The sequence below is a fragment of the Trematomus bernacchii genome, unplaced genomic scaffold, assembly GCF_902827165.1.
Source record: "Trematomus bernacchii unplaced genomic scaffold, fTreBer1.1, whole genome shotgun sequence".
NCBI lineage: Eukaryota > Metazoa > Chordata > Actinopteri > Perciformes > Nototheniidae > Trematomus > Trematomus bernacchii.
In genome coordinates this window covers 901,522-973,610 of record NW_022987772.1, presented here as the reverse complement: position 1 = coordinate 973,610, position 72,089 = coordinate 901,522, and the positions used below count along the sequence as shown (strand labels likewise).

Sequence of the window (72,089 nt, the reverse complement as noted above, 5' to 3'; positions counted from 1 at the left end):
TTTTTATTTTAAAGAAAATTCAGATTTTACATAGTAAAAAACTGTAAATTATAGTGTCCGTCCAAAAATTATTTTTTACAGATAGTGAAAACTACCCTTGGATGATGGGTTAGTAGACTAAAAGCTTTAGGAATCCAAAGTACAACATATAATAAGTACCCTGTATCAAGATTGATGCAAAACAAGTGAAATTTGACCTTTTTAGAGAGATTTAGCCAAAAACTGGGCCATCTGGGGTCATTTGGGTGGATTTGACCTATCTCTGGCCCCCCTTGCTTGATCTGGTTGGTTGACATACCCTTGTGACCGTTAGAGCCAATAGAATCGAAGGAGGATACCTACATAGACACACATTGTAAAGAAAAAATGTTGCCGCTTTGCGTGTGGAAAGCGAAACTAAACTGGAGGAATGTCTCCTTCTGGAGTTTGGAAACTAAAACGCAGTTGTATTGCTTATGGATTATCAGAAATAATTTCAAAGAAGGCACAGACACATAGGATGAACCTATGGATTAACTGCAGCATCGTTTTTTTATCGTTTTAATGCCATTGAAGACCACTTTTGACCAAGGTAAGCCATATTTATATGTTTAGCTTCTTGGCTCCACATGTGATGATGTACGCTTTCGTTGATAGCGTCGCGAATGTTTATCACTGAGTGTTGAGGTGGGCACCGTTAGATTCAGTGTCTCCAGGACACCAAAAAATAGTGTTTGGTTGTGCATCTAGGATAAGTAATAAGGGAGTTCTGAGTGAGTTTATGTGTCTTTGTCGGTCCTGTTTTTTCGATCGAGGCTAATTCAGAGGCTGAGTGCTAGCATTGTGGGTTTTTTTTGAAAAAAAAAATTAAAAAGATCAGTTAGCTGAGTTTCTTTCCGTTACATGGATATAACACATTCATAGTTTTATTCAATATTAAGATTCCTTAGACGTTGTTTCCTGCAAATGACGCGTTTATCCGCCCGGTACCGGGGGGAAGGCGTGAAACAGGTTAATGTGTGCATATGTATAAATGTGTCTGTTGATTGTGTATATGTATATAGGTATATACATATTTGCATACATATTTTTATATATATTTGTTTTTGTATTCGGGATTATAGGAAACGATATTTGGATCGCTCTGTCTGTACACACAAACTGAAAGATTGACAATAAAGTTGACTTTGACTTGACTTTGAAGTGGCTGAATGGCTGTTTTTTTTAAAAGAAAAATAGAGGCCGTACAACATAGAGTTTAGGTTGTAGGCAAAATTAACGGAAACAACCGATAGTGACCGAAAAGCAGAAATATAAACGTAAAATTATGAGTTGTATGGTTTTAATTCAACATGTTTGAGTGGTACAGTAGTAGAAGTCTCCACCAAGTTATGCAGATATTGCAAGAAGTTTAATTTTTTTCAAGTGGTTTCTTCACTTTTTATTTTTGTTATTTATTTTTGTCCACATCTGTGAGCATGAAACAACATGATAAGAAAGCACAAGGCAAAGTAGATGATTTTAGTCCATCTACAGAACTACAGTCTTTTCCTCAGTCCTGATAAATCCTTCTTCTTCACTTAACCCCATGCTGTTTTTCACTGACGTCAAGGAGAAGTGGTTAGGAAAAAGACACAAGACATGATTTTGTTGACAGTTCGACCAACTCCTTTGAGTCCAAGGTGGGAAACGTTTTCACACTCAACCATATATGCCCCTTTCACACCAAGGCTTTTCCCGTTCTAGCTCCGTGCTAGAGCTTTTCTGGTTCGGAACCGGTTCTTCGGTTCAGCTCCCGCTCTGTTCACACCGCTCAGAGCCCGACTGGTGCTGCGTCATTGCGTCATCGTTTGCGTCATCGTTTGCGTCATCGTTTGCGTCATGACGTAACCGTTTGCGTGCCTGCTTCATAAAGCCAAACCGCGCGGAAACCCCTCACATCGACAACAATAACAATGACCGATTGTATTGAAGCGCTACTCGTTTTGGTTTTGCTCTGTCGAAACGAAATGGAAGAAATGGGACGACTTTACTACCAACTTTACAGTCGTTACATGCTACATTCAAAAGTTCTTTACAATCATCATCATCAACTTCAACGACGATTCTGTAGGAGAAAGAAGGTAAATATACGTCCTATTCGATGGCGTTAGAGCTAGCTGTTGTTAGCCTCTGCATGTGCCAAGCTCAAAATAGCCAGCTTTGCAGCATTAATTACTATGGTATAACATTAAAATGGATGCCCCTGCCCCCGCCTCCGACGTAAGCGTGACGTATGCGGTGCTTGCTTTCTAGACCGACAACTTTTTGGTGCTTGAAACGAACCGGATTCCGGAGCTTAGAGACGGCTCCGCTGCGGTGTGAACAGGAAAAAACGGTGCTTTTCAAGCTCCAGCTCCGAACCGGCCCTGGAACCGCGTTGGTGTGAAAGGGGCAAAAGTGAACTTTTCCTCTCTGTAGATGTTGTTGCTGTTTAGTTTCCGGTGCGGGGGTGTTGCAACCTGATCATGTGTGAAAACCTCTCAATGGAGCAAATGTCACAGATGTGATTCATTCAGAGGGCGTCAGACATTGTCATTTTCTTACTCACAAAAAGGTTAGTGCGCCTTCCTCCTTTTTCTCTCCACTGCTGCCATTCTTTTAATTGAGCTGCTGTCTATTAAGGTTAATGGTCATCCTGGCGCAGCTATGATCGTCATGTCTGAGGATGATGTGCTTGTTTGCTGCCACTTTCTAGTTATTTACAGAAAACTGTCATGGCTGAGCGTCTGTTTAAAGCCTTTTGGCTACCAGAGCGTTTAAATGTCCAAAAAGAGAGCTTGACACAGAGCCTTTTCGCTCATGACGCAGTGCTGTGTTTCCCCTGCTAATTACCCAAGGCCCCGCCTCCTCCTCTTATTAAAAACAGGTGTCAATGTTTACAATTGAGGATGTATCAACAAGAGATGCAGATTGCATGTTTTCTTTCTGAGCAGCAGTCCAAAATGCAACGATATTCAGTTTTCTATCACTTCATATTTTGAAATTGAAAAGATGGAACGATCAATCCCAGACAATTTTATTGATTAAAACAATGCATGTGATGAATGAAGTGACTGATACATTGAATTGCAGGTCATAGTGCATGATGGTTACCAATATTATTGTGTTGTTTACAACCAAGTTTTAAAAGGAAAACAATTCATAATAAGTAAAAAGAAGATGGCTGCCGTGTCGTTGGCTCCTCTCCAACTCTGCTTTTTTTCCGTTTTATTTCAGTGTTTGTTTACATTTCGTTGTGTGCTTTTAACCTTGTCTCTTGCGCTATTGTTTTATTTGCTTTATGTCCCATATATTTTCATGTTGCACTGTTGGAGTAGTCTGTGACTTAAGTTTTTCATTGGCATATCTACACTGCTAATGTGCACATGATAAAAAGCCTTGAATTCCGGCTTTTATTCACAAACATATAGTATCAGACTCCCAGAGTCTACTGGGCCTTTGTCTTAGCTTTTTATACCTCGATTGTCTCCTACGTTGTTTTCAAAGTTATATTTAATAACTAATAATACTATTATGATACTGAAGGGTTTTCTAATCACACATTGTCTTAGAGCAGGTGCCTACTCAACACCTAGACTTTTGCTGACAGAAACGTCAATGGGGATTAGCGGTTGAAAAACTGAGATCTCATCATTCAATTGAAAATCACTTCTTTATTGAAAACCATTTCTAATTCAAATTTCTAATTTAAGGATACACTCCAGTCCGCTGCATGCTGATGTGGCAAATGATTACATGAATAATGATCATGCAGTGGAAAAAGGTATATACATTTATTGCAAAAATGTGAACACAAAAGGAAAACCCAAGACAAAATGTAACATTCATTCATGCTTTTTGTTGGAAAAGGGATATTATTTTAACATTTTCAGGGACTTTTAGAACAACAAGTTAGGCGTATGTGAAAAATAAATACGCTGCTTCTTACGTAAGAAAATTGAAGCATTCTCAACAAACTTCCCAATTTCAAGAATAAACTTTGCACATAAAAAACAAATCAGAAAAACATTCATTACAAATGTGGTTGGTTCTGCAGGATTTCAGTCTATCAATAGCATTATTATTTTGTACACTGAATGTTAAAAGATAAGACTCTCTATTGTTACTTGAACCCTTTTATTTTTCCAGCCCTTATAGGGTTAAATGCTAGATTGTATTCTTCCTCATCATCACCTTCTTCATTCACCAAATAGACATTGAGGCTGGATCCAGTTTGTCTTCAATCCCACCTCCTCCTCCATGATGGATGATTTATCAGCCTCTAAAGCCACATCAGCTAAAACCAATGAGCAAATAATGGAATAAACACATTTCTCCATCACTGTCCTGTTGCATCCACAGAGTTTAATGATGACAGAGCGAGGGTACGCTTCTGTAAAATTCAATACCCATTATTGGCAGAGGGGGAGTCATCAGCTGGTCAAACCAGAGAGCGTCAATAAACTCACCATCGGTCGTTTCATTGGATGGTGGTGGAGAAGAGAGGGAAACAGCAGGAATAAAGAAAACACCAACCATCACATTGTACAGAGCGTTCAGCTACCAAGCTCCCTTTGTCTGCAGAGTGTCGGAAATGTTGTGAAAGACCTTCCTTTTTAATAAAGCCTATAGTTATAATAATAATAATAATAATAATAATAATAATAATAATAATACAAGGGATTTTTATAGCGATTTTCCTAATGCTCAAAGACGCTTTACATACAATCAGAACAGAAACAGTACAAAGAAAACAAAAGTTGTTGTAGTAGTAGTTGAGCCTATTGAGCTGGTTTAAGATCACCCTATGTTTGTCCTCCTCAGATCTTAATTTTCTATTGTGTTTTTACTGTTTTTGTTGTATTTCATCTTGTTTTTCTATCTATTTCATTTGTATTTCACGTTCTACCTTGTGCTTTTATTATTTTCTTGCAATATTTGTTATCTGTTAACACTGTCATGTTTGTTAATGTGTAAAGCACACTGAGACATATACGTAACTTTTTATGTATATATATTTATTTTTGAGTGTTATTAGGAAGTTTCCTTTTTAATAAAGCCTCGAGTTGAGCCTATAGAGCTGGTTTAAGATCACCCTATGTTTGTCCTCCTCAGATCTTAATTGTATGGTATTTCTTCTATTGTTTTATTGTATTTATACTGTTAAATTTGTATCTATCTTATTTGTATTTCACGTTCTACCTTGTGTTTTTATTATTTTCTTGCAATATGTGTTATCTGTTAACACTGTCATCTATGTTTGTTGATGTATAAAGCCCACTGAGACATACATGTTTTGTGGTACTGTATAGGGCGTTATAAATAAATGTGATTTTATTTTATTTGAAGGCTGTGAGAGCAGAGAAGGAACTGGTTTAAACAATGGAAAAAACAATTGGACTATTTCACTCGAAAATGGCTTTAAGTAACATTTTAACTCTGCTGCAAATGCACCCCTCTTTGTATATACAGTATAAGTATATATGTACTCAGTATATATATATCCTATTTATTATTCAGTGTGCACATTTATTTGTGTGTGTGTATATATACTGAACATGCCCACCTGTTTTTACATGTATATAAATAGTTGTTTATGTATATATATATGTATTATTGAGTGTTGTATTCCTTACATGTGTAAGAGATGTAAACACATTCGATAATCTGTCCACTGTGACACATCTGGACTCCCCCCCCCCCCCCCCCCGTCCTCAGAGCTCTTTATCTGCAGGGTGACCGATCAGCTGATCTCTATTAATAGGTGGGGGTATGGGGTTGAATATTGATCAGCATCAACGGCTCTCAATCTGGGGGAGCCCCCCCCCGATTGAGAGGGGCGCTCCAAAAGAAACAACAAGATGGATTTGACAGCAGTAAAAGTTATCTTCTCGGAAAAAGCTTGATTTACTTTTTTTTACTAATTGCTGTCTCTACACACCAGCATAAATAATTATACATTCATTGTAAAAGCAAACAATGGTGACAAAACTCTCCGAACTCTTTTAAACATGTGGTTTTTCTGTCACTGCAGTGCACACATACAACATTTAAATAAGCACACAAAGCATCAACTACACACATAGTAAGAACGACACATAAAACGTTTTTGTGTGAAGGGTGGAGCAGTTTCCAAAGTTTCGTCATAGAAGTAGTTAACACACATACACACTGCAATTATTTTTGCATACTACAGTTACTCATATGCAATGTTCTGCACCTTAAAAGCACCTTAAAACATAACAATGTGACTGTTTAATTGCATTTTTGTTTCACATTTATTTAAGGGCTTTGAAAGAAAAACGATACTCATTGTGATAAAATGTTTGCTTTAATATATTTGGATTTATGACTAAAAAGTGATCGATAGGGTTGTCTAAAGTAAGTTGATGAATTGCTTCGTAGGAGTGTGCCAGGGAGAGCAGATATTGGAGAAAGAGTGAATTTACAGGAGGAATCTGAGCAGGAAGAAATGTGCAGGAGGTGAGTGTGTGAGGGAGAGGGCAGTAATGGAGGTCAGAACCCATTAACTAAGAACTGTGGATGTGCAGAGGCCAAAGCATCAGGGACTGAGATGCTTTTCTATTGGGGAGGTTCTCCAAAACCAAGATGAGAAAAAGTAACTCAAGGACGGCTGCATCAGCAAAAACTGCAGAACATATGTAATACTTCTTAAACAGTAAATGGTTCATTGTCACACATCCCTGCATGGACTTAAAAACACACACACACACACACATACACACACACACACACACACACACACACACACACACCACACACACCTACACACACACACACACACACACACACACACACACACACACACACACACACACACACACACACACACACACACACACACACACACACACACACTACTCCGCCGGGCTTTGTCTGAGAGAGGAAGTGATTGGTGTTCAGTGAAGCAGAGAACAGAAATACTCTCCGTTATCTTCCAGTGTTCCCAGGATGCTTCTGCAGTCATGTCTCTGTCTCACACACTCACACACACACACACACACACACACACACACACACACACACACACACACACACACACACACACAACACACACACACGCTCAGTTATTAGAACTACACGGGAGCCGTAGTAATCCAGCATAATGACTCAAAAATTGAAAATGTAGAAAAAATTAAAACATATACAATTATGAAGTAAAGTTAAAGCACAATTATGATATACTGTAAGGATGTAGCAAATGTCTCTATGTTTACATTTGAAGCTTTGATCCAGGTTTAATATGAAGTTTTTAAATGTTTGTCATACTTTATGATACAAATCCCTAATTTAGAAAGGTGATTCATTGGATTATATGAGTTTGTTTTTTCTTATTAAAGGGGCCCTATTCTACTCCTTCTCAGGTTCATTTTAGTATGTAGTGTCTCTACTTTAAAGAGTCCTCTCCTGCTGATGTTCAGGTGTATATCAGTATGCAGTGTCTCTACTTTAAAGAGTCCTCTCCTGCTGATGTTCAGGTGTATATCAGTATGTCTCTACTTTAAAGAGTCCTCTTCTGCTGATGTTCAGGTGTATATCAGTATGTAGTGTCCAGTGGCAGCCGGCCCATAGGGGCGCTAGGGGCGCCGCCCCCCCTCTTCCCACATTAAAAAAATATATATATTTTATTTTTATTTTTATTTTTAATAAACAAGGTAAATATTATATAATTGGTATCAGTAAAATATATAATCTACAATAAAATCTCGTTTAAAATTGTGTTACGATGTCTAAAGTTACTGATAAGTCACATGTTTCCTGCCTGGCCTTGCCCGTGTATCATTACTCCCTCTCGTCTGGGCGCTATGCACAGCGCCCAGACGAGAGTGCAGCAAGTGCAGCAGAAGCCAACTGTTGCTATCTTTAAACTATGCCGCCGAAACATAATTTCAGCCAATCAGCGTCGTCAAATCTGATGGTCACAGGGCTCCTACGTGAGCGCCCGGTGCAGTCTGTGAGTTGTTTGGACTCGTATCCAAGGAGACAAAACAGGAAGCTGTCATACACTCTGGAAGCTACCATTAGCAGCTAATGAAAACTCAGTTTTTGACATAAAAATGGAATTATGGATCATCAATCATTTTTTCAAAGTGACAGGATTGGATTAACCTTCAGCTGCGTTTTTCTCGTTTTTGATCAGAATTGTTATTCTGCAAAAGGTGAGCATATCTCCGTGTTTTGCTACCTAAAGCTACGTCGTGTGATGTCTGTATTTGCTTCCCCTGTCGCGAGTTCTGATCGCTCAGTGATGATACTTATATTTCTAGAATCTGTGGAATCTCAGCTTGTTAGCACAGTTTATGCTGTAGAAACTATGTCCAGGACAAGGTGTTTGGAAGTTTTGGAAGATTCATAGCTAACCACACTGAAGTTATGGAGGTATTGATCAGTCTTCTCATATTTTTAAGCCTCAAATTGTCCTCCCCCCCCCCCCTCTAACATCACCAGAAGTCATAATTTAGGGGTCTTTTCTCAAAAAAATGCCCCCTAGTATTGTTTGATCACCATTTCCACAGCCCCACCTAAAATATTTTCCACCAGCCGCCACTGGTAGTGTCTCTACTTTAAAGAGTCCTCTCCTGCTGATGTTCAGGTGTATATCAGTATGTAGTGTCTCTACTTTAAAGAGTCCTCTCCTGCTGATGTCCAGGTGTATATCAGTATGTAGTGTCTCTACTTTAAAGAGTCCTCTCCTGCTGATGTTCAGGTGTATATCAGTATGTAGTGTCTCTACTTTAAAGAGTCCTCTCCTGCTGATGTTCAGGTGTATATCAGTATGTAGTGTCTCTGCTTTAAAGAGTCCTCTCCTGCTGATGTTCAGGTGTATATCAGTATGTAGTGTCTCTACTTTAAAGAGTCCTCTCCTGCTGATGTCCAGGTGTATATCAGTATGTAGTGTCTCTACTTTAAAGAGTCCTCTCCTGCTGATGTTCAGGTGTATATCAGTATGTAGTGTCTCTACTTTAAAGAGTCCTCTCCTGCTGATGTTCAGGTGTATATCAGTATGTATTGTCTCTACTGTGACATGTCTCCATGCTTTAATGTTCAAAAAGCTCTTTATTTTTCTCATACTGCCTGTGCTGCAGCACCTCTTTTCACCCTCTGCCTGAAACCAGAGCCCAGTCTGCTCTGATTGGTTAGCTGGCCGGCTCTGTTGTGATTGGTCAACCGCTTAGAGATGTCCCGCCCCTTAGCCTATTGCTTACAATGTATTTGAGCGCTAGCCAATAGGAGCGTGAGTGTTAGAGTGATGTCATATGTTCAAGAAGTAAACAAAGGAGGCAAATGGAGGCGTTTCAGGCAGGGGGGGAGTTAGCGGGCGAATGTAAATTATGAATAACTTCTTGAAATGCAGTTTTTTCTCCCCTGCACATCATCACATTGTCCGGGGATTCAAAATCTATGTTTGAAAACCAGAATATCAGCAACAGAGCTTGCAGTAAGAGAAGCACAACATGAAGTCCACTGAACGTTACATGGAGCAAACATGGAGCACGCCCTTTAGTTTCTACCCTACTGTGTCCAATCAAACTGTGAGTTTTAAATAACCCCTTCAGAGGATGATGTGTGAGCTGAACCTAACCATCTCCTGCCGCTCTGCGTTGATCCCTGAAGGCAGGAAGCCTCGGACTGAGGAGTCGATGAGAAACAGTCGATGCTGCTGCTGGAGGCTTAAAGATTCTGCAAGAAACCCTCACTTACATCATGCTTACTGTATTCACACATTCAATGTCCCACACAGAAGTCATCAAGACTAATGGTTACACAAGCCAAAACATCCTTATGACATCATCAAGTGGCCAACATCTGATCAGCTCACTTTCAGACAGGTTTTTATATAAATGGATCAGGACAAAAAGTGAGAGAATCTTTTTTCCTGAAACTTTCAGAATCTCTTTACACAGAGGGGACACATGTTGATGTATGAAAGACAGGAAAATGTGGATTTTACATAATAGGTGACCTTTAAGCAGATTTGATTACGTCTTCCACCACCCGGTCGTTAATAGATTTCCTCTCATTGCGTCAGTGGAGGGGGAGTGTCGCTGTACGTGGGTGTCTTTAAATCGTAGAAAATACCTCCTTCTCCCGACCTACAAACGGCATCCTACAGACATTATAAAAAATCCTTGTTGGACACAGATCTCTTTAAAAACATCACACCATGATCATTATTTATAAACATATATATATTTCTATCATAATTTGTAATGTTGCAAGTATTCTGTCACCTAAACTGTTGTACAATGACATCATTTTAACTACAATCACTTGTGTTTCTGTTGTGTTATATTCTTATGTTTAGGCTTGGATAACAACCCATGGATGCTGATAAAGTATAAATGGACATTTTTAAGTTTTGGAGCATGGAACCTTTTGAACTCAGGACTTTTACTCATTGGAGTATTTTTAGGCTTTGATATTAGTCTGATCTGATTACGTCTTCCACCACTGGATCGTTGATGGATTTCCTCTCATTGCGTCAGTAGAGGGGAGTGTCCATGTGCGTCAGTGTCTCTAAATCGTAGAAAATACCTCCTTCTTGTGGGTGGTGGAGGATTTATGCGTATTCGGGTGACGTCAGAGTCGATGCATGAACAGGGAAAACCCTCGGGTCGTTTTACCTCTCAAAGCTCTTTGTGCTGCTGCTCTACTGATTAGATTGGTCCAAATAATGAGCTTAACCTCACAGAGACGCCGTAATGGACGCCATTTTCTGGCATGGCCATAAAGAGCAATCTGCACCGTCTCTTTTACTTTCAGCCGCATACCTCCACCCCCCCGCTCAACTCTAACTGCCCCCCCGAGCCCCCGCCATGCCCTGCACTGAAGCAGTATAGCCAATAAAGACAATTATATTAAGCAACCATTTGAGATCCCATTAGGGTCTGGTGGGCTGCCGCTTCAGGTTTGGGAGACGAGGGAGGTTTGATGCATTGCTTTGATTCTTGTAATGGACGGGATGACTTCACATGGTTAAGATCGTAACTTTGTTATGGTCAGCGTCACCGAATCATTGGGTAAACAATCTATGGGTCAAATGTCTATAAATAAGAAGATATATTGATGCATTGCTTTGCTTCTTGAAACGGACGGGTTGACATTACATGACATAACATTGCTAATTTCGTGACCATTTGATGTTAAAGATTACATTACGTTTTATTTAGCTGACGCTTTTATTGAAAGTGACCGACAAGATACAAACTCAAAACAACGATATTATATTATATTGTATTTGCTTCGTGTGTGTGTGTGTGTGTCTGTGTGTGTGTGTGTGTGTGTGTGTGTGTGTGTGTGTGTGTGTGTGTGTGTGTGTGTGTGTGTGTGTCTGTGTGTGTGTGTGCGTGTGTGTGTGTGTTTGTGTGTGTGTGTCTGTGTGTGTGTGTTGGGTTTAAAAGGGCCCTATTCCGCTCATTTTCAGGTTCGTATTTGTATTTTGAAAATATCTGAATTAAGTATTGTGGAGCTGCAGAGAAGTCCCAACCCTCAAACGGTACTCTACAGACTTTATAAAAAATCCTTGTTGGACACAGATCCACACCATGATCAATATTTATAAATATATATATATTTCAATCATTATCTGTCATGTCGCATGTATTCTGTATACAAAGACATCATTTTAACTACAATCACTGGTACGTATGTATTTCTGTTGTGTTATATTCTTATGGTTGGACTTGGATAACAACCCACGACAGCTGATAAAGTATAAATGGACATCTTCAAGTTTTGGAGCATGGACATGTGTCTGATTGACACAATTAGTTTCCCAGTGGAGCTCACACAGCTTTGTTTTTTTCCCTTGGTTGAGTGAGGACACACAGGAAGAGGGTATGACCTGGGGGTGAAAAAGTAGCGTCCAGTAGCAGACTTCATTATGAAAGAAACACTGAGAAGCTGTGTTACTCTGCCGGAGGGAAGCTTCACTCAATTATCTCTCAATCCCGCCTGGATTTCCCCTCGCCTTTTGGGAATTCACCCTCCCATTCCTCCCATCACGATCTGGCTCCTGTAACCTGCAAACACACCAGGAAACAAGAAAAGATGTCCTCACCATGTGGAACATTTAATATATCACATTATCACTTCCTGCACAGGGAGGAAGAACTGGTCCTGAGCCCCAATTAATGGAGAATAATGGAAAACATCCAAAAACAGTGTGTGGAATGAATGGGAAAAACTACAGGTGGATGTGGTAAAATATTTAAATCATAGGTATCACAATGACATTTCACCAGTTGACTTCTAACATCAAGACAAATATTTGTTGTATTGCAAGTTTTCTGAAATGTTATGTTTTAAAGAGGTGTGTCCTTCTTGTCCAGTTCAGTATTACAATGCTGCATTGGTTTAGAGACACTGGGTAATTGGCATGGAAGTTATTGAAAATAATTGATACTTTTCAATTAAAAAAATGTAAGAGTTTTCACTAACATTCTCATGAAGAATGCAAAACAAAAACCAGTGAGAACCAATTAAAAAATGCGTGTCCTATTTGTCCGGAGCAGTGGGGTTTTGCCATTACATTTTCATCAAAAAAATTAAAACACTAAGATCCAATAAGAAATGGAAATGAGATATTCTCTGGTCAAATATTAGCTAATTTCCAGAGATTTCTGTAACAAAATCAGATTAGAATCAAAAATATGAACATTGGATAAAACAAGTTTCAAAAGCCATGTTGTGTTGTGTTAACATACTGGACGAGCAAGACATCTACATAGGTGTGTAACCCCTAGATTCCACCGGGTCCGTCTGCGGCGCGTTACGGGCGCGTTACGGGCGCGTTACGGGCGCGTTACGGCTGCGCCGCGGTGCTCACGGCGATCGCGGCCACTCTAGTCAATGGCTGCTATTCCACCACACGCGGCTCGTTACGGCTCAGAAGCGTCCCAGAAGCGGCTCGGCGCAGGGCTCCTCTAAAATTAGGATCGAATCCTATTTTTGTCGCGGCGCAGCCGTAACGTAAGGTCGGGCAGGCAGGAAGTGGAACGGTCAGAGCATAGCATATATATATATAGGCTACACACACACAAACTAACTTTGCAGACCCTATCCCTCCGTAGTCTTTCAAGTAGGAGGAGAAATGCCAGCGTTCTCCTCCGGTTTACAGGCACTGTGTAAATTATATAGAATAATTATGATGATGAATGCATTTTTTTACCACTAAAATACAGCAACACATCTTTGATTCATGTCGTTTATAACTGGAATATTACAGTTATTATTAACTTTGTCTGTACAAAGTAGCCTGTCCAGGAAATATGCCCAAATCAACAAAAACTGCGAGCCGGCAGGCAAGACGCTCCGCTTCTAAAATGCTTCTGAAACGCGCCTGGTAGGGTATGACGCCGGAGGAGGCCGGACCAAAACCGCAACGCGGCGCAGACGGACCCGGTGGAATCTAGGGGTAACAGGTCAGTTCAGGTAGCAAAAAAAGTTAACATACTGGAGTCAAAGGTTTTTATGTGTATATTATTATATATTGTATATGTATTTAAAAACATACATGTGCATACATGTAGAAACCTTGGACTGCAACCAATCAGATCTCTCAACCAATCAGATCTCTCAAATGAATCAACCTGTTAAGTATGCAGAGCTGAGGAGCAACTTTGATAATGTTGAGATTCCGCATTAGCCAATCACACACACACACACACACACACACACACACACACACACACACACACACACACACACACATGCACACACACACACGCACACACACACACACACACACACACACACACACACACACACACACACACACACACACACCATCTCCTGCTGTGGCCGGAACAATTACTGCAATCGAGTCAACTCTGCAAAGGAGCAGATAAGGAGTCAGACCTTCCCCTCCACCCTTATCTCTCACATAATCACACAAATACACACACACACACACACACACACACACACACACACACACACACACACAAACAAGCTTGCTCTGAACTCGTCCTCATTCACACAACAATCAGTTATTGTATCCCTTCCTACATTTCTCAAACTAGGTTTAGGGACAGAAAGCCCATTTGTTGGATAGTCTGTAATCAAGAAATCAAAGAGTCATTGTTCTGTAGGCCCATTGTTCTGGAAACACACTCTCTCTCTGCAACAAACAGAAGACCAGGCTAATTGTCATGCACAATCAAAACGAACCAATCAAGGTTTCACTAGCAAGAACCACGCCACAACAGTGTGATGTTTGTACATTTATTGAAGTAACATGTGAGGGATATGAGGGGGGTGAAGAGATGATCTGGGAGGACGAGCTATGGTCCGTGCGGTGGGAGACTCAGAGTGGGGGTTCCGTCTCCGGCAGGATCTGCGTGGGCTGATTGCGGTCCCCCAGACGATACCTTGAATTTAATGTTAGTATAAGCGGTATACAGATATGCACCGTTTAGCTGTAAATGGTGCTGGCCGAGGATGTAGGAATGAAGGATGAATGTATCGCTCGGTGTGAGTCGGAAGGGAACTATATGGGTAGAAGGGTAAGGGAGGGTGGGTTGAAAGATGAGACAAGCGGTGGCCGGAAGCTTTTGCCGGATATAAATAGGGGTGGCCGTGGTTTGAGGCGGAGTTTTAGGCGTGGCCATGCTCCTGAACCTATGTTAACATTTTAACCTCATTTCACTAGCAAGAACCACGCCACAACAGTGTGATGTTTGTACATTTATTGAAGTAACATGTGAGGGATATGAGGGGGGTGAAGAGATGATCTGGGAGGACGAGCTATGGTCCGTGCGGTGGGAGACTCAGAGTGGGGGTTCCGTCTCCGGCAGGATCTGCGTGGGCTGATTGCGGTCCCCCAAAAGAGTCAGATTAAATGGAACCGAGTTGAGCGTGTGCCTGTCTGAGATCATTGAGATTGTTACGGATGTAAGTGTGGTAAGCTTGGGATGACCAGCGGCCCAGGACCTGGATGGTTTGGTCGGAGATGCCCAGTCTCGCTGCTGTGGACGCTGCGCCAATGCGGAAGGAATGGCTCGAATAGTGTTCTGAGCATATCCCCGAAATGAGCAAGACATTGTGGAAGTGTTTCTGGAACCAGAAACGTGTGGCCATTTTCCCTGTTTCGGTGAGAAAGAGTGGGTGTTGAGGCGTTGCGTGTGCAGCATACCTCGTGCTGAGGTATTTGGTTAGTGGCTCGTATGGGCTGAGATACGAGTTCAGGCGGAAGAAGTGGATGGGAAAAGAGATTCCCAGCTGATCTGTTTTACTCCTGCGGAGTGTGAATATGAGAGAGTCGTTTGTGTGGAGGGATATGTCGGATAGGCTGGGGTGGTGGTGAGGGTTGTAGGCGGATGAAGTGGGTGCGAATTCGGAGCATCGCAGGAAGCCGAAGAATGCTAGCAGGAACATGCATTCTAGGGTAAGGTCGACCGTTGGTGATAAGTATCCCGAGCGTAGGGAACGGATGCAGAGGCTGAGAAGGTCGGATGTGAGTGGCAGTCGTTTGGCTGTGGCAGAGGGTTCCTGCTTACGTAAGCCTTTGATAAGCATGGTGACATGGCTATGGGATGTGGAAGGACATGGTTGGCCGCTGGCTATTTTAATGAAGAAGTTAATTCCGGCCAAGTATGTCTGAATGGTGGATATCCGGCACTTGCGGATGGAATGAGTGTGAGTGATGAAATTGCAGACGGACATGACGTCCAGAGTGGGGAATGGTAGCTGGTATGTGCCGTGGTATGCCTTAAAGCAATTCCAGCCGGTGAGGTAGGCTGACAAGGTGCTTGGGGCGAGGCTGTTGAGGATGGCTTCCCGTGAAGCATGTGTGAGCAGTTCCAGCTGTGGGTTCAGTTGAATGTGGTGGCTGAAAACGGTGGGACTGGTGTGGGATGGAGATCCGCCTCTGGGGCCGAGTTTCTGAATTTCTGAAATTGGAAACGAGACAGAGAGTCAGCGATGCCGTTCTCATGACCTGGGATGTGTGCTGCTTTGAGGATGAACTGGTGTTTGGCGGAGATTAAAGTGAGTCTGCGGAGGAACTGCATGATGACTAGGGAGCGAGATCGGCCTTTGTTAAGGATCTCGACGACTGCGCTGTTGTCGGTGTGAATGAGTATGGCTTTCCTAGACCATTCGTGCCCCCAAAGAATGGCAGCTATGATAATGGGATATAGTTCGTGAAGTGCGGATGAAGGAGAAAGCGTCTGTGAATTGAGCGCTGTGAACTCTGGGGGCCAGGTGGATGCGAACCATCTCCCTGCGTAGTAGCCGCCGAAGCCTATGGAGGGGGCTGCGTCGGTGAAGAGTTGGATATCCTCTGATTTGGTGATGAAGTCGTCGTAAAAGAAAGAGATGCCGTTCCACGAGGACAAGAAATCCTGCCAAAGGTGCATTTCCATTTTGCATGCGTCGTCGAGGACTAGTCGATCGTGGATGGAGGGGACTGAGGCCGCTCTGTTAAGCAGGTTGGATAAGAATGGTTTTGCTTGGGGTATTATGCGGATGGCGTAATTTAGGTGGCCGAGGAGGGCTAACAGCTGCCGTTTCGTGCATCTGTCTGCCTGTAAGTAGTTTGACAGGAGGAGAGTGATGCGCTGTACTTTCTCTGAGGGTAGAGAAGCCTGGAAAGACATTGAGTCCAGGGTGATACCTAGAAACTCGATGGAGGTATTAGGCCCTGAGGTTTTCTCTTCAGACAGAGGGATGCCGAGGTCTGAAAATGTTTGTATGAGTGTGCTCAGCCCGTGGCGGGGGGGTGAGGATGGTGGAGTGACGATGAGGAAGTCGTCAAGGAGATGGAGCACGTAGGGGAGTCTGTGGTTGTTTATCAAGATCCAGCACAGAGCTTCTGAAAGGGAATCGAAGATTTTGGGACTGCTTCTGCAGCCGAATGTGAGGCGTACTGAGAAGTAATAGGCTCCCTTCCAGTATACTCCGAAGAAACGCCAGAAGTCTGGGTGAATAGGCAAGATCTTGAATGCACTGGTGATGTCTGCCTTAGAGAGCCATGCTCCGCGGCCTGCTGAGCGGATGAGGGTGATGGCGTGGTCGATGTTTGCGTATTGCATTGAAAAGTCTGGGCTTGGGATGACGCTATTAATGCTCGGGATGGCTGAGCCGTGTGGAGAAGACAGGTCTATTATGAGCCTCTTTTTTCCCGAGTATTTCCGAGTAGCTATGCCTATTGGACTGATGCGGAACACTGGAAAGGGGGGACTGTCGAATGGGCCTATCATGAATCCTTCTTTGACTTCTTTAGCCAGTAAAGTGTCAACGGTGTGAGGTTCTGTTAACGCAGACTGAAGGTTGTGGCAGATGTGAGATGTGTCGGGCAGTATTGCTATGCCTGGGTGGAACCCGTGGGAGAAGCCGTGGGTGAGAAAGTAAACGAACTGTCTATCTGGATGATTAACTAAGGCTGTAGCTAAGTTGCTTACCCTGACGGGTGTGCTGAGGTGCCGTGCTAGTCAGTCTGCTGGTGTAGTTGGGTTGTGAGGGCAGGTGCTCCTGGCGTGAGCGCCGCCACAGAAGGAGCAGATGTGCATGAGGCGGCAGCTAGAAAGAGAGCAGCCTAAGTCGTTGAAGTTGTTGCACACCATCCTGCCTCCCTGGTAGAGGACTGGCCTTCCGTGTCTGTCGACGCCCTTTGGAGCGGGGGCGTTGGCTGGTGAGCGTTTGAATGCGGCCCTAGGGATGATGGGAGGTGGAGGTGCGGCGAATGATAGGCGGTCGGGGACTGAGGCGTTGCCTCTTGATGGAAAGGGGCGTGGGCGGGGTGGCTCGGGTTGTGGGGCGCTGACTGAGCAAGCTGTGGCCGGGTGGGAGGGGGCTTCGCATATTTGGCACGAGAGGGATGCGCGTGCTGCAAAGATGCGGCAGTAAAGCTCGGAGTCCAGAGCGCCCCAGTATGTTCCCTGATTGAACTGGTTGATGCGGCCGGCGGCTTGGCTAGCGAAGTGGATGTGGTAGGTGTAAAACCCTGAGCCTCCGAAGCGTAAGGCCATGTCGAGCTCTATGCGGAGGTACTCGTCTAACTCGGGTCTGCGTGTGGGGTAGACTGAGCAGATGACGTCGCGGTAGAGGGAAAAAGCTAGGGCGAACTCTGCAGGGGTTAAGTCCTTAGACCTCTGAGGTGATGGATTTCGCAGCTGGACTAAACCGAAGTTGGTCTGTATTTCCCTGGGCTGGCTAGTGTCAATGATTGAAGGATGTAGAAGCTGAGCTAAGTCTACATAGTTACCCAGGAGAATCTGCTGGCGCAGGGCGAGGGACACGGGGGAAGGGCGATAGGCTAATGAGGCTGGCTGGATGGGTGGTGTTGCTGTGGCTAGAGTGTAGCTGGTTGCACAGGGAGGAAAAACATTTGGGTGTTGGGGAAGGGATGGGGTAGGGATGGGGGGGGAGGGGGAGGGGGAAAAGGTAGAGCAGTTGGAAAGGAAGATACTAGGTAAGAATCGGCTGAAAGGTTAGCATGTGGCATGGCCCCTGCCCCTTGGTTTACTGGGTGGGACGCTGTTGCTACGGGGTTAGCTGCTAAGGAAGGAAGGTAAGCAGAAGCTGGGTAGCTGTGGACTGCTGAAGGTAGAGAAGAAGAAGGGATGGAGGGATGAAGGGATGTATGTGCATGGGGATTATGTGAAGCCTGTGGGCACAAGGATGAGAGAAAGGTTGAAATGAGCTGTGACATGTCAGACACAGAGAGAGCAGGCACAGAGGGCAATACCACCTGGCCCCCGCCAGGGGGTGCTGGTGAGTCGGGCTGTGTCCGTGGAGGAGGACGGAGGCCTGTGACGTCACGACCCGTGGTGCGCGCGCGCGCGGTGGTTGATTCTGGGGCGGGAAGAGCTGTGTGTGTTGTTGTTCTTGCCGTTGTGCTGCAGTAGGCTTGGTAGAGGTTGAACAGTCTAGCCTTGTTGTCGTTTCGGTGAAAGTGGATGCCGTTGTCTTTCAGGAAACGTTGGAGTCGAATGACTGTCCACCTCCGTAGTTCGGGATCTGTTGTGGAGCGTCGAGTGCGTTCGGGCTCTGCTGTGGAGCGTCGAGTGCGTTCGGGCTCTGGTGTGTAGCGTCGAGTGCGTTCGGGCCCCGTTGTGGGGCGTCGAGTGCGTTCGGGCTCTGTTGTGGAGCGTTGAGTGCGTTCGTGCTCTGTTGTGGAGCGTCGAGAGCGCCGCTGCGAGTGGCCGGGAGCTGCGAGTGAGGCAGGCTGCCGGTGGTGGGGAGATTGGAGCTGGCTGTACCTGATGCGGCCCTGGCTGTTTGCCCTCGCTGGCGGAGTAGGCGAAGCCTGGGACCTGTCTGGAGTTGGAGGTATCTCGTTGGGGGAGCTTGAGCGGGAGCGGTAGCGGCTGGTGTGTGGGGCACTGAATGCCGAGCACGCGCGGCTCCGTTCGGATGCTTGGCTTGGCTCCGTCTGCTGACCCGAGGATGGCGGGTAGCCGATGTCGAATAGATCCTCATCTGACTCCGGCGAGTTGATCAGGATTTCGGGATCCATGGTGAGTAGCAATGTTCTTGTGGTAGCGTTTTAGCTTGTATTGAACTGTGACGACGCGCAGCGTGAATCACAGTCTGCCTGTCGATCTTTGAAAGATGAGACAAGCGGTGGCCGGAAGCTTTTGCCGGATATAAATAGGGGTGGCCGTGGTTTGAGGCGGAGTTTTAGGCGTGGCCATGCTCCTGAACCTATGTTAACATTTTAACCTCATTTATTTCAATACCTTACAAATGACAAATGTGCCTTAGGGAGCTTTAAAAACGATAGAAACCTCTGTCCTAACACCCTTGCAGAGGAGCATTTCCCCAAATGATCCCGAATGTATGGGGATACCAAAAAATACCAGAAATATGACAGGTGCAAACACGCCCTAATGGCCCAAAACACTTTCAGAAAAACGCATTACATATTCGAAAACAAATACAAATGTGTCAAAACAAATGCAAATGGAGAAACATCTTCACCAACTTCACAACACATGCTGCATTTAGAAAAGACTCACCAACTTGACAAAACATGTGAAGCGTTTTAAAGCTGCATAAGCATCAAGCTACAAATAAAAAACACTGCAGGAAGCTCAAAACACAACGTAAAAGTGACGCACACAGCTGGGACCGGAGCGCTTGGTGACGTTCAGGATTATAAAGCTGAACAACTGTCTCTGTTGCAGAGTTAGTCTGTCTCATAACTGTTAGTGTTTGTCAGTATATCTGAAAATACAACCCAGTCTCACGGCATTTCGTGCTATAGTCACGAAATTAATTTAATCTATTGATTCGTGTTCACCAACACGATTTTCGCATTTTTTTCGTGTCACACAGAACGATTTTAAAAGCAATGTATTTCTATTGGTAGTATGTTTCGTGCCTGCACCACGTCTTTTTGTCCGGTCGGGTCTTGGAAGACCAGAAGCTGTGTGGTTCATAAAAACATGTTCTTACTCAATATCTTACCCTAAGCCTAACCCTATCCCTTTTATTTTAAATTGTATAATGTCTGAGTTTTTTTGCCGTCAGTGAGGAAAAGAAATGGGGCTCAGAGCCTCAGAATACTGACATCTGTATTTTATGTCATCTTTTTTTCCTTCTAATTTGTTATTATTTGGTGCAGGCACGAAACATACTACCAATATAAATACATTGCTTCTAAAATCGTTCTATGTCAGAATACTGAAATCTGTATTTTTTTTTATCTGTTTTTCCTTCTAATTTGTTATTATTTACATTGCTTTTAAAATCGTTCTGTGTGACATGAAAAAAATGGCGAAATCGTGTTGGTGAACACGAATCAATAGATTAATTTCGTGACTATAACACGAAATGCCGTGAGACTGTGTTGGAAAATACTAGGTTAGCTACGTTAGCTAGCTAGCTTACAGCAGATCTGCAATAATCTTGGAAGAAACCATGTGATCAAATTGTTAAAATAAGACAATAACACATTTCCAACAAATGTAGCTGTCCAACCTAATAATCCCGACATCACCAAGCGCTCCGGTTCCAGCTGTGTGCGTCACTTTTTAGTGTCCCGGCAGGGGCAAACACAACAATATTGCACGAAACTGTGTCTCAGGGCTTCTTAACATTTAACAACCTATTAATGTGTCATACCCACTTAACGGGAAGAAACTCAGCTATCAGACAATATTAACAATTTTTAGCCGGAAACAAAGGGTAACACCAAGCCTCTGAATTAGCACTAAGCGAAAAAATGCTAACGCACTTAGCACAGAACTCTCGGTAGATAATGTATACTTCATGCAATCTGCACAAACTAGATATCATATGAAAGCTGAGATTCCACAGATTCCAATGGAATAAGTTTCATCACTGTGCGGCCAAAACGGCAAATACATCTTACCTTTGCTGTTTTCTGATCCAGAGTTTTGTTCAATGGCATTAAAACGCATACAAATGCATACAAACGCATAAAAACGCATAAAAACGCTGCTGAAGGTTAATCCAATGTCTCTGTGTCACTTAGAAATGATTACTGATAATTCATCATAAGATTTATGGCAATAAAAGTAGTTTTCATTAGAGTGTAACAGAGCTTTCGGTTTGGGCAAACTGCGTGCGCATCACTCTCATTCACCAATGGTATTGTTTAGGTGGATTTAGGAACTTCCCCTCGATTCTATTGGCTCTTACGGTTAAAAAGTCAAAATCATCCAATCGACCAATGGGTTCCAGAGATACGGCAAATACACCCAAATGACCCCAGAGGTGTTTTTTTTTAAAAACCTCTCTAAAAAGGTAAAATGTCTCTTTTTTTGCATCAATCTTGATACAGGGTACTTATTATATGTTATAGTTTGGATTCATAAAGCTTTTAGTCTACTATCCCATAATTCAAGGGTGGTTTTCACTATAAGTAATATTTTCTTTTTGGATGGACACTATCACACATTAACTATGTTCAATCTGAATTTTCTTTAAAATAAAAAACATCTATATTGATTCTGACTTTTCTACATCCAACTCACAGGTGTGTCATTGCTTTGAGAAAAAAGATTATTCATTTACCCCTTTTAGAAGTGAAGATATAGTAATTTTCCTGAAAAACAGGCTCAGGGCTTAACAGGTTAAGAAATGCTGCGCCTAGTTTTCTCAAGTTGGTGAATGTTTTCTAAATGCTGCACGTGCTTTGTCAAGTTGGTGAAGACGTTATTTTATTTGACTCACATTCATGAGAACTACCTCACGCTGAGAGAAGTGACGTCTACATAATGGGAAACTTTAAATATAGCACATGTGGCACAACAATTGAGGCGTAGAAAAAACATTTACATTATTAAAATATGGGTGGTGCAGAAGAACCTGACAGTGTTTTTCTAATATAGAAAAGCAATTTTCATAGGGACACCTATTATTAGGATTGCTGTGAATTGTAATATCAACACATTCCCAGAATTACAAAATAAACATTTTTCACAGATTACTTTAGTCATAAATTGACTTTGAGTTTTATAACCACAGAAAATGGTTAAGCAATGTATGCATGACTGAGCTGAGTATGGAGGTGTTCAGTAATCGACAGGAGGAGCGTGCACAGCACAAATGGAGATATGGGCCAGTATTGGATGCAGAGAAGGGATACAGTGATCATCTGTGAGCGCTCATCACCCTCTGGTGGTCAGAAAATGAGCTGATTCAGAACAGCTGTGAATGAGAAGAGGTTTTGCATGTGATGCATTCTGGGAGAAAGGCTTATTTATGGTCTGTGGACTCAGAAAAAGATTGGATCATAAGAAAATATTACACGTAATAAAGTAAAGGGTCTCGATTGTTTGCCACATCGCTTCTGCAAACAACTTATAGAAATTCAAATCAGGGGTAAAACTTTGTCTGGTTTTGCAGGATTATATTAGTCATTATGTATATATTCTTTTATTCCTACTGTTATGTTGTTAACTTCTGTTGAAGCAGATGGGTAATATGCGGTATATAAAGTTGCAGGTAATGTCATTCTTAGAGGTCGAATGTGTTTTTTTCCAGAAGTAAAAAGGGGATTGCTAACCGTATTCAATCAATCAATTAATCAGCTTTGTTGAAGAGACTCAAGGTCAATATTTTAAAAGACATACTGTACAACACTCAAATGTAAATAAAAAAAGGCAGTTATACCAATGTTTCCACAGAGCTGACTGGTATCGTACAGCACTGAGACACGGATTTGACAGCAGGATAATGACACAATTATGAGAAACATTCAATCGACAGATACATTTGTACATCAGATTTCTCAAGAGAGCATGGAACGTGCTTTACAAAACATTACAAAACATTTCACTTGCACTGCACCACCTTTGAATGTATGTGAGTTGCTTTGGGTAAAAGCGTCTAACAAGTGACATGCAATGTAATATAATATATAAGTAAGTGCACATGCTGTTCTCCTGTACTTGTTTATCCTCATAGCTACAGTAAATCAAAATGTGGTGACTTGATGTCCTCCTAGAGTTGTTGAGTGACATTTTGAATGACACTAAATCCCATTGAAAACCTCTGGCATGTGAACAAGAACATGAGCTGCTGGAGTTTTTTGCCCCAGGCGTGGCATTATATAATCAGACAGCAATGTTGAAGGATGCCAAGATGCATGAGAGCTGTGCTTGTGAAACACACAATGTGATGTCTAGGTCAAAGTACTCATTTCTTCTGCTTTATAGGTTTTTAGTGCATGTAAATGGTCTGCAAAGGCTCAAATCCCTGTGTTCCCTCCAGAGGAAGTTTCTCTCTCTAGTTGTTCTTTCATGGCCAATGACTCTACATCCAACAATACCCATGAGCCTTTGCAGCTGTAAGAGGTTGGACATTCAGAAGACTGAATAACTATTTAAAACTTATTTTCAGAATTAGCATTTATGTATCATTTGTTTATTTGATTGATTGATTGATGTTTTTTTTTTTTGTTGTTTTTTAATGTATTGTAGCCTGGGGTTCTTGAACATGTATCACAATGGATTTCTTGTATTTTAATCTGCCTGTGGTCACAATTAAATAAACTGAACCTGATAAACAGCATATTGTATGATCAGTCATCATTATTTCGTGCTGATGATTAAATCGGGGTAGTTACTACCAATAAAAGCTGTAAACAGAGGTGGAAGAAGTACTCAGATCTATACTTGAGTCAAAGTAGAAGTACTCAGATATTGTACTTGAGTAAAAGTAGAAGTACCAGAGTGTAGGAATACTCTGTTTGTAAAAGTCCTGCATTCAAAATGTTCCTCAAGTAAAAGTAGAAAAGTATTATCATCAAAATATAGTTAAAGTAGCGACAGTAAAAGTAGTCATTGTGCAGATTGGTCCATTTCAGAATAATATATATGATATGTTTTATAATGATTGATCATGAAAGTGTTCTCAAAGCTGGTAAAGGTGCAGCTAGTTTGAATGACTGAATATTTCACATCATTCATCCAGATCTGTAAGGCAAGGCAAGGCAAGGCAAGGCAAGTTTATTTATATAGCACCTTTCAACACAAGGCAATTCAAAGTGCTTTACAAAAATGGAAAACATTAAGAAAATGGCATTTAAAATCAGTCATTAAAAAGAAAAGATAATAAAATAAACATTAAAAGAAAAAATAAATGGATAAAAGTTACAGTGCAGTTTAAGATGTGAATAGTTCAATTAAAAGCAGCGGCAAAAAGAAAAGTCTTCAGCCTGGATTTAAATTAGTAATAGTTGCAGCGGACCTGCAGGTTTCTGGGAGTTTGTTCCAGATATTTGGAGCATAATAACTAAACGCTGCTTTACCATGTTTAGTTCTGACTCTGGGGACAGAAAGCTGACCAGTCCCTGAAGACCTGAGAGATCTGGAACTTTTTCAATGATTTTACCTAGAAATGGCAGGTTTGATATTGGCCTGTAATTGTTCATTACTGAAGCATCTAGATTATTCTTTTTTAAGAGCGGTTTAATGACTGCAGTTTTCAGGGCCTGTGGAAAAATACCTGAGTGAAGAGATGTGTTTACTATATGAAGTAGATCTGAGGCCATGCAATGAAAAACATCTTTGAAAAATCCTGTTGGAATAATATCAAGGCAGCAGGAAGAGGATTTCAGAAGTTGAATAATGTCCTCTAAGTTTTTATCATTAATCTGATGGAATTGTGTCATGGTGTTTGAATTGATATTAGGTGGACACAGGGACAACACATTTGCTGTACCTGATGCAGAGGCACTGACTGCTTGTCTAATTTTCTGAATTTTGTCAGTGAAGAAGGAGGCAAAATCATTGCATGCCCTGGTGGATAGAAATTCAGAGGCTACTGACACTGGGGGGTTAGTTAGTCTGTCGACGGTAGCAAACAAGGCACGTGCGTTGTTTTTGTTTTTGGTAATGATGTCAGAGAAGAAAGACTGTCGTGCGTTTTTCAATTCCAAATTATAAAGGCCAAGTCTCTCTTTATAGATTTCAAAGTGAACCTGGAGATTTGTTTTTCGCCACCTACGTTCAGCTATTCGACACTCTCTTTTTTCTGTTCTCACGGTCATGGCCTTTCTCCATGGAGATATTTTCTTGCCAATCACTTCCTTTACCTTAGTTGGAGCAATGGTATCTATACATTTTTTTATTTTTTTATTAAAATGATCTACTAGCTCATTTACTGAGATGTTAGCAGGGGCAAGTGTGGATGAAAAATTATGAGTAAACATTTCCCTAGTATTTTCAGTTAAATATCGCTTTGTGGTTACCTCTTTCTGAAAATTTTTGTGAACAGAAATAGAGCTCTCAAAGAAAACACAGGAATGATCAGAGAGTGCAACATCAGTCACCACAACCTTTGAGATATTCAGACCCTTTGAGATAATTAAGTCCAGAGTGTGCCCCTTATTGTGCGTGGGCTCCGCCACATGCTGAGTCAGTCCATAGTTATCAAGAACACAAAGTAACTAAAGGTATTAAATACATGTAGTGGAGTAAAAGTACACCACTTACCTCTGAATTGTAGTAGAAGTACATAGTAGCATACAATGGAAATACTGAAGTAAAGTACAAGTACCTCAAAATTGTACTTAAGTACCGTACTTGAGTAAATCTACTTTTACACGACTGGCTGCATAAGTGCTTCAACTGTTACGTCACATTGTTTACGGGAAGAATTAATGCTGAAATGTCATTAATCCAAAACAAGCTTGTAGTTAAAAAAGTAAATGTCATACTTGTGTTAAATACATGAGGGAAATCTTCAACCTTTAATTTGAATGCATCATTATTATCTGCTCTTTAAATGAGCGGGTAAAGCTCATTCTCAATTGTCCTTTAAGAGAAAAATAATGTCATGCCTTAGCACTTACTGGAAGAGCTATTGTTCCCCTTGCACTTTCATGTCATGTATGATGAATGGTGATCCACTGACAGGAAGCCAGCAGGTGCAGAGGAGGAGGGGCAAAGTAAATGTTTCTTCTAGCTTAATTAAAAAAATATTCTGCATGCTGAGGAGATGACTAACAAAGCACCATGCCAAAGCTCTGCCCATGAGAACAATCACTAACATATGTTTTAATAAAAAGAGGCTCTATTATGTTTTGGGGTTTTCCCTTTCCTGTATGTTTTATAGGTTTCTGTGCATTGTGCAAAGGCTAAAATCCCTGAGTTCCCTCCAGAAGTTTCTCTCCTGCACACTTGAACATTTAAAGTGTGTAAACATGTCACAGTAGAGGCACAAAATACAAATAAGGAACTGGAAAACGTAATATGTCCTCTGAAAGAATGTATCTTAAACCAGTGAAAGTATTTATGTTCTTAGAATTAGATGCAAGTTCAAATGGTAAATGGACTGAACTTATAAAGCACTCCAGTCTATTGTCTTAATCAGCAGTCAGACTACCCGTACAATCCAAGAAAGGGGTGCCTAACCCTAATTTTACTTAAACCGATATATTCCTGCACTTTAACTTTATTTGCATATTGACGTATGAATGCTTTTTATGTTGTCTTCTCCTGAATGTTGTACGTCTCTTGTTTGTTTTATTTTTATTTTTGATAGCACCTTAAAAAAAGGAGTAGCTCTACTCATCTCATTGTACCTGTATAATGACAATAAAGGATTATATTCTAACCCTAACCCTAACCCTAACCCTAACCCTAACCCTAACCTGAAAAACTGGCTCTGGGCTTAACAGGTTAATAGGTTGTTAAATGTTAAGAAGCCCTGAGACACAGTTTCTTGCAGGGGGCAATCGGGCTTAACAGGTTAAACCAGGCAAAAAAAGTGTCCTTTAACTTGATCTCATTTCACACCTGTCAAATTGTAATGTCACCCATAACCCAGAGTAACTGAGTTCTGATCTGTCTTCCCGTAAGTGCACTTCACACCGGACATGCTTGATTGTCACATTCTTGTCACATGTTAAGTTCTTGGAAGCCGGTCATGCTAGAGTGAAGACAATGCAGCTCTGGTCTGATGTTGATCTGCAGATGAGAGATTAACATTTAAACAATGAAATATTTTAACTCAAGCTTTACTTATACTCAAAGTCAAAGTCAACTTTAATATAAATCTTTCAGTTTGTGTGTACAGACAGAGAGTCGAAATGACGTTTCCAACAATCCCGAATACAAAAATACAATTATACAATATATTGCAGTCAGGCACTGAAAAATATATATTTAGGCAAGGCAAGGCAAGGCAAGTTTATTTATATAGCACCTTTCAACACAAGGTAATTCAAAGTGCTTTACAAAAATGTAGGATCTGTATCAACGGCTGCAGGTTTGCAGATGTATCACAGGTATTTTTTGGGTGGGTTTTCCCTTTCCTGGAGTGAGTTCTCGGTCTTTGTGCATGTGAATGGTCTGCAAAGGTTAATCCCTGTATTTTATAGCACATTTCAACAATTTGAAAGCAATTCTAATTATTTTACAACAAAAAAAACATTAAAATTAAGTGACATTTAAATACATTTAAAAAAAAGTCATTTTAAATGTCAAGATAATTACTTATAAATAAAAAAAGCTAAAATGGAATAAGACAAATACAAAATACAAAAATTAAAGATACAGTTCAATGTATGATATGAACACTTATTTGATTAAATCAAAAGCAGTGCCAAAAGCACAAGTATTCAAATTTAAAAGAGTTGATTCGGACCTGCAATTTTCGGACCTAAAAATTATAATAGTAAGATAAAATAAATGTACAATAATTTGAGTAAATATACAGAATAATTTAAATCATTGTTATAATACAATCATGTGACGTGTGCAGTCACATGCATGTCACAGTGGTAGGAGAAGGGCAATGAAACAACTTTTATCAAAGTCTTTATTCGCACCCAAGAGAGGCATCTTTTTCAGGAAAAAAACACAAGACCGGAGAAAGAAGAACGAGGAAGGGAGAGAAAGAGCTTTAAATGTTTTGCCCTCATACTTTTTTACTTTGATTTCTTCTTTCTCAAACGTGTGACAGGCGGGTATGTCCCAGAAGCATTTAAATAAACATAAATAAAAACCAGTCTTCAGAAACAACAATGGCAGCTTTCACAGTGTGCGACTGATTCACGTGACATCAGAAAAAACAAATCTGTGGTTGACTGTACGGTACAATTTTTTAAACTGTTGAATTCATCATCCTTGAGTTTCTTTCTACCAAGACATGACTGACTGTAATTTATTTAGGTAGGTGGGAGTGCAGCGTAAAGGGAAAATGGGTTTAACACAAGATATTTAACTATATCTTCAGGTGCTCAAAGCTAGTTGTGAAACTACAAAGGTGTGTGTGCTAATTTAAATACTTCAGTTGTTATGACAACCTGTCTGTAAATCACTATCAGATATTGTTGGTAGGATAACAACTGAAAGAATATAAAATCCGTGCACACAAAGAAACATTGTTCACTGGCTCAAACAAACCATTGACTCTGTGCCAGTGGCCTTCAGACTGCACAATCAAGTGATCCTCACTAAATAACTAAGAGCAGGGGTGTCAAACTCAAGGCTTGTGAGACAAATCCGGCCCCCGACTTTATGTGGCCCTGCAAGAGCTTGCAAAAAATAGAATACGTTTATTACACAGTTTCATGCCACTTTACAGAAGCACGATGTCCATAAACTACATGTCCCACATTGCATCTCATTTTGTGCGCTGAAGAGACTTGCAATTATTTGAAATGATTTGCCCTAGACTTCTGCTCTCAGACGTAGTTAATTATGATGTTATTACCCTATTCGATCATAATCCAATGCAGAGGCAATAATGTCATATACAACATTATTTTATATATATATATATGTATATTTATAGTCTTAAAGTTACAACCGGCCCTTTGAGTGCAACCATAATGCTGATGTGGCCCGCAATGATATTGAGTTTGAGACCCCTGACTTAGAGAAACAACCTGCTCCCATCGGCTCATATGACCCTATGTAGCTACTTTGTACTTGCAATTGCACACTAACTTTTATATATATTTGCAATAAAAATAACAATACAACTTTGTACATATGTAAAGAAAAGCTAACCCTATTCTATCTATGGTTGATATTTTATAATATACACTGAAAAACACTGACAGGTTGTCTTATATTAAATGTATTATGTCAATAGATTTCACATACCTGTTTTAGGTAAGTTGAAGGCAATCATATTACGTTTAAATTGGTTCAACTTTATTTTATTACTTGCTTTCAACTAACCTACTAAATAATACATTTAATTAAAGTCAATGTTTCAGTTTTTTCAGTGTAATCAGGATGTGGCGGTATAGAGAATCACTTGACTTTAGCTTGATCTGCATCTTACATTATCCTCTATAGGAAATAAAGGCAATTGTTTTTACATTTTAACATATGACACTATGTAAAAAGCATGCAATATAAATAGTTTCACCTGCTTTTTCTTGTGTTAGAAACACTGTGTCAGCTTTGTGTGTTTTTTTCAAATACGCTTACCAATCGCAATAATACAACTATAAAACTATAAACACATTCCAAATATTTGTGGCTCTTTTCCCACAACAATCAAACAGAAAGTTCTCTCAAGTATTGAGGTCAAACAATCACAATTAAGCGACTTACAATGAAGTGAGCTTGATAATCTACGACCACAGTGAAGAAACAGTTCTCTTTTGTTCTTGTTTTAAATTACATTTACTGTAACATCTCTTTTGATAAACCACATCTTATTCCTTATTTTTAAACTGCACGTCACTCAGAAAAATCAGCACATGTTGTGACATTAAATATTCAACATTTTGTATTAGCTTTTTATTAATAGGTTCAAACATATATATTTGATTCTGTAAAAGTAACAAACGTCTCCTGCATCACATGCGAGCTGCAGACGTTCTCATAAAGTGGGTTGTTGTTGAGCTTAAATTATAAAACTTATCTCAGTCTGTATTGAAGTCAAGCAATAACAATAAATAAATTAACAAGAAAGTTCGACGATATATATAATAACAAGGAAGCTCTTTTGTTTTCATTTACAGGAACATCTCTCTTGATAAACCCCATTCCTGAAAACAGGTTTTTGTAAGAGTTGTGTTTACTCAGACACTGAAAGGCGTGTAGAACATAACAATGTGACAAATGTTTTGTATTTGATGATAGATTGAGGTCATGGACTTTTTTTGTTATTTGTTCAGGGATTAAATTGTGTCTTGTATGTGTTTTGTTTACTGTGTTGTGCAAGAAATGTCCTATTTTACGAAATTAAACTTTCCTAAATATCTTTAATTGCATTTTACGTGGAAAAACATGCACTTTTGTAATGTTGACCCCTTTACATATAATTTGTAACATATCTAAACGTATTAAACTGACTTAAAACTAAAACTATAGCTTGATTAATTTACAAATGCTTGTACTAATATGTGAACCATCACATCTGTATTTTTTGGCATACTCAGCTTTTTTCTCAACATTATTTTCAATTTCATAAAAGTTATTATAATAATGCTTTATTTTCTCCTAGTTTACAAATGTAATCCTCTTACTGCATTTTAGTATGCACCATTTTACAGATCCCCCAGGATCTCCTCAGCCTATCATAAGTCACAAGCACACAAACCATCTCCTAGTTCCCCCTTTGCTTCCCCCTACCAAGACCAGTTCACCTTTAGAACTTGGTTCTGGCTCCAGCTGTGAATCCTATTGGGAACTAGAGTCCCTTATATCTGCTGACTTTCTAGAACGACAAACCCCTATGATCTCCTCAGCCTATACACATACACATTTTCCAGAATTGGTCCAAACACCTTAAAAACTCCTATTTGACCTTAAGTCGAATAACACACACACACCCATCCACAGATCCTTCGGCCCGTGCACCTATTCTCAAACCAGAATCCAAAACCCCATTCCTACACAAAACCTAACCCAGCCAGTGCCACTGATCTGGATTGATTTACACTACACAAACCACAGAAAGTACATCCTACATCATTTAACTTACACCACCACATTAAGTACATTTTACATCATCAACTTGTTTCCATTAGCCACCTCTAAACCTAACAAGGTATCTTGGTCACTTTTACTTCTACATGCCTATCATATATAACTCTATCACTTACATGGTAAATGTACAGTTATTTCCCACCACCATTTCACCAATTCTGGACCAAACACACATTTACAATCAGTTTTATTTCCAGCCGGATTCGAACCCGGGTCCCCCAGGTACAGGCGCAGCAGCGTATCCATTCAGCCATCCTTCCAGTCAGGATCTCACAAACTCGCTCTCAGACTTACCCTCTTTCCTTTCCTTTACCTAGACCCACTTACCCCCTGGCAGATCCAATCGGATCACGGCATACATTTTTCCCTCCAAATCATGGGCCCTACCCCCTGCTCAATCACATGACACCATTTACCTTCCCCTCATAGGTTTATTCAAGCCTCCTCATTACTTATAAGCCTCCACAGCTGTGCTGCTCTCCACTTCCCTCCTGAAGAAGATACACCATATTGAAACGTCGAGGAGGTTACTTCCACTCAGCTACACTGAACGGTACTCTGTTTTAAAATTTGACCAGTGCTTTTAAATGCAAGCTTTTTTTAAACCTCTTTCAATTTGTGTTAATTAAAGTTTTGAGCTTTTAACTACTGTGTTGGGCTCTGCCCCATATGGAAGCACTCTATCTGTCCTCTACAAAACAGACACTTCCTTTAAACTGTTGGGACCTTGTACCTTCCCGAAACCACCGCCTGGAACTCTAAAAAGGAGACACCCACAACCATCCTACTTGGACCTGCAAAAAGAAATTTGCAAAGACTTCCAACCACAACCCCCCGGAACGTCTTCATCTTAACTACAACCTACCCAGGTAAGAGCCCACACAGTTTTAATGTTCAAATCCAGAACCCAGTATGTGCAGTTGAGTGGACGTGGAGAGTATGCACAGCCAACACACACTGATATTAACTACACACGTAGAACACCATATCAGCCACTGGAACCAGCCACCAGAAAGCTTACAAAACATTACTTCACACTTATCCAGGCCACACATCATAAATACACCACAGACCAAGCCATTGCCACACATATCTTCCCCCCAGGTATGCTCAGACAAGTCATCAGACTCTCTGCATTCATCAAACCATCTACCCCAACTGAGTACACACACACACACAGATACATGCCAACACTATAAACTGGATGCATACGAACATGATCATACTGCAACAACACTACAAAAACACACTACACACACCCTCCCCATTTAACCCTTTAGCTTTCCAGATCGCAACAGGGTGGGCCAGAAAACGTTATGGGCCCAGGCTGACCCAGGAAACTGTAACCACGGTACACAATTATTTGAACTCCTCCCCCTCTCACCTCCCCATCCCTTCTCCGTATCCTAAGACCCCCCCACCCCATCCGGGGCTTATACCCCAACCTCATCCCCTACCCTGACCCTAATGCGGCTTTCACACCAGCGCTTTTCCCTTTCTAGCTCCTAGCGAGAGCTTTTCTGGTTCAGCTCCCGTTTCCCTTTTCAGCTCCCGCTCTGTTCACACTGCCCAGAGCTGCCGAGAGATTTTCTCCCACAACAACGGGGGGGGGACTGCGTCGGGTCGACGATCGTGTTGCTTTTAATCATACGAAGCCAGATTAAATTAAATAACGACTTCTCCAACCTTATACTTTTCTCCAGAGTGCCGTGGTTCATTGTTTATTAATGTGTTTCAGCGGCATTTACCGACCGCTGCAGTGCTGGCCGGCTGCTCTTCAACGGGAGTGTATTCTCCCGTTAGCTCCAGGTTAGCTCACACGGCTCTAAAGTATTCACTGTCTGACTGTCACACAAGCAGCTGATACATATCCCCAGTTCCCCTTAAGTGAATGTGTGTCAGTCTGAATTGACACTGTTTGGCATCACAACGCTGTTATGAAAGTTTCTCTGGTATAACATGGGTGATGTTAGCATAGCAACCGAAGCTAAACGGACTACTTGCTAAGCCGTTTTCTCCAGGCACTTTTTACCGGCGTATTTTTCATTATGATTCTACTTGTGATAGTCGGACATGACAACCTGTACAGCCCATGTATTAATTCCATCCGATAGCTGCTATAATAACAAACCAAACGTCTGCCTGCTCTCCACAATGATCAATAACAGCGAACGGATGGTCAAAGTAAGGTTTCCTGCACGCCTCGACGTAAGAGACGTAAGCGACGCCGCGTCATAGCTCCAAAGCTCTTGCCTCTGGACCGACAACTTTTTGGAGCTGGAAGTGAACCGCATTCCGGAGCTATGACGCGCCGCCGCTGCGGTGTGAACAGGAAAAACCGGCGCTTTTCAGGCTCTAGCTCCCAGCAGGAGCTGGAAAAGCGCCGGTGTGAAAGGGGCATTAGTCATTCTGCCCTACTCAGGGCTCCTACTCTAACCTTGTCCTCAACCCCAAACCCCTCCAGGCCTCTCAGCAATCATTGAGAGAGCCTCCCCTTCCCCCTTATCCTAAGCCTAAAGGACTCCGGTCTCCTCAACAGTCTTTGTGGAGCCCTCTCCTTCCCCCAAGCCCTAAACCTAAGGACCCCTCCCTCATTACTCCCATCCAGGAGTCTCCCCCCCTCCCCTCTCCACCCCTTCCCTCCCCTCCCCTCCCATCCCTTCCTCAGCCCACTAGAAAGACACACCTCTTTCCTAAAAACTCTCTCCCTGACCGCCCCTCTCACTCCCTGATCACTCCCACCCAGGAGCATCCCCCCCTTCCCTCCCCTCCCTTCCCATCCCCTCTTCAGCTCACTAGAAAGATAAACATCTTGTCTAAAAACTCCCTTCCTAACCACCCCTCTCCTCTGTGTCTCCCCCCTACAGGCGATGCTGGTCTCCGGTCGGGCTCGGCCGGTCGACGGGTCCCTTCAGACCACACCCAAAATCAGGGAGGGTTCGTGATGAAAGGGACTAAGAGGGTCACATGTATGTACCCATCCACTAACCCACTCTGATCCCTCCCGTGGTCCGTCTCCTGGGCTCCCGTTGCCCGGCCAGCCCTCTCCGGGGCTCAGCTCGCCTCAACACCATGGCTCTGGCTCCAGCTGTGAATCCTATTGGGAACCAGAATCCCTGATATCTGCTGACTTTCTAGATGACAATCCCCCAGGATCTCCTCAGCCTATCACAAGTCACAAGCACACAAACCATCTCCTTGTTCCCCCTTTGCTTCCCCCTACCAAGACCAGTTCACCTTTAGAACTTGGTTCTGGCTCCAGCTGTGAATCCTATTGGGAACTAGAGTCCCTTATATCTGCTGACTTTCTAGAACGACAAACCCCTATGATCTCCTCAGCCTATACACATACACATTTTCCAGAATTGGTCCAAACACCTTAAAAACTCAGATTTGACCTTATGTCGAATAACACACACACACACACACACACACACACACACACCCATCCACAGATCCTTCGGCCCGTGCACCTATTCTCAAACCAGAATCCAAAACCCCATTCCTACACAAAACCTAACCCTAACCCTAACCCTAGCTAGTTAGGTTTATTTTATCTGTAAAATGGTGCATATTAAGATGCAGTAAGAGGAATACATTTGTAAACTAGGAGAAAATAAAGCATTATTAGAATAACTTTTATGAAATTGAAAATAATGTTGAGAAAAAAGGTGAGTATGCCAAAAAATACAGATGTGATGGTTCACATATTAGTACAAGCATTTGTAAATTATTCAAGCTATAGTTTTAGTTTTAAGTCAGTTTAATACGTTTAGATATGTTACAAATTATATGTAAAGCGGTCAACATTACAAAAGTGCATGTTTTGCCACGTAAAATGCAATTAAAGATATTTAGGAAAGTTAAAATAGGACATTTCTTGCACAACACAGTAAACAAAACACATACAAGACACAATTTAATCCCTGAACAAATAACAAAAAAAGTCCATGACCTCAATCTATCATCAAATACAAAACATTTGTCACATTGTTATGTTCTACACGCCTTTCAGTGTCTGAGTAAACACAACTCTTACAAAAACCTGTTTTCAGGAATGGGGTTTATCAAGAGAGATGTTCCTGTAAATGAAAACAAAAGAGCTTCCTTGTTATTATATATATCGTCGAACTTTCTTGTTAATTTATTTATTGTTATTGCTTGACTTCAATACAGACTGAGATAAGTTTTATAATTTAAGCTCAACAACAACCCACTTTATGAGAACGTCTGCAGCTCGCATGTGATGCAGGAGACGTTTGTTACTTTTACAGAATCAAATATATATGTTTGAACCTATTTATAAAAAGCTAATACAAAATGTTGAATATTTAATGTCACAACATGTGCTGATTTTTCTGAGTGACGTGCAGTTTAAAAATAAGGAATAATGTGTGGTTTATCAAAAGAGATGTTACAGTAAATGTAATTTAAAACAAGAACAAAAGAGAACTGTTTCTTCACTGTGGTCGTTGATTATCAAGCTCACTTCATTGTAAGTCGCTTAATTGTGATTGTTTGACCTCAATACTTGAGAGAACTTTCTGTTTGATTGTTGTGGGAAAAGAGCCACAAATATTTGGAATGTGTTTATAGTTTTATAGTTGTATTATTGCGATTGGTAAGCGTATTTGAAAAAAACACACAAAGCTGACACAGTGTTTCTAACACAAGAAAAAGCAGGTGAAACTATTTATATTGCATGCTTTTTACATAGTGTCATATGTTAAAATGTAAAAACAATTGCCTTTATTTCCTATAGAGGATAATGTAAGATGCAGATCAAGCTAAAGTCAAGTGATTCTCTATACCGCCACATCCTGATTACACTGAAAAAACTGAAACATTGACTTTAATTAAATGTATTATTTCAACAGGTTTCACACACCTGTATTAGGTTAGTTGAAAATAAGTAATAAAATAAAGTTGAACCAATTTAAACGTAATATTATTGCCTTCAACTTACCTAAAACAGGTATGTGAAATCTATTGACATAATACATTTAATATAAGACAACCTGTCCGTGTTTTTCAGTGTATATTATAAAATATCAAGTTAGTGTGCAATTGCAAGTACAAAGTAGCTACATAGGGTCATATGAGCCGATGGGAGCAGGTTGTTTCTCTAAGTCAGGGGTGTCAAACTCAATATCATTGCGGGCCACATCAGCATTATGGTTGCACTCAAAGGGCCGGTTGTAAGTTTAAGACTATAAATATACATATATATATATACAAAATAATGTTTTATATGACATTATTGCCTCTGCATTGGATTATGATCGAATTGGGTAATAACATCATAATTAACTACGTCTGAGAGCAGAAGTCTAGGGCAAATCATTTCAAATAATTGCAAGTCTCTTCAGCGCACAAAATGAGATGCAATGTGGGACATGTAGTTTATGGACATCGTGCTTCTGTAAAGTGGCATGAAACTGTGTAATAAACGTATTCTATTTTTTGCAAGCTCTTGCAGGGCCACATAAAGTCGGGGGCCGGATTTGTCTCACAAGCCTTGAGTTTGACACCCCTGCTCTAAGTTATTTAGTGAGGATCACTTGATTGTGCAGTCTGAAGGCCACTGGCACAGAGTCAATGGTTTGTTTGAGCCAGTGAACAATGTTTGTTTGTGTGCACGGATTTTATATTCTTTCAGTTGTTATCCTACCAACAATATCTGACAGTGATTTACAGACAGGCTGTCATAACAACTGAAGTATTTAAATTAGCACACACACCTTTGTAGTTTCACAACTAGCTTTGAGCACCTGAAGATATAGTTAAATATCTTGTGTTAAACCCATTTTCCCTTTACGCTGCACTCCCACCTACCTAAATAAATTACAGTCAGTCATGTCTTGGTAGAAAGAAACTCAAGGATGATGAATTCAACAGTTAAAAAAATTGTACCGTACAGTCAACCACAGGTTTGTTTTTTCTGATGTCACGTGAATCAGTCGCACACTGTGAAAGCTGCCATTGTTGTTTCTGAAGACTGGTTTTTATTTATGTTTATTTAAATGCTTCTGGGACATACCCGCCTGTCACACGTTTGAAGAAGAAGAAATCAAAGTAAAAAAGTATGAGGGCAAAACATTTAAAGCTCTTTCTCTCCCTTCCTCGTTCTTCTTTCTCCGGTCTTGTGTTTTTTTCCTGAAAAAGATGCCTCTCTTGGGTGCGAATAAAGACTTTGACAAAAGTTGTTTCAATACCCTTCTCCTACCACTGTGACATGCATGTGACTGCACACATCACATGATTGTATTATAACAATGATTTAAATTATTCTGCAAATTTACTCAAATTATTGTACATTTATTTTATCTTACTATTATAATTTTTCCAATTTATTTTGATTAATATTGACATCTAATCTTTCGATTTAATCAAATAAGTGTTCATATCATACATTGAACTGTATCTTTAATTTTTGTATTTTGTATTCGTCTTGATACAGATCCTAAATATATATTTTTCAGTGCCTGACTGCAGTATATTGTATAATTGTATTTTTGTATTCGGGATTGTTGGAAACGTCATTTCGACTCTCTGTCTGTACACACAAACTGAAAGATTTATATTAAAGTTGACTTTGACTTTGAGTATAAGTAAAGCTTGAGTTAAAATATTTCATTGTTTAAATGTTAATCTCTCATCTGCAGATCAACATCAGACCAGAGCTGCATTGTCTTCACTCTAGCATGACCGGCTGCCAAGAACTTAACATGTGACAAGAATGTGACACTCAAGCATGTCCGGTGTGAAGTGCACTTACGGGAAGACAGATCAGAACTCAGTTACTCTGGGTTATGGGTGACATTACAATTTAACAGGTGTGAAATGACATCAAGTTAAAGGCCACTTTTTTTGCCTGGTTTAACCTGTTAAGCCCGATTGCCCCCTGCAAGAAACTGTGTCTCAGGGCTTCTTAACATTTAACAACCTATTAACCTGTTAAGCCCAGAGCCAGTTTTTCAGGTTAGAGCCAATAGAATCAAGAGGTGATCCTAAATCCACCTACACGTTACCATTGAGGAGTGAGAGTGATGCGCAAGCAGTTTTAGACGGAAACTATAATTTACTTTTTTTTACTATGTTCAATCTGAATTTACTTTAAAGGTCCCATGTCATGGCCATTTCTACTGATCATAATTCCATTGTTGAGGTCTACTAGAATAGATTTACATTGTTCAATGTTCCAAAATCTCATACAGCATCTCTGTATAGTATGTGTATTCACTCTCTGTCCTACACGCCTTGTTGGAGCTCCTGCCACCCCCTCCCTATGAGCCCACTGTGCTCTGATTGGTCAGCTCACCCACTATGTTCTGATGAGTCCACCACCGTTACAGCTGAACATCAGTGTTTATGTGTTACAATGGCGTTTGTTAGCAACCAGAACATGACACCAGTAATGACAAAACTTATGAAAATGCTGCCTGGGGTCTGGGTGCCGTGTTGGCGGGACGTTGGGGGGCTCGCTGCTCCACCTTTTGAGGCTTGAGGAGTGGACAGTGTGAGCTGGATTACTGGTGTCGTTTCCTGGTTGCTGCGTGGGGTCTGCGAGACAGCGAGACACCGCGGAGCTCAGCCTGAGCCACAAGCTCAGATAAGGCTGAGTGAGTGTGTGTGTGTGTGCGGAGCTCCACGGATGTGTCCATTTGGACCAATTGGTCCATTTGGTCTAGAGTGACGTCAACCTTTCCCGGAAGAAAAAAATGGAAAAAGAAAAATGTCCAACGAGGCGTTCTGGGGCAGCATATACATGTATTTTCTGTGTTAGAGTTTATTCGCTACAGGGTGTACTTTGAGAGTTTGTGACTTTGCAGACCGTTTACATGCAGAAGAAGCTACATAACACACAAGGGGACGGGTAATAACCAGAAAAGCATATGATGGGACCTTTAAAATAAAAACATCTCAAGGTTCAAGGTTTAAGGTTCAAGGTTCTTTATTGTCAAACTAACAAAGCTACAGAGTCATTATGTCCTTGAAAATCTAAGGTCACAGGCTTCTCCAACAATGCAATCTATGCATCTATATTGATTCTGACACTTCTACAGCCACAGGTTTATCATTGCTTTGTGAAAAAAGATTATTAATTTAACCCTTTTAGAAGTGAAGATATAGTCATTTGTTCTGGGAATGTCATTTTCGAGCCTGAGGCCTGAAAAACAGGCTCAGGGCTTAACAGGTTAAATGATGTGATGGAGCCATGTACAGACTTATATTAATTAATTAATTAATTAATAGTTATCCATTCATTTTATCGCTGTTTTTTGTTTATAGTAAATGTTCCTTTTATTTTAGTGTAATTCAAGTTAATAGAATACGTTTTTGTATGCTTTTGTTTTGAGAAGGCAGTTTTTGGACCTGGTGATAATACATTTTGGAAACAGAAACAGATGGTGGTATTGAGAGAGCACCCAGTAGCCGTATGGTTTTTTACCATCGGGTAAGCACGAGGCTAGGAAAAGGACAAGAAAACGGTAAGTTCTACTATCTGTCATCAAGACAATGAAATGCACAGAAATTGCTTTGCTCCAGACCTTTATTAACCCATGCATAATATGTGGGTGCCTCAGCAGCATTTTGTTTTGAGTTTGATTTCTGTTGTGAATGTTTTAAAAAGGCAATCATCCAAACTCTAAATCCTAACAGTTACATTACTTTAAAACACTGGGGACCACTGACACTCAATTATTGTATTCATGTGTTTAGAGCTTTACTCTATGGTGGCTGACCTGTGCAAAATCGCTGCAGAAACAATGCAAATATTAAAACACAAATGTGCCAAAACACATGCAAATAGAGAAACATCTTCAGCAACTTGACAAAACGTGCATAATTGCTTTAAAACATTAACCAGCTTGACGTTTACTAAAAGAGCTGCAAATACGAAATGCAGCAAGAAGCTCAACAAACAACGGAGACCAGGGGACACCAAAAAGTGACACACACAGCTGGGAGCCAAAGGGACACTAAAAAGTGACGCACACAGCTGGGAGACCGGGGCCCGTTCTCATGTCTTCAAATGTCCCTCCTCGACTCACCTCCTCGACTCCTATCCTCGTGTCTTAGTCCCGCCCACAGGAGATGCGAGCGGAGGAGCCGAGGAGGGGAACCGAGGAGAGAGGAGGGGAAGCAGCAGGCGGTTAGAGAAATGAGAACTCCTCTCCTCTGAGCGGTCATTTTAGAGAGACGTCCATTAATGATGACAGGAGGCACAGCAGCACTATGTCTGATGGACAGATGTGTTCATGACGACTTATATATTTACTTTGAATTCATTCACAGTGCGGTATAATGAGACAATAACAGGCTACAGATGCGGACATACACACAGACACACAGACACACAGACACACAGACACACACACACACACACACACACACACACACACACACACACACACACACACACACACACACACACACATATATATGTATATATTTATATAAATATATACAATTTCAGAATCAAACAGAGCACTCTCATAATAACGTAACACTATCAGAGACTGGATATATCCCCCCCCCCTCTCTGGTCGCTACAATGAGGGAAATAAATGACGGGCCAAAAGTTTTATTTACAAGTATTACAAGTAAGCAGAGGACACCAAACCAACTGAGACCTGTCTGTCCGCTGCATCTACGCACACACTGTACCACACACACCTACACCACACACACGCACCTACAGCTCCTAAAGCATATAATCAGGCTACAGCCGTTGTGTATTTTATTATGTGAAGCACTAAATGGTTTTAGAAAAATATCGACTTTGTTTGTAGATATCTACTAAACTAAAGCAAATAAAGAGAGTAGGCCTGTTATACTTAAGCAATAGCTCACGACAGGCCGTGGTATATGCTCATTATATCACAGCTAAGGGGCGTGGTTCGGCCCGACGCGAAGCGGAGGGTCGACAACCCCCTTAGCTGTGATATAATGAGCATATATCACGGTCTGAAGTGAGCTATTGCTTTTATAAAACGGTTACCAAGTGTGGCAATATGAAAGAAAAATACACACTCTAATTTAAATAGTTTTTATTAGTAAATAATGATGTTCAAAATAAAATAGTCCCTCTGTTGTCTTCTGCACGAAACATAGTGCGAGGTGGTTGCTATGCAACAACACTAACAACAGCTAGCGAACATATTAGACAGAGAGCGTTGATCCATTATTTGGCTATTTATTTACATTAATGTGTATGTTGCCGTTTATTGTGCACCCACTGAAAAACTGTCCAGCATCAGCAGCATGGCTTACGTGGTTACTTGTATAGGCTGAGGTTGTTCTAGGCTGTTGCTTGGCGTGGAGAGAATATTGCTCCACTTTCTCCGGTCCCCGAGATTCGGCTTCCAGTAGCTCTGGAGAGAGCTTTCTCACCGGTGGCCACTAACGGTCATCATTTCTCTGCTTTGTTTCAAGACCCGCATCAGAAAGCTTTTGAATGGTGATACTTTTCCAGTTGGTCTACCTGCTCTTCACGTAGCTCTACATGTCGTCGTTTAGGTGCTTTTTGTTCTGGAGATAGGCACTCCTCAATCCACTCCTCCATAGTAAGACCCCCCCCCCCCCGGAGGTCGAAGTTAATCTTAAATGTTTTTGCGGACCTTTTTGATTACAGATTTGAAAACATCGTTGATTGCTTTAAAAGTAGCACAATTAATTATGTCAAACCTTGGAAAGTATCTAAATATCCCTGCCCTAATGCCAAAGGAACTGCACACTGAATATGTTTTTGCCGTTTGATGTCTATGTCTGGACCGTTGCGTAAAAAGGAGGGTTTCTGCTCCGTTACTTCTCCGCTGCTTTCTTGTTCCAGTTTGAAAAGCAAACTGCAGGCAGTTTGCTTTTCAGCCCAACTGTATACTGTTTATCTCAGACGCGGAGGGATACTGAGTTGTTGTGAAAAGTAACTTACAATTCGAGCGTATACCACGGCTAAGAACCAATCAGATTGCTTGATTTTACTTGTCCGTTTTATAATGAGTGATATATATTATACACACTGCTCTGCTTTCTGCACGGACCTCACAGCTGTTCTCACTGTAAACATCGCGTCGCGATGAAAGCAGTTAATAAAATAATATCCAGGGCATGCATGCAGAGCTGTCATTGGCTGAGATAAGTCCGGCCGTGCGTCTCGACCATAGACTGTATATATAAATGGACGTAGGGTCCGTGACGTCACCCATAGGATTCTGCAGAGTTGCCGAGAAGCCCTTAGTAGGCGGAGTCGGCCACTAACGGCTCGACAGTGGCGTCAGAGTCTAACTCCCGCCTGCTACATCCTGATCCAAATAAGGGCAAAGAGGCGGAGCCGTGGCGGAGACGAGGCGGGACAGGGCGGGACCTTCTGCCAACGGCCGTCAAGTTCCAGACCTAGCTCAGGCTAAGAAGCTAAGCTAACATGCTCACAGTATTAAGCTAACAACCCAGCTTGCGGTCACTGCTCCTCGTTCCCGGCGTTCTGAAGGTAAGATCCCCTGTAACTTTACAAAACTTGTCCTTTTGATTTAAATGTTCTTGAACCTACACTATACAATTGTTTTTTAAGTGCTTCACCGTTTTTCAAATATAAATGTCATTTGTAACAACTTTGTAAACTAGCAGAGATATGGCCAGTGTTGCGTGAATTAGCCTATGGAATTGGCCATAAACTGTGGCCTATACAGTATGTAAAGGAATTAGCGTATTGTGAATTAAACAAAGCTTTTCCCTATGATTTAACTGTTCTTGATATTACACTATACAAGTTTAAAAACGCTTCTCCATGATTCAAATATAAACAGTGTAATATGCATGGGCTAACAAATGCAAAATTTGCATATTTATACTTTTTGACCATCAATTGTATATACATTTAATCCAACGTTACTGTTTCAACAGCGCTGTGAGAGTATAAATTAAATATGACTGTAGAAAAAGAAAGGCGCTTTTATATTGATTAAACCATTTTTATTTCTTTCAGCATTAAGAAAAAAAGATGGCAACCTCCTCCACAACCTGTAAGTTGATGGTCCTGGCTTACTTTACATGACTTCAGATGGTTGACATTACACACAAACATACTATATCTATATCTATATACATATATATATATATATACGTCAGGTGTGATTTCATATGTTATGTTGTATGTTATTGTCAAAGGAACAAAATGAGCAACCCTTTATACTTAATTTGATATTCCTCATTATCTGAAGCATTTGTACTCTCATTTATTTTCCTCCCATAGTGACTGTATGGATAATCGGAGACAGCTATGTCCGGCGTGGAGCCCAGAGAGCTACAGAGACCATCGGCAGCAACCTTGGCCTCGACCTTCGCGCCTGCTGGTTCGGTTGGGGTGGACTGCGCTGGAGAGGTCTCCTCCCCTTCTTTTCCAACTCCCTGCGAGGAAGAGCAGCCCCGGATGTCCTCCTCATCCACTGTGGCGGCAACGACTTGGGGGATGTGCCCAGTGTTCACTTGGTGAATCAGATGAAGGAGGACCTGCACCAGCTTCACCATCGGCACCCTGGCATGAAGATCATGCTCTCCCAGATCAACCAGAGGTGCCGATGGAGGGCTGGTGCAAATCCTGTCAAAATTGACAAGGCCCGGAAGTTTGTTAACAGTGTTATGGCTACTTTTGTTCATAGCCTAAATGGTGCCATTGTTGACCACTCCAACATTAGACATGACAGTCCTGGGCTTTTTTTGCAAGATAGAGTTCATTTCACCCCTAGGGGAAATGATATTTTTTTAAAGTCACTAGCCAATTGCCTGAAAGACCATCTCCAAAGACTGTGAACTGCTAAAATGTCAGTATCACTGTTTTTGGATTTGGCCTTTAGAGTATGTTTTCTAAGGCCCTTGCTAAGCCCAGACTGTCATGGCTAATGTTGAGTTAGATATTACATCTGTAGCCATAACACTGTTAACATGGCTGCTCTTCCTCTTCCCCACATCCCACCCCCCCCTCTTCCCCCCAATGGACTCTGTAGCTCTCCAGGCCCATGCTGGGCATGGCTGTCTGTCAAACTTTTTTTTTTAATTTGTTATTATGTTTTTTGTTATTTTATTTGTTAAAATAATTCTGTAAATATTTAAAATAAATCACATTCATATTTTCACTTCTTTTGTCTACTGCTTACTGAAAATGTTAGCTATCACATCCAAATCTGACTATCAAATGAAAGGATAAGCTAACCATACAATACAGAAAACATTACACATTAAGGCTCAAATATTTTCCCAAGCCGTAGCAGTCTGAAAAGAGTCCCAAGTTTAAAAACACAAAATCTTGACAATGAATACTACCTTGTCATTTATCAGTGACAATGCAAACACCAAGAAGGTCTCCCCTAATCCCATGTATTTTGGCATCAAATATGTCATAAGCATACCATAGAATGTAATTATGAAATGCAATACCCACAATCCCTACAGGGTCGTAACATCACAGAAAATAATACCTTTTAGAGAGTTTCTAAATTGTTCAGTATGCAGATAATTATTTGTTTTACAATAGAAACATTTTTCTCAATAAATGTTCCCACATGTTGTGAGCATCAACTTTAAATCTTTTGTCAACAAATAAAAAACATCTTAATTTCCTTTACGACAACATTTTGTTTATAACACCACTACATTAACAATAAGCATAGGAAAATTATAAATGTATAATTTAAGATTGTGCTTTTACTCTATATTTAATCCGATCTATTTCACATTGAAAATGTACGACTTAAGTACACTAGAAAATAAATTAAAGATGTGCAACAACTGTATCAGTAATTAAAATGATATAACTTATGTACAGGGTTGGGAGGGCTACTTGCCAAAAACGCAACCAGTAACTTAATGTGAGTATCAAGATATAAAAGTAATGTACTGTAACCTGATAACTTTATTTTTCTTTTGGATTACCTCAATATCAAATGCAATGCAAATAAACACAGGAGAGAAGAAATATTAATATGATTTTTTTACTTAAATGTATAATATACATAAAGCTGATTCAGGCAGTAGGTGTATAGATTCACAATTAAAGTATTAGCCTACAGAACAGTACCGCTTCCAGAGAAGAGAGAACATCTGATCATTTTACAACAAACACTATATGCTCTTTTCAGGTTTTGAATAAGATTGTAATCCTGAGTTTCCCTATTATTAAAAAAAGTCAAACTAATCCGATTACATCTTTTCCTATGTAACTAAGGATTACACTTTCCTTTTTTTCTATACGATCTTGATTCGTGTTAGATATAATCCATTACTACCTAAGCCAATAAAAGTCATAATTTTTGGAAAATTGTCTCAAGTTATAAATTATGCCTTCAATCTCTTTCACGTGGGGAAGACATCACATTGGCCGAGGCGTTGCAACTTCCCTCAAGCGTCCTACATGAAAGAAAGATCACATGTTAAAAATGTGTGCACAGACTATTCAGTATGACCCGTCTTAGTTTAAAGCCCACTCACCATGACAAGGTGTAGGTCAGGGGGGGATGGGCACATAATGGGGGGGGAACACATCTTGTGTGTGTGTGTGTGTGTGTGTGTGTGTGTGTGTGTGTGTGTGTGTGTGTGTGTGTGTGTGTGTGTGTGTGTGTGTGTGTGTGTGTGTGTGTGTGTGTGTGTGTGTGTGTGTGTGTGTGTGTGTGAGAGAGACAGACAGCTAAACTAAGATGGAGGAAATTGCAGAGGGACATGGAGGGAGGTGTTACAAAGTTGACTAAATCATCCAAAATTCAATGAAAGTGGTGATCAGCAATTTTATATGTTCAAATGTCTACTGTGAAGGATATCATAAATCCTTAATGCAATCGAATGTAAAACAAAAAAGTTATGATTGATGAAAGTAGTCAATCGGTCAGATTTGACCCGAAGACAACAGGAGGGTTAATGCCATATTCACTTAATAACACATGAACAACTTTTACAAATATTTCTATATAGTCTGTGTTGGTAAATGTCATCTAGGTTGCACATTTCCTGCTGAAATACATGCATACCAAGTTACTGCGTGGCATTTTGGTTTTGATAAAACAGTGTAGTTCCACTATATAAACGTTACATTCATAATCAAACGAGACAATCTGCAAGATAATGAGCTATTTGTTGTTATTTTTAATGCTTGTCATTCACACGTTAATAAAATAAAATAAGTACCGATACATAGCAGAACAATTGTGGCGATGTTCAGCTTAATAAGCCTTGTTCAACATAATTTATTTAGCTAATACTACAGCGGGCTGCAGGCGAACCAAGTCTGCGTTTCGCTGCATTCCTTGATCTCCAGTTATAATGCCGGCCTCCGCCGCCGGCCGAAGCTAACGGAGCAGCCGGGACGCGCTAGCGAGCTAGCCCCCTGCGGCTCCGTTAGCTTCAGCCGGCGTGGACTCCGGCGGCCACCACTGGGATAATTGGGTCCCCTTTTAACGTTTGCTCCCGTTTAGCATTATGGGCGTCACAGCCATATACTATAAAAGGCTGAATCATAAACTAAACTGTATATATACACATGTATAAAGGGTTACGTCCTTAGCTGGCTAATAAGCTACATAATAAGCTACATAACAAGCTAAGCTAACAAGCACACAAACACCTGCTAACGGGATTAACATGTATAATATTATCATTTTACTCACCGAAAAAAGCTGAGAGTAGACTTCTTGGAAGGTCTGTTAGTACATTCAAGCGCACAGCACGACATTTTAATTGTCTGGTATTTGTAACAATATTCCCTAAAAGGCACAATCACCACGAACACGGCTAAAGGGTCAAGTACAGCAACTACAACTAACTAACGTTGTAGCCTAGCAGAGTGGACAAATTGCTGTTAGCTGACAGTGAGGCACGTACCTGTCCATCAAAGTGACCACGCCCTAATTTATGCAAAAACTTTAAGACCTAATATAAATAAAAGGGTCGCGTTAGAAAACAATTCACTCACAGATTCATAATCACGAAGGTGGAATCTAACTATATACATAATAAAATGTATTGGAGCCAGGGCTAGAAACGTTTTTTTTCTGCTGTGAAATTGGGCATTTTAACATTGGGGTCTATGGAAATTGCTCCTTTCTGCAGTCATCGCCTATCGGCCAATATATGAACTGCAGTTTGTGGCACTTCCGTATTGGCGTCCCGGCTCTTCCCCAGAGTTTGCCGCTTGGTCTCGACTCTTTCAAACATCACTGTTGCCGGAAATGCATCCACGAAGGAGCCGTGGAGGACCGTGGAGGACCCATCAGTGTATCCTCGGTTATAGCTCCTCCAGAGAGCCTCCTCGACGCTCGATGCTCGGTCCTCGATGTGCATTTCGAGAAATGAAATGTCCTTCAACATGGCGCGCTAAAATTCATTTCCGGGTCACTACCGGAGGACCGAGGAGTCGAGGAGTCGAGGAGGGACATTTGATGACATGAGAAAGGGCCCAGGTGACACTAAAGAGTGACGCACACAGCTGGGAGCCCAGGGGACACTAAAAAGTGACGCACACAGCTGGGAGACCAGGGGACACTAAAGAGTCACGCACACAGCTGGGAGACCAGGGGACACTAAAAAGTGACGCACACAGCTATATTTACAAAATAAAAAAATAAAAACTTTCTGATTCTGATGTGAATTAATGTATATTTTCTTGTGTCTGACGCGTTGTGAGAATGAACGTGCATATATATTTACTTGTGTGCGCAAGTTAACCGGAAGTTTACCTTGACTTTCTAATGCTTCTAATGCCTTTTTTGCCGAGGTTCAAGGCATTGGCTACAGACAAACAGTGCCATTTCTCGATAAAAACGCTGCTGAAGTTAATCCATAGGTTAATCCAATGTGTCTGTGTCCCTTTGAAATGATTTCTGATAATCCATAAGCAATAAAACTGCTTTTCCGTTTCCAGATGTCAAAGCTAGAGATAGGTTCACTCTGATGCAAAACTGCATGCGCGAAGCCCCCACCTTTTCTTTTCACAATGAGTGTGTGTGGGGGACTCCCCCTTCGATTCTATTGGCTCTAACGGTCAGAAGGCAATCGAGCAAGGGGGGGCCAGAGATATGGAAAATCCACCCAAATGACCCCAGAAGTGGTTTCTTTTTGCTAAATCTCTCTAAAAAGGTCAAATGTCACTTGTTTTGCATCAATCTTGATACAGGGTACTTATTATATGTTGTACTTTGGATTCTTAAAGCTTTTAGTCTACCTTACCATCTTCTAAGGGTAGTTTTCACTATAAGTAAAATAGAATTTTTGGACGGACACTATAATTTACAGTTTTTTACTATGTAAAATCTGAATTTTCTTTAAAATAAAAAACATCTATATTGATTCTGACTTTTCAGTCATTTTCGAGCCTGAGACCTGAAAAACAGGCTCAGGGCTTAACAGGTTAACAGATTAATCTTCATTGAAACTTTGCTTTCAGTGTAATTATTGTGCAATTAGAACAGGAATGCTTTCGCTTTTCTCCTGGCACAACAATGAATTTCTTTTGCTTTGATTGTATAAGCAATGTTGGGCAGTGACACTAGTTTGACTGCATGCTTTATAATTCCGGTAAATATGATGATGCACCAAGATAATATTGTGAATGTATTTCCTTGTAGAAGAGTATTTAAGATACAATGAGCCTGATGAGAGGACACCCAGGAAGATGGCTTCTCTCACTCTGTATCTGCTGCAGGTGCTGCTGCTCGTGGTTTCTGCTGCCGCCTGGAACCTGAACTCAAACTATTTAAGCTTCTATGGTGGATCCATGAGCTTCACGCCTAAAGGACAGAATTCAGATGGGACGTATAAGGTAAGTTGTCAAAAATATTATATATAATGTTGAAAATATGTGGGGTTTTTCAAATAAATATATCCGTAAGGGTGAAGATATATTTTTTAAAAGACCATTTTGACCACAATATTTTTAGAGGATTTTTGTGCACTCATGATGCATTGCTACTGTGCATGGACTTGGACTGCACTATCTGGCAATACACTTGTCTGACTACCCAGAATAAGAACAATTCTGAGCTGTGTTAAGTGCCTCGATAAACATGAATTTGTTTGTCATCTTGTAATTTACTTATTTATCTAAATATTTATCACCATAATAAACCATATTTCATTTCATCTTACTGTACAATATTTAATTTTACATTCTGTTCTTGTATATATCATATTCTATTTACGTATATAGACTTCTTGCACAATTTTTTATTTTATTTTATTGGAGGAGCTCGGGTCGTAAGATCTTCATTGCCATTTCTCCACTGTAGTTTATGTACATATGACATTAAAACCTTTGAATCTTTGAATCTGAATCTTGACATATGTTGTCACCAATTGCTATTGACCTGAATGTGCCATGGTATTTTTCTTCATCAATGTAATGACTTTTGATAATCTAATCACTACTGCATTCTTTACAGCTGGAACTCCGCAACAAACAGTCAACATACATGTGTAACCCCTTGTACAGTGACTACTTCTGTGGCATTGGTAACTGTGGATCTATCACCAATATCAGTATCCAACATAACAATGATGTCAATATGAGTTCCTATGGTATTAACTGGTGCACAGCCGACATAAAGAAAGAACTAAAACTCTACAGCAACATCCCCTTCGAGATCAGGTGAGATATTACTTATACACTGGAAAAAATGCTGCTCTAAAAACAAGTTAAACAATAATGAAAACAAGCGGTTTCACTTGAAATAAGTACAACAATTGTACATTTGCTTGGTAAGAGAACTTGAAATAAGATGGGATATTTAGTTAAATCAGATCTTATAATTAGCTGGGAGAACTAATTTTGAACTATAATTTACCAGAATCAGGAAATGCTGTTACAATATAAGCCGCTAACGCTCAAAAGTGTTCTGTTTTCTGATGTTAGTTGGTGATTTTCTAATAAATATCTAAAAATAAATATGTGTTTCATCTGAGATACAACTCAAAATAAGATTATTTGACTTAACAAGATAATGCATTGTCTAAAAACAAGACCCGATATCTCACTGTAGTGTTACTTCTGAATTTATTATGTAATATACAGTATCAGGTGTAAAGACATATTCTGAATAGATATTAGACAAATATACTTCGCAAGATTTCAAGTTTTTGTAGTGTTTCTTCAGCAAAATCAGTCTAAATTAAACATTAATATCGTACACTTTTGTCATTATTATACATTTAAAAAACACATCGTTTGGAGCAGGGGTGCCCAATACGTCGATCGCAAAGGTAGTGTGGGTAGATCGCATGGCATTGAAAAAAAAAGAAGAAAAAAAGAAAAGAAAATATATATACATATATATATATATTTTTTAAAGTTAGCCTATCATCCATCCTAACTATGGCATTTGCCACTTGATCTATTCTAATACGCAGTTCACCACTGGGCTGCAAATCACCGACGAGCTGATTACCTAGTTAGCCAATTTATACAATTCTACTAAAGAAAGGGTATAAAATGTACTGAGTTGTATTGTACCATACGGGTTCATGCAGTTATGAGGGTGCCTCACCTCTTCATCTGAAGCGCAAAATACACAATTATGCACTTATGCGGCACAATTAGTTTAAGCGCGCCACAGTTTATCCGCCGTTTAGTCCACTAGCACCCCCCCCCCGCGCGCTCGCGACACCTGTAGGTAGATCATTTGGTCATCATTTTAAAAGTAGCGCCCAAGCTGAAAAAGTGTGGGCACCCCTGGTTTAGAGGTTATCTGATTGTGACACCTAGTAACATCACACTGATAATGTTGAAGATATCGCTAAAATGCTAATTATTCAACATTTTCTTCAAACAGATACCCAGGTTGGGTCATTCCTTCACTTGGTCTGGGCCACTGGGCGACGAACAGAATGAACAAATGGAGAATGATGGGCCATGTGGATCTGGGATCCCGGTCTGATACTAGAGAATCAAACAGAATGCCCGTCACTGCCATGCTGCCTCTTCTCAGGTATAGTCCCTATCTTTTTAATATGGCTTTTAATTTGCGGGCACTTTCAATTCTCACTGGTATCATTGTCCATGTTTTACTGTATTTTTTCTGTTTTGCTTTTAATTAACTTTTTTTTTTTTTTATTGTTTTATTTTAACCTATTTTAAAGGTCCCCTATTATACAGTTTTTCATCAATATATTATAGGTCTCAGATATATACAAAACATGTCTCTGAAGTGTTTGTCTGAAACACCAAACAGATCATTGCAGCATCCCATAATCCCCTCTGTTTCAGCCCTGTTTCAAAAGTGCTGATTCTCCGTCTGTTACTTAAGATGAAAATAAGGAGCCACTCCCCATGCCCCTTGGTTAAAAATAACACAATGGTGCTCTAGGAGGAGATTCAGGTGATAAGGTGTTTATGACATCATAAAGTGGCCAAAATCTGGTCAGCTCATTTTCAGACAGGTTTTATATAAATGGATCGGGACAAAAAGTGAGCAAATCTTTTTTCCTGAAACTTTCAGAATCTCTTTACACAGAGGGGACACATGTTTATGTATGAAATTGGATTTTGCATCATAGGTGACCTTTCATTTCTTGTCAGCTTTACTTCAAGGGAATTTCATTAGGTTCACTGTTGATTTTTTATCTTGTTCTCTATTTATTTAATATTGTTGTTATGTTTTATTCTTGTTCTGTAAAGCACTTTGGGCTGCTTAGTGCATGAAAGGTGCGATATAAATAAAGTTTATTATTATTATTATTATTATTATTATTATTTTGAATTGGTGGATGCTGTTTTGTTCAGCCACATGGATGCGTACAATACAATTCAGCTCAAACTAACTTTTTTTAGACATTATCTTTGCTTTAAGTTATTATTATAAGGGATGTTGTGAAGCAAATTTGACAGCAGTGAAATGCAGCCGTAGCTAGGTCCAATATTCTACAAACAGAAGACATAACAGAACAAAAGCAGTAGTGCATTCCTCAAGAGCAAATATTTGAATACGCAACAGGACAATGGTGAATTATCTTGTATAATCTTTATCATTAAAAACACTAAACATCACGTTAACATTGTCAATCAACTTGGACGTTAGAGCGAAGGGAAAATTCAGCGGATCATCATTTTTTTTTTGGGCACCAAGGATATGTGATCTAAATTTCCTGACAATCCATCCAATAGTCCAACCCTTGTGGTGGTCCTTCCACCATGAATACCTGTAAAAAGTGTCATAGCAATCAATAGCTGAAATATACAGCATCTGTCAAAAGAGCCATGTCGCAAACATTGCAAAAATATCAACGGTATTGTATGATTAAACCTATAAAATCATTAAATAATTCCAATTCCAAAGAAATATCCAACAACAAATGTACAATACTGTACACAGATAAAAATATCGGAATTTTTTGACTTTATTGACATTTACTGATTCATTTGATTAACATGTTACAGAGTATCTAAGAGCTGCCCACGATCCTTCAAAATCCCAACGTTTGACCATGATGGTGACAACGTCAGATGCAGGGTACCAACAATGTCAAATGGATATGAGTGTGGGATATGTCGCCTGCCTCAAGGTTTCTCTTTCGATATGGTAAGGAATCAGCCAAAGTTAAGAATTACAATCAATCGAGCAATTCAGCTTAAAATGTGATTTTCAAACGTAAATTCCTGATGGGCCCCCACAGAGCTTTCAATAATAATAAAAGACAACAAATGATATCCTGAAATTGTTTCACTGTAAATGTGAAAACTGTCTTTCTTTGTTTTTTAAGAATTCCTGCACCCTACAGTATACATACAGTTCTCAAACTGGAAACCAACCCATTGAACTTGTTGTGGAGGACTTTCCCAACAACCCCATTACGCTGCACTACTCTGATGGAACCTACACAGATAAGCTCCCCTTTACAATGAGGAGGGATAAACGCGATAACCCTTACCACTACAACAGCTTTACAACAACAGCTGCTCCAACAACAACAGCTGCACCAACAACAGTTGCAACAACAACAGCTGCACCAACAACAACAGCTGCTCCAACAACAGCTGCGTCAACAACAACAGCTGCTCCAACAACAGCTGCACCAACAACAACAGCTGCTCCAACAACAGCTGCACCAACAACAACAGCTGCACCAACAACAGTTGCAACAACAACAGCTGCACCAACAACAACAGCTGCTCCAACAACAGCTGCGTCAACAACAACAGCTGCACCAACAACAGTTGCAACAACAACAGCTGCTCCAACAACAACAGTTGCAACAACAACAGCTGCTCCAACAACAACAGCTGCACCAACAACAGTTGCAACAACAACAGCTGCACCAACAACAACAGCTGCTCCAACAACAGCTGCACCAACAACAACAGCTGCTCCAACAACAGCTGCACCAACAACAACAGCTGCACCAACAACAGTTGCAACAACAACAGCTGCACCAACAACAACAGCTGCACCAACAACAACAGCTGCTCCAACAACAGCTGCACAAACAACAGTTGCAACAACAACAGCTGCTCCAACAACAACAGTTGCAACAACAACAGCTGCACCAACAACAACAGCTGCTCCAACAACAGCTGCACCAACAACAGCTGCACCAACAACAGTTGCAACAACAACAGCTGCACCAACAACAGCTGCACCAACAACAACAGCTGCACCAACAACAGCTGCACCAACAACAACAGCTGCACCAACAACAGTTGCAACAACAACAGCTGCACCAACAACAGCTGCACCAACAACAACAGCTGCTCCAACAACAGCTGCACCAACAACAACAGCTGCACCAACAACAGTTGCAACAACAACAGCTGCTCCAACAACAGCTGCACCAACAACAACAGCTGCACCAACAACAGCTGCACCAACAACAACAGCTGCAACAACAACAGCTGCACCAACAACAGCTGCACCAACAACAGTTGCAACAACAACAGCTGCACCAACAACAACAGCTGCTCCAACAGCTGCTCCAATAGCATTTAATCATTACAGAATTACAATTGCTGCTTTGAGCAAGCTTTCTCTGCTGTTTAGTGTTCAAGGTGAGGTAAACATTTACATTTTTTAATATAGGCATTTACTACGGTGGCCGACAGGGGCAAACTCGCTACAACGGCCTCAAAACACTAACAATAGGAGAAACCCACAGCATTTTCAAATACGATGCAAACAAAGAAACATCTTCACCAATTTGACAACACATGCACAGCATTTAGAAAACATTCTCCAAATTGTATTTGGAGCTTCTTGCAGCATTTTTTATTTGCAGCGATTGCAACGTTTTCTTTATTTGTAGTCTGACTTATAGGATGTATTCAGTCATGCTTGTTCATTGGACTTAAAAGGAGGGCTACATTTTGGCTAGGACTGTTTGAACAAAATATTTTAAATAGTTTTTCTATTTCATTGTAAATACATTTCCAGTCACATTGAATTATTTCAGGTCATGTATTTTTGAGTCTTGGCAACTGTCTGTAAAGCATATGTACTGATTTAATCCACAAGAGAGTCTTGATGTTCTCTGCAATTAGCTAGAAAAATATGCATGGATTTATATTCATCTCAGGAAAAAATGTAATATTGTAAGATGCTTATGCATATAGTAATAACACTGATTGGAATATTAACATTCAATCCATTTAATCCTTTTTCTCTTCTCTCCCCTGACCTTTAGTGGACTCATACTCTCCCCATTCATGCCTTGATGGTGATTACTTTCCCATTTTCTTGGCGCCAACTCCGAGCAATGGAGTGGATCTTCCTGCGTTTGTTAACCAACCCCTCGAAATCAAAGTCAAATCCAGAGCCCAATATTCCACGTAAGGAAATATAGCGTTAAATATAATGTCTATTTTTGCAGCAAAGCGTTTTGATTAATGTGTTAATGTAATATGCAGCAATATAACAATGAACAATCTGCTCCTGGGTCTCATTTATGAGAAATTACTTATTTTACCTTTATTAAACAAATAATGTTTCCCATTTCAAGTTATAATATAGTGTTCTCTATCTTTCTAGGATTCATAACTTGATTGTTACTGGACCAATGGGCATTTCGAAAGAGAATATCTCTGCGGAAGAATATATCATAAAATGGACACCAACTGAAAATGAACTGAACGACCATTTTCCTATTTGCTTTGTTTCTGAAGCAATTGACGAGTGAGTTTTAAGTAAATCAGGTTAAATAAGAATACTACACTTGCACCCATTCAATATTTAAAAAAAATACCTACTTTGTGTATTTTCAATTGAGAAATTCCCTGATAAAACCATTCATATAATTTATACTATCTATTTTTCATTTCAAGATGGGGCCGAGTTTTTCAATCCGAGCTACGCTGTGTCATTGTAGATGTCGGACACTATGGTTAGTTAACTTTTTCTTCCATTGATCATTTATGTAGACCATGATTATGTCCAATACATTTGATATTAAGTGGATGGATGTCAAGTTTTAAAGCCTGGAGATTTACACTGATTATATGACGAAAAAAAATAAATACATGTTACCGATTTCTAGAGACCAAAGTGACATGCAGTGAAACAACAATGACGGTGGAAGTGGAGAAGTCCTACCTTATCAGACACCATGAGAACAACTTGCATCTGAAAGCCTTGGGTGATTCTTCCTGCGACCTGGCAACACGCTCCAACACGACCCACCTGGTGGCGATCATGTCGCTAAATGCATGTGGAACCTTTGTAGAGGTACACAAAAAACTCTCTATCGCTTTTCTTAAAAGGACATTTGGCTGAACACATCCGCATATTTCTTTGCTTGATGTAAAACAAAAACGGTTAGGCAAGGGCTATCACGATATCAGACCTTCGCAACACCATTTTTCTTGGCCAAAAGGAAATATGGAATATGGTTTATTGTGCATTTTGTCCCTTTTTGTCAAATTAACAATGCTCCAAATAGGAGTGTAGGGGGGTAGAAAGAGTCTAGAAAACGTATCTTCTCGGTTACTTACAATAACATCACAAGTAACAGAAACAAAACAACACAAACCTCCAAAACAGCAACTTCACATCATAAATCAAAAGGTTTTACTCAATCTTTGTTGTGGCTAATATTCCTACATTACTTGCCACTTGAGTAGTTTTGCTAGAAAGAAAACTAAGTTCTTGGTTAGCACAACTACCCAATTTTAGTCAAGTTTTTAGTTTTCATGATTGAGCCCCAATAGTTAAAATATATTTTCCTCAAGAGAGTGAACTAAATGCAGCATGCCTTGTGGTCAGAATACTTTATTCATGTTGGCAAAAGCTGATTGATTTTCATTCAGACACCTAAATAAGTGCTAACTCTACTAGCTGGAGAATAGTTTATAGAGTATATAAATCTATGTATTTGTATCTCATAAAACCATCTACTTATGTCTTGTAGTGGTAACAACTGTTGCTTCCTCTCTTAATTAAATGATCTTCCATTTTTAGGAGCAAGACGACAACATCATCTTCAAGAACGAGATCACATCTGCTAACCCGGATAATGTAATTACCAGGCAGCACGACGTTGAGATCGTCTTCTTCTGCTGCTATCCAAAGCAAACCAACTTGACCCTGGGATTCACGCACAAAAACCCGTACGCCTTCCAAGAGAAGGGATTCGGTGCATTCACATTCCAGTTTGAATTTTTTGAAACCCAGCGTTTCCAAAAACAAGTTGACTCCAACGTTTACCCAGTGGAGGTGTACCTCAAACAGATTATGTTCATGCAGATCGAAGCGACCACCTCCATCCCCAACACTGAGCTGTTTGTGGAGACCTGCAAGGCGTCTCCATATGACAACGCCAACTCTCAAATCAGCTACACCATCATCGAAAACGGGTAGGGTATTTGAGGCAAAGAGGCATTTGTTTGATTCATATGAGAAATGCCTTCATTTATTCGAATAAACCGTTGTATCAACATTATGTAACAGGTGCATGAGGGACGACACAGTTACAATCTACCCTAGCCCCAAGACTCACTTCAGATTTGGAATGGAGGCTTTTGAGTTCATCGGTGCTCATGAATCGGTAAGGTTACTTTTTCTGAAACACAAAAGTATTTTGTCAAAATATTATACGTCTACGTTGGAACTAGCAAAAAATATAAGTGGACATTTATTTGGAATAAGTATTTGTACCAGAGCAATAGATAAGGAAAGTAACCAAAGTTATATACTGTGCTTATTGTGAATGACTTGTACTGTAGTCTGCATATAGTGGTGCAGGGATGGCATGTATTTTTGTTTGCCAATACGGAAATTGGCAGTGCACTGGTCACCTGAACAAAAAACTATGGGAATTCTCCATCGGATTTTGGAATATTCGTGGAAAGTTAATTGTTATGAGACTTACACGGTTAAATAAAAAGCTAACGTTTGGCTATAAAGGAACTACAGAATGGTCAAATGACTTCACGTCACCACCGCTAAGCTAAAGGCGGCTAATGTTGGGCTATAGAGAGGCAAAGTCCCGCCCATCTACTTCCGACCCATGGGACCTTATTTCGAAAAAAGTTATGTATTGAAGTCAATGGGGAGAGAAAACGTATCTTTCGATCCCGTTTGAATTGTGCCATGAATTACACATATGATGTTTGTCAATCTTAAAAAATTATTTCCATGTCAAAAAAGTCAGAGTTTGTCGTAAAACTGTTGAAATATAAGACTATGAAAAATACGCAACTCGAAAGACTACAAATCCCAGAGTCGCATTAGTGATGTCATAATTGTTTTCCTCCACTAAATATAAGAGATAGCTAAGATAAGATAACTTTAACAAGATGCCTGTGTGCTTTGTACTAGGTGGTAATCATACCAGCAATGGGTCTTGCTCGTTCTTTTTCGCTTCCCGTCTGATGAAAGAACCAGGAGTGGCTGGATCAAGTTAGCTACCTAGCTAGTAGCAAGCACGTTAGTTAGCATTACAGCCTTAGCCTTGTCATTTGTATTAGCCTTAACATGAAGTAACATTAACTAACCCAAAATGTTAAACAGTAAGTGTAGTAGTCATATTTCGTGAACCCTTTGAAGAGTACTGTCACACCGGGGTGATCATTCTATAATACACCGTTTAAGCCCGGATGCCCTCGAAGGAGACATGCTAACGCTAACGCTACATTAGCATCGGCGATCTTTTCTACTTCATGCTATCTGCACAAATGGTTAACATTGAACATTAAAAAGATCAGACAGTTCAGGGAGAATCGAAGGAAGGCAGGCAGGCAGCTTTGAATGACATTCTTCAGGACGTGTTTCATTGTGGTGATAGTGAGGGTAGTCAATCCCTTTTTTGGCAAGACAGTAGTGACGGCCATCTTGGTGACGTGTGTTGTTGTGCAAGACCAGAGATGTAGTTCATTGAGCGGTTTCACACAAAAAAAGTCTTACTTCACAGTTTTACTGCAAAAAATTTTTTTTTTTACTTGCAAAATGATCTTTTAAATTGACAAACATCATATGTGTAATTCGTGACACAATTCAAACGGGATCGAAAGATAACTTTTCTCTCGCCATTGACTTCAATACAATTTTTTTTCTAAATAAGGTCCCATGGAGGTCCCCCGGAAAGGGAGGGACTTCGCCTCTCTATAAGGGAACTAGCACGGTCACATGACTTCACGTCACCACCGCTAACCTAAAGGCGGCTAATGTTGGGAATGATGACATTTTCAGACACTTTAGAAACCGCTGTTTTTTTATTCACCAGTGGGGTATTTACTGATGTATTTTTTGTCATCAAACATAACGTTCCAGGCATTTAACAACAAAACTGACTTCGAGACAAGCTTATTTTAGGATATTAGGAATTGTTACTGTACCTATTTATACGTTTATACTTTGTTAAGAATGTACAAATGACTTTTCACGACGTTGACTGACTTTACCTCCATCTGTCTGCAGGTGTACATCACTTGCACCGTCATCCTGTGTCAGACTGGCGTTCCAGGAACCAGATGCTCGCAGGGATGTATCCGATCCAACTCAGGCAGAACAAGAAGGGAAGCTGGGGCCGAGTCCTCCAGCCACTCCATTTCCCAGGGACCTTTGCGCCTGGCTAAAATTTCAGACAGCAAAGGTAAGTGTCCACATACACAGCTGCACACTACAAAAACTCAAAATCTTGCCAAGTATTTTTTATCAGAATATGTCTTTACACCTAATATAGGTCTTGTTTTTAGACAATGAATCATCTTGTTGAGTCAAAAAATCTTATTTTGAGTTGTATCTCAGATGAAACACATTCTTTTTTTTTATTCATTAGAAAACAGAAAACTTTTGTGCATTTGTGGGTTATATTTTAACACAACATTTCCTGATTCTGGTCAAATATAGTTCAATATTAGTTCTCCCAGATAATTACAAGATCTGATTTATCTAAATATCCCATCTTATTTCAAGAAATCTTACCAAGCAATTTTTCACTTGTTCTATTGGCAGATTTTTTTACTTATTTCAAGTGAAACCGGCTTGTTTTCATTATTGTTTAACTTGTTTTTGGACCAGCATTTTTTTTCCAGTGCACTAACTACATCCTACATAGTTTCAACCAAACAAATTCAACCAAGACTGAACTTTACGACGATAGGTGTCCCTAGTAAACTGGCAGACAAGTGTACCCACATACAGTATAGCACCACCCATTTCAATCAGCCCAAAAAAATGGCTGTTATCACAATCATTATGTTGTGAAATGGTAACATTTTCAAAATTGTGCTCAGAGTATTCATTTGTTGCTTTTGCAAAATATCATGGTTTTGTTTGTTATATAACTTAGGTAAGATACATAAGTTAAGTACTTTTCGTAAGTTGAAATAACATGTTGTATTTTGGTTTAACTACGGGACACGGACAGGGGTATATTGGTTGAAAGCCCTCTTCATTAACCCATACATGCAAACCAACCTTTTCTCCTCCGCGGACTTTGTTCTTTATCATAGATATTATACAAATGTTCTCTAGGATCCGGGTTCTCCTCCTGGTTATGCAGCTCACTAAATATGCCCAGTAGTAGTAAAGCCATAAGATTATTCAATACACTGTAATTATGTAGTTTGATTCATATAGGGATAGGATTCAGAATAATCCCATATTTAGTATGAAACAAATATATGTATATGAAGGTAATGGTTGTCTTTTTCTTGTTCTTCCATTTCAGTATCTGGTCCGAGCATGAGTCTTGGCATGAACATCTTCCTTGTTGCCGGCTGCTTCCTGGTATGCGGAGCAGTAATCTACCGTTCAAGGAGGTCCAGAGCTAAATACATGCCCCTGCCATCCTTTGAGTCAGACTAAACACAGAAGCGCCCTTTTGAACTTCTCTGATTATAAGAAAGATTATCAGATACTGTGTAATGTTTACTATAGTGTTGAGATCTTCATATTAGGTTGAATAATTAAAACGAAAGTTAGTTATAATCAAATATAGTCAATTATATTCTTGTATAACCCACGATGAAAATGTTTCATATGTTATGATTTTCTATATTTACAGTATAAACAAAGTGGTGTGTTAAATTGAGTGTGTAAGGCCTATAATGGTTTATGGGTGTCACTGATAAGAAAGAGGCAGTTTCTTCTCTCTCCCCTCACATCAGTACACAGGGAGGGGGGCTCCTGACTTAAGGAGAAATACATTGAGGCCCCAAAACAGTGGTTATGTCATAGCCAAGAATAATATTTTGCAAGTCCTGCAGAGTAGGGGTCATGTCCTTTTTACACAAACATGGGAAGGTGTGTCTTATGCCAGAGCCATAGAATATGTCTGGTCATGTCCAGTTCTTTAGATCAGAGGCCATGCCCAGTTTCCACAAATATGGGTATGGAGGAGGTGTCTTTAGGTTTTTCTATCCTGTTTTCGAGCATAAAGACACTGGCAGATGTGGAGGAACTTTCTTTTTGGAGAGAGTGAGAGAGAGGGGGGGGATCCCCTGGTATACTCTCTCTCTGTAACGCTCTCTCCCTGAGAGCTGGGTTTTTGCTCTCGGTAAGGTTCTCTCAAACTTGGTAAATATCTCTCAAATTTCTTGGTTGAATGCGGAGTGAATTTCTGGGTTGAAGGAGTGGAATGACTTGATGTGTTTGTGAGTGGAATGATAGTGATGTGTTTGTGAAATTTAGGCCCGCCATCTGTGAGGAATCTTCCTCCGAATTCATGCGGATAGGTATGGGTTTTTGAATGTTAGTCCCGCCACCTATGTCGGAATATAGGTGTGAAGTGTTAGGCCCGCCATCTGTGAGGAATCTTCCTCCGAATTCATGCGGATAGGTATGGGAATGTTAGTCCCGCCACCTGTGTCGGAAAAAAGGTATGGAATTGATGTGAATTGATTTGGTGAATGAAAGTTTTAATGTGCTTTTTATTATCACCGGTCTTTTATGAGGAAATGCCTCTAAATTCTATCGGGAGATTTTAAATGTCACAACTGAATTGGACAGTTGAAGTTACAAATTATGGTAATAAATGTAAAACTGTGAATTAGAACATGATCACAGCATAATAGGTTTAGTATGATTATAATGTTGTAACGAGAGAAGGTAAAAACCCTGTATAAGTTTGGACCTATTTTTCTTCAAATAAACTGATCCCACCTTTTGGATTGGGACAACTTAAAAGACATCTGCGCTCTCCTCTCCTGCTTGAAAGGTAAGATTGCACACTGCCACACTCACACTTTGGTAGGGCCACACCTCATTTACTGATATCAAAATCCTTCGGGATCGCTTAAACAGATTTAGGGGGTCGTCTGAATTGAAACAGCAGTTAATTGAACCTGGTTCTTCTGGGAGTTAATAGAGGTCAGATCTTGCTGACGTTGGTGGATCTGAGCCAAGCAGCAAACTTACATAGACTCAATAACTTCGGTTAGGTCAATTAGGAGGTCTGAATAATTTGCCGGAATAAATTATCAGATGACTCCCGACTCTTACAATAGTCAATGTTTTTAGGGTATTGGTGGTTTGAATCATTGTCTCACTGTCTAAAAGTGTGTCTTTGCTTTTACATGGGTGAAAGACTAATTCATTATTGAGGTTTGATACAATCAATGTGGAATATAGTTTTTCAAGGGCAGTTTTTCACATCCCAGTGAACAGTCAGAAAATCTGTGAAAGAAAGGAGGCATAGTTTTGTATATGAAGGAGTCCAACAATTAATCTCTATGGACATTAAGTATCTACAGCTCAATCAAAGTTATAAATGGACATGGTACACCAATGTAACATATAATCAAAGTTAATAGAGGGACAACGTAAAGCACCAAGAGGATTACAATGATTAAAAAAGAAAGAAGGTAATCAACAAAATACACACATTTATATATCTTCCAATAAGAGAAACATCTCATCCAAATAAGATAAATGAGCAAATGCATGATATTAATGGTTATAAGAAAAACGAAATAAAAACACTTTGAAAAACAAATCCCCACAATGTCTGTTAATTAAAAAGCAATATACCGGTTATCTGACTATTTAGAATTGCTCTACTTCTTATTCAATTGTTCAATGGTCCACAGTATGTGTCTCATATATGTCAACTTTAAAATCACTTTCATTATGTCCCTCCCTTTCTCTGCACTATGGATTGGTTATTTAAAAATAGTATACACGTTATTTATTTAAGATTTAGGGACGGTTAAGTTATTTTTAGCTCATGGGTCACATGAAGCCACTTTTAGTTGTCCCTTTGTTTCCTTTGTTTTTTTTGTGACCAACTTGTTATTGTTTTCTAGTTGCCAAAGCTCTATAAACACAGATACAAATCTTGTAAACGATAACACAATAAGAAAGACAAAAACAAAGAAAGAAAACGATAGGGAGTCCCTTTCCCACACCACCCCGTCCCTCCCCTTTTCCACTCCTCATGCCATTTCACAGAAATCATACCTGATGCTTGTTAGCAATCGTCTGAGTTAAAGGGGACCTCTCATGCAAAATGCACTTTTGTACGTCTTTTATACATGAATATGTGTCCCCGGTATTCCAGGGAACTCACCAAGTGTCAGAAAACACAACCCTCTCTATTTTCCTCCATACCCAAATCTCTAAAAAAGGGGCTGCAACGCATCTGATAAAAACTGATCCAGATTTGAACACTGTCCTGACGTCAGGACGGTGGCGCTACGGCTATTGGGCCAACTCCACCAATCAGGAGGAGACAGCCACGGCCATTGCCGTTCGAAAGCACTGGAGACGCTGTAGTACATATGCCAGGCCTGTAAGTGGCGCTGTAGTCTGCCACAAAAGCAGCGAAGAAGACTTCCCGCCCATAGTTACCATGGTTACCCTTCTGTTTATTCTCCGCTGTGGCTTTTTTTCTCCCTCCCCGAGGCAAGCGTTTGCTCCCGCTGCAATGCAATCCCTCCCCGTCGAGGCAAGCACTGTAATTCTCTCCGGTTAGTCCACCAGCAGATGACAAACACCCACCTCTCCGCCTCTTCCAAGGAACGAGGGGACCGTGCGGCAGAGTTTCAGTTTCAGTTTGTTTCGCCGGTCAAGATGTTCGTTAAAGTTTAAATCTTCCGGACAAAATTTGAAAAGTGCCGGTCTAACGTCTTCTTTGTTATTTATTGAGCTTTAAAACAAATGAATAACGACTCTATATAATAAAACACGGAGGACGGAGATCTCTTTTTCTCCCCCTCTTCTGACAGCCCAGCAGCTGATCAGAGCACGTCTCCCCTCTCCTGCAGGGGGGCGTGGTCAGCAGAATCAGACCCGTAGACAGCAAACAGCACATAGAGCGAAATGAGGCATGGCTAAAATGCATGATCTGTTTGGTATTTTGAAAACAGAAACGTATAAATATACCTTATATAGGTATGGCCCTACAATATATCATTTAAATATAGCATGATAGGTCCACTTTAATCTATCTACTATTTTAGCATAACCATTCATACACATCACATACAGAATACATTTTTTACATAACCTTTCATCTGTTTGAACTGGATTGACATTGAGTCCTAATCATCTACCAATGCACCAAGGTGTGCATATACTGTATGTTCAATCTTAATTTACATGAATGATACAACCAGATCAGCATCTCATTTAATAGCCTCTAATGCAGGGGGGTCCAAACTGTTTTCACCGAGGGCCACAAAGAAAAAAAACACTCACTACTCACTGGAGGTACAGTTAGCAAATCAATCAGAAGTAGGTCAAGTATACTTTGAGTATGCTTAAAGAAAACACAAAACAAGCTGGTCTTTGCCTTTGTAGGCTCTTGTTCAGTTTGTTAAGATGATCAGTAAGATCAACAAAAAATGCCAAGTCTGCCAACCATAGAGGGTCGGTCAGCTCATGAAGAGGTTGGTCCAATTCTTTCAAAAACGGGTCGATTTCTGATCTCAGGGAATAAAACCGCTCCAGCATGGAGCCATGACTCAGCCAGCTCACATCCGAATAGTACAGTTGGTCCCCGAATTTAGCATCAACATCAGATAGGAACTATTGAATTGACTATGTTAGAGCCCTCATGCTCGAATTATGTTGACAGTTTTCACAACATTGTTCATCTCATCGCCGAGATGGACAGTCTCTGCTCAGACGGCTTCTAGGTGGATGATAGAGTGCATTTTAACAGCCTCACCTCCACTCTATTGCACCTTTGCGCACACCTTAGAGGTTATTCCTTTGTAGCTCTTCCGTAATGCAAATGTATCGTCAAGTCCCCCCAGCTGCACAGTGTATGTGCTCTCATCACATGCCATCGAGTAAAAATCAAAAGCACACGCTTTATCTGAAACTTTTAAGTTAGCTGAAAAGTCTTCGGTTCGCCGCACAACTGTGTTTCTGGACATGCTAACATTGTTGAATTCATGCATTCTTTCTGGTTACATTTTCCCTGCGTCTTTAGTGAGGAACTGTTTTAGGAAGTCACTGTGAAAGGTTTTTCCGTTTTGGGCAACCTCGAAGCTGGCTATTTGGCATTTTCAAAAATACTGTTGCTGAGATAGCAGGCTAGCTACCATTTGCCTAACTTTCTGTTTTTACTCGCCACCAGTGTAGGACGTGTAGGTCTGATAATTTGGTTTCATAGTGTCGTCGTATATTAAACTATTTTGGCACGGCACAGTTTCTTTACAAATCAAACAGACACATTCCCCTTCTATGAAGAAATATTCATTTTCCCACTGTGTCTGAAACTTTTTGCACTAACTTGCGTTTCTCTGATTCTGCCATTTCTGGTCATCCGCGGCAATATATTTTCTTTGATTCATCTTGTTTTGTGGAGAGGCTGCCTTGTTCAAGACAGTAGCTCCATATAGTGGAGTAATTACCATACAGTCAAGTGCAACATTTATGTGTGGGCCATATTCCATAACATTTAAAACAAATTGCTTCGGGCCAGGGCTGGACTGCATGTCGCATTCCGGGCACTTTCCCGGTGGTACGACGTGCCCTTTGGGCTGACACTACTTCATCATCATTTAATTTTTGTTCTGATGGCGTGTTCAGGTACATGTATGTTGGTAGTCTTTTGTGCACTGATAGTAAACATGTTCCTTTAGTCAGGAGCCACTAATGTGTTTTTGTTTGATTGTTGTGGGCCAGTCTGGGCCAAAACGCCAGGGCAGATTTGTCCCAGTCCAGCCCTCCTTCAAGCCAATTAAAAATGGACCATGGGCCGCAGTTGGCCCATTGGCCCTAGTTTGGACACCCCTGCTCTAATGTTCTCCCTATAGCCTTGTCACCAGATGCGATTGACAGCTCTGAGATTAGTAGGTCATGGAAGAATGATATCCATTGCTTGATAAATATAGTATGGTGGGGTTTCCATTGTGTTGCAATAAAAAAATGTTTGTAGGAAAGTATTTTTGACATCTTATTGTTGAAACTGCACATAGTCATTATTCAGTAATTGACATTCATTTATAAGTGTTTATTTTAATAATCAGGGTGAGGTTTTTCGACACTGTGTTTACGGGAAACCAATTAATTGGATGTGTTATTTTATACTCCTCACTTGAATGTTTCTAAACAATAAACTGGCACGCGTTAAGGTTTTTTCAAATGAGGGAAATTACTTTTGATATATAGGTTGGGGCCCATTGTTCAGAAATTACAGTTATCTGCTTGCACAAATGTTACAGTTTTGCACAAACAATATCGACAATAAGACTTCAATGAACACTTTTTTCAGATATAGAAAGTTTGTGTTACCTGTCATCCTGTAGCATAATATTTTCCAATAGAAAACATGACAACTATGGATGTTCCTTTGCTTAGCCAAGCATTGAAACTAAAAGCCTTCCTTGTGGTGTTTCTTAATATGATCATGAATGCAAAAGATGTATTTTAACAGCTTTATCTTCATTACAATGGTCACCCTCTTCTCATTAGCCTAGCTTCAGGTAAGATCTTCATTCATGTTACTCTGCAGAAAGGGACATAATGTATGCCAGGCATCATGGTGAGAAGCCCATTGAGGGTAAAAAGAAGAAACATGTTGCTCATTACGTTATAAGCAAGACATTTAGCATCGCAGTTAGTGTTGCTGGCCTCAGGCCTAGGGGTAGGCCTACTGGGCGGCAGCAGACTCTATACCTCCTATATGAACACACAAGAGGCAGAAACATTAGCTTGTTTGTAGCCCAACTGCAGGATTTATTCTGCAGTTTCTGCCTTTAAAGGTTTTAGGTTCCTCTGGAGCACTATCGCCCTCTAGTGATCAGTCCGCAACAGATTTACAATGGAATGCATTTGAATGGATTCTTAAGACATATACAAATAAAAGTATATGGGGAGGGACACTTTTTAACCTTTTTAAATTATTTTAAATTATTTGTATCAATGAACTAACCTTTAATCACATTATCAACTGTACCATATTTAAAATTATTCAAATGCGTATTTATGTCTATTTTAACCCTTTACATTAGCATGTTGTTTATAATAAGGTCAGTCAGGTAGTTTAGCATCTCAGGCTGCAGCCACACGAGGACGATAGCGGAAACGCACCGAAATCGTTATCAAAAAAGTCTTCCGTCCACACGCAATAGTACAGTGGCCGGCAGGTGCAAACGCGGAACAACGGCCAAAAACGCATACATAAGCAGGAAACAGCTGCAAATAATGAAATGAAAAACAAACAAATCCTGAAAACAAATACAACCAAAAAACGCTGCATTTACAGAAATGATGCAAACTAAATACAACATACAAACCCCGAAAACAAACGCAACAGAAAAACGCTGCAAAGTAAAAAACACAAACAAACCCCAAAACACATACAAACCCCAAAACACACAGTGCTCCAGGCCTCTAGGGGGCGCGTTACGTGGAACAGATTGATTTCTGACCAGAGAGAACGAACGAGAGTGATGCAAATTGAAGCCGGAGGAAACAAAGTTGATCGAAGTGGAAAAAGTCGATATATAAGAAGGTACGTTTTGTTTTGTTTTGATACAAAGAGCGTCATATTTACCCAGCTAGCGTTAGCATGTTTGGTAAAAGAGCTTGCAAGTCAAAAGACAGCATTGTGCACCTAAATGTAACTCTTGACATCATATAGTTATAGTATACTGTAGGTGCAGAGAGGAGTTGGTTTATTGTGCCCCAATGTAAATCCTAATGTGAGAGTTAAAGGACGGTCAACAATATAATGTACCTTGGTCAGTTCATTTTATTTCAGTCACTCCAAGAATGGACAACAGTTTGCCTGGGCAAAATAAAACATTGTCAACATATTATTTTGTGCCACAAGAAGCAGAATGTTTTAACAGTACAGTAGTTTGAATATATTTTTTGTTTACCTTTATCAGACCTCTCAGGCACCCACAACCAGGGTCTGATCGGGTAAGACTAAATCAAAATGTAATTATACCATGTCGGTTTGAATTTGTGAACATGAAATCAATAAATACCTTTGTGTGTTAATGACACTGTCATTAGATCAACTGCACTTATTTCCTGGGTAAAAATAGGATGGAGCACCAACCCCATTCCAGGAAGAGGTCCAATCTGCCCCGGGTCAGAACAACATCTATAGGTAAACGATGTTGACAGTTGCATCGTGACACAGTTGTTTGATGTGTATCTTTATTTGTACATTTGTTTGTTTGTATAGCCTCCAATCACAGTGGGTAACATTGCTAGGAAGCAGAACAATTATACTTTTATACATTTCCAAATGACACCCACAACATCTTACATCTTAGTGAAGACGATACAAAAAACACCCACAAATATTTTTCAAAGATCAGATATTGTTTCTTGCATCCATTTCAAATGTTTACAAGGATTGTGCAGGAGTATGACAAAAGTGCTGTTGTCAGTTTAGAACCCAATGTATTCAAAATAAAACAGGAAGAGGATCAACATCCTTTTGTAAATATGACTGTCATGCATATATTATGTATTTGAAAGTAATTATTCAACTGTCTTCTCACTGCAGCAACTATACAAATGTGTATGCACCTATCATTATTGATAGCCAGTCTGAGCCAGAAGACAAAATGGAGCAAAGGTATTAATTGTTACTATTACCACTTAATTGTTTTATTCTATACTGTACATCTTATTACTAGCTTCATCATTTAATATTACAATACATCACTTTGTCTTTCCCAGCACAGAATACCTGACACCTCTTTCTGACCGTTAGAGCCAATAGAATCGAAGGGGGAGTCCCCCACACACACTCATTTTTAAACAAAAAGGTGGGGGTTTTGCGCATGTAATTTCGCTTTAGAGTGAAGCTACATTCTAGCTCTGACATCTAGAAACGGAATAGCATGGATTATCCGTTTTATTGATCATGGATTATCAGAAATAATTTCAAAGGGACACAGACACATTGGATTAACCTATGGATTAACTTCAGCAGCGTTTTTATCGTTTTAATGCCATTGAAGACCACTTTGGAGAGACTACAGAGCCAAGGTAACCTTGTTAGCATTTTTAGCTACCTAGCGTCACCTGTTTTGATGTCTGTTTTTGTTTATAACGTAGCAAATCCGTATAATTCAGTGATAATGAGGGTACCCATCGATTCTGTGTCACCTCACGATGTGAAACGATGTCATGGATGTGGAGAAAAGATAAATAATAAGGTTTTGTGAGTGATCTTCGGTGCAGTAATCTGTTAGCATTTTTCGCTCGTTGCTAATTCAGAGGCTCAGCGTTAGCATTGTGGGGTTTTAAAAAAAAAAGAAAAAATAATTGATCAGTTAGATGAGTTTCTTCCCGTTACATGGATATAAAACATTCATAGTTTATTAAATGAACATGCCCTCAAACACTGTTTCCTGCAAGATGTTGCGGCAGTGCCCCGGTACCGGGGTCTCTCGGGCTTAACAGGTTAATCAAGTCAATCAAAAACACATGGTCTAAATAGTGGTTAGCTAAATAAATAGAAAGATACATCATGTTTACCGTTGAATCTGTGTTTTGTCTCTCTCCTTGAATGTCTTCTCTATATTTGTTCTTGAGCATGTCTAATGCAAACTACTCTCCTGTCATTACTTTGTCCCTCTTCACATTTTATCACTTCTCCACCGACCATAGTTACTTATAGTATTGCTAAAGCTCTGTATAGTTGCAACATCTATACACAAATACATATAAACAAACAGCTAAGAATGTCTCTCTCTCTCTTCAAATGTTTCCGCGGTACTCACTATGGCCCGTGTTATTTACCTGCACTTGATTTGTCATCTATTTTAACAATGTTCTTCCCTCACTTTATCTTCTCTTCACGTGAAGCTCTCCTCTCCTCAGCTGGTGTAGTGGTTAGGCACGCTAATGCTAGCTATATAAATATGACGCTCTACAGTATGTATAAAAACAAAACTTAACTCCTTATATCTTTCTCCTCTTAAATGAACGTTCTTTCCTCCCGATTTCCATCACTCTTGTTCGTTCTCTCTATCTCTGGTCATACATCAATATGTTCCACGTAGCGCGCCCCCTAGAGGCCTGGATTACTTCCGGTATGTTTTTTTTTTGTATGTGTTTTGGTATTTGCAGCGTTTTTCTGTTGCGTTTGTTTTCGGGGTTTGTGTGTTGTATTTAGTTTGCATCATTTCTGTAAATGCAGCGTTTTTCTGTTGTATTTGTTTTCAGGGTTTGTTTGTTTTTCATTTCATTATTTGCAGGTGTTTCCTGCTTATGTATGCGTTTTGGGCCGTTGTTCAGCGTTTGCACCTGCCGGCCACCGTACGATAGGCACTAGAAACGTGTCCGTCCACACGAGACAGCTCGAACCGCTGGAGACGCTGTAGTACATATGCCGGGCCTGTAAGTGGCGCTGTACTTCTGCCACAAAATACACCTAAAGCAGCAAAGAAGACTTCTCGCGCATGCATGGTTGCCATGGTTGCCCTTCTGTTTATTCTCCGCGCTGGATTTAGCAGCAGAGGTGGGGTTTCGCCGGTCAACATGTCCGTTAAAGTTAAACTTCCGGACAAAATTAGAAAAGTACCGGTCAAAGGTCTTCTTTGTTATTTAATGAGCTTTAAAACAAATGAATAACGACTCTATATAAGAATATAAGAATAATACACGGAGGACGGAGCCTCTCTTTTCCTCCCCCTCCCCCTCTCCTGACAGCCCGTCAGTATCCGTGGTCTCATGCAGCTGGCTGATCCAGTAATGAGTGACCCGACAGTAAAAATAAACATATGTATAACTAGTTTAGCTAGTTTGAGAGGTAATTCAAATAGCTAAGGGTGATGATCTAACTTGAAGTGTGTGTTTGGTCTGCTCATCGCTCCATCACAGCGGGCGGAGCTGCAGGTTATCATGCAGAGCTGCGTGTCTCCTCTCCTGTCCGATTAGACTTCACTCGCGTTTATGTTCATATCGATCAGATCTAGCTGGAAGCTCCTACTGGGTGCACTGTCCTGCGAGATACCGGGACCTGGCTCAAAACACTGGGGCTATTGCGTCATCGTTAGCAGGAAATCATCGATATAGGGCGTAATCACAGAGCCGTTTGGCCCCCCAGAGCGTTTCGTCCGCTGATCTACCCACCTTGGGACCCGTTCTCGTTATCGTTTTCTGCGTTTCCATGTCGGCCTCGTGTGGCCGAACCGTCTATCTGATATAGAACTGTAGCAGATACGACCGTTATTGTCCTTGTGTGGCTGCAGCCTCAGTTAGCATGTTGTTTATTACGTTATGAGCAGGACATTTAGCATCTCAATTAGCATGTTGTTTAAAAGGTCAGTCAGCAGGTAGTTTAGCATCTCATTTAGCATGTTGTTTATAAGGTCAGTCAGCAGGACATTTAGCATCTCAGTTTGCATGGGGTTTATAAGGTCAGTCAGCAGGTTGTTTAGCATCTCAGTTAACATGTTGTTTAATAGGTCAGTCAGCAGGTAGTTTAGCATCTCAGTTAGCATGTTGTTTCAACCCAGTCTCACGGCATTTCGTGTTATCGTCACGACATTTAATCTATTGATTCCTGTTCATCAACACGATCTTCCCCTTTTTTTCATGTCACACAGAACGATTTTAAAAGCAATGTATTACTATTGATAGTATGTTTCGTGCCTGCACCACGTATTTTTGTCCCGTCGGGTCTTGGAAGACCGGAAGCTGTGTGGTTCATAAAAACATGTTCTTACTCAATATCAAGCCACGATTATTGTTTTTATTTTAAATCGTGTTATGTCTAACTTTTTTTGCCGTGCGCGAGGAAAATAAATGGGGCTCAGAATACTGAAATCAGTATTTTTTTAAATATTCTTTTCCTTCTAATTTGTTA

The 72,089-nt window shown here is 40.3% G+C and overlaps 2 protein-coding genes across 2 annotated transcripts; one reads left to right on the top strand and one right to left on the bottom strand.

Annotated features, from left to right (window-relative positions):
- Positions 1 to 15,836: 15,836 nt before the first annotated feature.
- On the bottom strand, positions 15,837 to 17,345 carry LOC117497002. Its single transcript, XM_034148885.1, has one exon. The coding sequence runs from the start codon at positions 17,223 to 17,225 to the stop codon at positions 15,837 to 15,839; it is 1,389 nt and encodes a 462-aa protein (XP_034004776.1). The 5' UTR covers positions 17,226 to 17,345.
- Positions 17,346 to 54,193: 36,848 nt separating this feature from the next.
- LOC117497016 (CUB and zona pellucida-like domain-containing protein 1) lies at positions 54,194 to 61,974 on the top strand. The gene is made up of 9 exons (XM_034148901.1): positions 54,194 to 54,414; positions 55,047 to 55,191; positions 55,391 to 55,534; positions 55,684 to 55,742; positions 55,896 to 56,083; positions 56,816 to 57,210; positions 57,305 to 57,401; positions 59,273 to 59,447; positions 60,528 to 61,974. Exons 3-9 carry the CDS (start codon positions 55,419 to 55,421, stop codon positions 60,662 to 60,664), a joined length of 1,167 nt encoding a protein of 388 aa, XP_034004792.1. The 5' UTR covers positions 54,194 to 54,414; positions 55,047 to 55,191; positions 55,391 to 55,418; the 3' UTR covers positions 60,665 to 61,974.
- The last annotated feature ends 10,115 nt before the right edge of the window (positions 61,975 to 72,089 follow it).

Excerpts from the sequence above, each read along its gene's own strand:
- LOC117497002 (XM_034148885.1), bottom strand. The coding sequence starts at position 17,225 with ATGATAGGCCCATTCGACAGTCCCCCCTTTCCAGTGTTCCGCATCAGT.
- LOC117497016 (XM_034148901.1), top strand. The coding sequence starts at position 55,419 with ATGGGCATTTCGAAAGAGAATATCTCTGCGGAAGAATATATCATAAAA. Across the intron at positions 56,084-56,815 it reads CATGTGGAACCTTTGTAGAG|GAGCAAGACGACAACATCAT; the intron begins GTACACAAAAAA and ends TTCCATTTTTAG. Across the intron at positions 57,211-57,304 it reads TACACCATCATCGAAAACGG|GTGCATGAGGGACGACACAG; the intron begins GTAGGGTATTTG and ends ATTATGTAACAG.